Genomic DNA, 72,089 nt, shown 5'->3' on the forward strand with positions numbered 1-72,089 from the left:
ATCACATTTTGATATGTCAAATACAATCTTGATAACACAGAATGATTTCGCTTCGATATTCCATTGTTAATTTTCTCAGGATGTGGCGATGCCGGCCTTGGACTCGGGTGAGCACAGTAAGATGTCTTACAACACCAGGTTAAAGTACAAGATGTTTGTCTCAGACACTAGCTTTCGGAGCACTGCTCCTTCCTCAGGTGAACTTTCCGAAAGCTAGGGTTTGAAACAAACATGTTGGACTTTAACCTGGTGTTGTAAAACTTTTTGCTGTAATTTACTCAGGAGTCATACAATGCTGTTCCCTTGAAGAGAGTTCTGAGTTTGAAGTGTTAGAATGGAAAATGTCCCCTAGGCACAATCATTCAACGCCCTGCTGAAGTTCGTAAATGTATTTCAGGACATAACAACAACAAAAAGCGTTTAACTTATTTTTGCTTTGTCTTGTTTTTTGGTATCTTTAGAACGTAATTTCAGCATTTTCATTTACAACTTACTTGTTTACCTCATACATGGAATTCAATTATAATCGTCTTATATTTAAAATCATTCGTATGCACAGAAAGTGGCACAGATATATACAAATAACCACACATATGTCCACGGTCATAGCTCATAGAAAGATACACAGACATGCGGAGATATAACAGTCAGATACATCGTACAGATAATTAGCTCAACTGAATTAAATAATTTGTTGCAGTTTTGTACAATAACAAACTTAACCATGCTTAAAAGTAGCAGACTTGTGCAACATCTCAAATATAGTGTTTTCACATTATGGTCTCTTCATTGTAATTAATTACACAATAAACTGCATCAGCATCGTCACCTGTGAAATGAAAAGATAAATAATCGTGAAAAAACATCTCAAGTAAATTATATCCTCTGATAACATCCCATCGATGTAAGGGATGTTGGCATCAATTGATTGGAAACAATCATCGCGACACGTAATATTTTGAAAAGTAATCATAATCGTCCATGCTTTTCAGCAAGAATCCGGTGTGATAATTAGCTTTGACAAATTTTTCATTGATGACTCCAATTGAATTACAGATTTTGACACATTTCTCCGTTCTCGCTTCGAAAGGGCGCCACAAGTGTACATTTTGTAATTGTAACCCTGCGAATATCGTAACTTTCCTGGAGCAACATCAAATAATTAGCCAATTATAGATTATAGACCACAGCAAGAATTATCGCCAATTGACAAAATGCTGATCAGTGCCGGTGTCTATGTGTAATTCCTCATGCTCAACATTGATTCACAAGACCCTTCATTCCTCAGTCAGTATAATTTCAGTATAATGCTTATCGGTGCATGTGTGTATGTGTAATTCATAGAACACAACATTGCAGCTCAGTACAGGCCCTTCGCCCCTTGATGTTACGCCGACCTGTGAAACCAATGTAAAGTCTATCTACACTATTCCAGTATCATCCATATTTTTATCCAATTACCTTTTAAATGTCCTTAATGTTGCCGAGTCCACTACTGTTGCAGACAGGGCATTCAACGCCCTTACGACTCTATGGGTAAAGAAACTACCTCTGGCATCTGTCCTATATCTATCTCCCCTCAATTTAAAGCTATGTCCCCTCGTGCTAGCCATCACCATCCGAGGAAAAAGACTCTCATTGTCCACCCTATCTAATACTCTAATCATCTTTTATGCCTCAATTAAGTCACCTCAACATTTTTCTCTCTGAGGAAAATACCCTTAAGTCGCTCAGCCTCTCCACGTAAGATCTTCCCTCCATACCAGGCAACATCCTGGTAAATCTCATCTGCACTCTTTCCAATGCTTCCACATCCTTCTTCTAATGCGGCGACCAGAACTGCACGCTATAGTCCAAAAGCGGCCCCATCAGAGTTTTGTACAGCTGCAACATGGCCTCATGGCTCCGAAACTCAATCCCCCTACCAAAAAAAGCTAACACACAGTATGCCTTCTTAACAAACATATTAAGCTGGGTGGCAACTTTCAGGGATCGATGTAAATGGACACCGTGATCTCTCTGCTCATCCACACTATCAAGAACCTTACCATTCTCACAGTACTCCGTATTCCGGTTACTCTTTCCAAAATGAATCATCTCTCACTTTTCTGCATTCAACTCCATTTGCCACTCTCAACCCAGCCGTTTAGCTTATCTATGTCCATCTGTAACATGGAACATCCTTCCACACTGTCCACAACTCCACCCACTTTAGTGTCGTCTGTACATTTACTCACCCATCCTGATACGCCCTCCTCCAGGTCATTGATAAAAATGAACTCAATGAGGTTTGTGAGGCACGAACTACCCTTCACAAAACCGTGTTTACTATCCCTAATCAAATTATTCATTTCTAAATTATTATAAATCCTATCCCTCATAAATCTTTCCAAGCGTTTTCCCACAACAGAAGTAAGGCTCACTGGTCAATAGTTACCGGGGTTGTCACTACTCCCCTTCTTCAACAATGGGACAACATTTGCTATCCTCCTGTCTTCTGGCGCTATTCCTGTAGATAATGACGACATAAAGATCGAAGCCAATAGCTCAGCAATCTCCTCCCTAGCTTCCCAGAGAATCCTTGGACAAATTCCATTCGGACGAGGGGACATATCTATTTTCACACTTTCCAGAGTTACTAACACATTCTCCTTATGGACCTCAAGACGGCTAGTCTAGTAGCCTGTATCTCAATATTCTCCTCGACAACATTGTCTTTTTTCTGTGTGAATACTGACGAAAAATATTCACTTAGCACCTCTCCTATCTCCTCGGACTCCACGCACAACTTCCCACTATTGTCCTTGACTGGCCATACACTTATCCTAGTCATTCTTTTATTCCTGGTATAAATCTAGAAAGCTTTAGGGTTATCCTTGATCCTATTTGCCAAAGACTTCTCATGTCCCCTCCTGGCCCTTCTTAGTTCTCTCTTTAGGTCATTCCGAGCTAACGTAATCTCGAGCGGCCTAACTGAACCATCACGTCTCATCATTTCATAAGCCTCCTTCCTTTTGGAGGTAGTGACCACAATTCTGTGACTTTCACCTTAGTTATGGAGAGGGATAGGTGCGTGAAACAGGGCAAGGTTTACAATTGGGGGAATGGTAAACAAAATGCTGTCAGACAAGAATTGAAGTGCAGAAGTTGGGAACATAGTCTGTCAGGGAAGGACACAAGTGAAATGTGGAACTTGTGCAAGGAACAGGTACTGCGTGTCTTTGATATGTCAGTCCCTGTCAGGCAGGGAAGAGATGGTTGAGTGAGGGAACCATGGTTGACAAGAGAGGTTGAATGTCTTGTTAAGAGGAAGAAGGATCCTTATGTAAGGCTGAAGAAACAAGTTTCAGACAGGGCGCTGGAGGGATACAGGATAGCCAGGAGGGAACTGAATAAAGGGATTAGGAGAGCTAAGAGAGAGCATGAAAAATCTTTGGCAGGTAGGATCAAGGAAAACCCCAAGGCCGTTTACACATATGTGAGAAATATGAGAATGATTAGAGCGAGGGTAGGTCCGATCAAGGACAGTAGCGGGAGATTGTGCATTGAGTCTGGAAAGATAGGAGAGGTCTTGAACAAGTATTTTTCTTCAGTATTTACAAACGAGAGGGGCCATATTGTTGGAGAGGACAGTGTGAAACAGACTGATAAGCTCGAGGAGATACTTTTCAGGAAGGAAGATGTGTTGTGCGTTTTGAAAAACTTGAGGATTGACAAGTCCCCCGGGCCTGTCCGGATATATCCAAGGATTCTATGGGAAGCAAGAAATGAAATTGCGGAGCCGTTGGCAATGATCTTTTCGTCCTCGCAGTCAACAGGGGTGGTACCTGAGGATTGGAGAGTGGCGAATGTCGTGCCCCTGTTCAAAAAGGGAGTAGTGATAACCCTGGGAATTACAGGCTAGTTAGTCTTACTTCGGTGGTAGGCAAAGTAATGGAAAGGGTACTGAGGGATAGGATGTCTAAGCATCTGGAAATACTCTGCTTGGTTAGGGATAGTCAGCACGGATTTGTGAGGGGTAGGTATTGAATTACAAGTCTTATTGACTTCTTTGACGAGGTGACCAAGCATGTGGATGAAGGCAAAGCAGTGGATGTAGTGTACATGGATTTTAGTAAGGCATTTGATAAGGTTCCCCATTGTAGCCTTGTGCAGAAAGTAAGGAGGCATGGGATAGTGGGAAATTTGGCCAGTTGGATAACAAACTGGCTAACCGATAGAAGACAGAGAATGGTGGTGGATGGCAAATAATCAGCCTTGAGCCCAGTTATCTGTGGCGTACCGCAGGGATCAGTTCTGGGTCCTCTGCTTTTTCTGATTTCCATTAACGACGGATGAGGGAGTTGAAGGGTGGGTCAGTAAATTTGCAGACTATACAAAGATTGGTGGAGTTGTGGATAGTGAAGAGGGCTGTTGTCGGCTTCAAAGAGACATAGATAGGATGCAGAGCTGGACTGAGAAGTGGCAGATGGAGTTCAACCCTGACAAGTGTGAGGTTGTCCATTTTGGAAGGAGAAATATGAATGCAGAATACAGGGTTAACGGTAGTGTTCTTGGCAATGTAGAGGAGCAGAGAGATCTTGGGGTCTATGTTCATAGATCTTTGAAAGTTGCCACTCAAGTGGATAGCGCTGTGAAGAAGGCCTATGGTGTGCTAGCGTTCATTAGCAGAGGGATTTAATTTAAGAGCCGTGAGGTGATGATGCAGCTGTACAAAACATTGGTCAGGCCATATTTGGAGTACTGTGTGCAGTTCTGGTTGCCTCATTTTAGGAAGGATGTGGAAGCTTTGGAAAAGGTGCAAAGGAGATTTACCAGGATGTTGCCTGGAATGGAGAGTAGGTCATACGAGGAAAGGTTGAGGGTGCTAGGCCTTTTCTCATTAGAACGGAGAAGGATGAGGGGCGACATGATAAATGTTTATAAGATGATCAGGGGAATAGATATGGTAGGCAGTCAGATACTTTTTCCCCGGGTGGAACACACCATTAAAAGGGGACATAAATTTAAGATAAATGGTGGAAGATATAGTGCGGATGTCAGAGGTAGGTTATTTACGCAGAGAGTAGTGGGGGCATGGAAAGCACTGCCTGTGGAAGTAGTTGAGTCGGAAACATTAGGGACCTTGAAGCGGCTATTGGATAGGTACATGGAATAGGGTAGAATAATGGAGTGTAGATTAACTTCTTCTTAAGGGCAGCATGGTAGCATTGTGGATAGCACAATTGCTTCACAGCTCCAGGGTCCCAAGTTCGATTTCGACTTGAGTCACTGTCTGTGTGGAGTCTGCACATCCTCCCCGTGTGTGCGTGGGTTTCCTCCGGGTGCTCCGGTTTCCTCCCACAGCCCAAAGATGTGCAGGTTGGGTGGATTGGCCATGAAAAATTGCCCTTAGTTTCCAAAATTCTATGATTAACCGAGGACAAAAGTTCGGCACAACATCGTGGGCCGAAGGGCCTGTTCTGCGCTGTATTTCTCTATCTTATTTCCTCCTCTTGACAAGTCATTTATCTACTTTAGTAAACCACGGTTCCCTTGCTACGCCACTTCCTTCCTGCCTAACAGGTACATACTTATCAAGGACACGCAGTAGCTGTTCCAAGAACAAGCTCCACATTTCAATTGTGCCCATCCTCCGCAGTTTCCTTCCCCATCCGATTCATCCTAAGTCTTTCCTCATCGCATCATAATTACCTTTCCCCCAGATATAACTGTTGCACGTCGGTATAAACCTATCCCTTTCCATCGCTAAAGTAAAGGTAACAGAATTCTGAGCACTATCACCAAAGTGCTTACCAACCTCTAAATCTAACAGCTCTCCTGGTTCATTACCCAGTATCAAATCCAATGTGGCTTCGCCTCTTGTTGGCCGACCTATATACTGTGTCAGGAAACACTCCTGCACACATTGGACAAAAACGGACTCTCATAATTCCTCATGGTGAACATTGATACACCAACCCCTTCACTTCCTCAGTCAGTATAATTTCAGCATAATGCTTATCGGTGCCTGTGTGTATATGTAATTCATACAACATAGAACATAAAACATTACAGCTCAGGACAGGCCCTTCGCTACTTGATGTTGCGCCGACCTGTGAAACCAATCTAAAGCCTATCTACACTACTCCAGTATGATCCATATATTTATCCAATTACCGTTTAAATGTCCATAATGTTGGCGAGTCCGCTACTGTTGCAGATAGGGCATTCCAGGGCCCTACTGCTCTCTGAGTAAAAACCAACGCTGACATTTGTCTTATGTATATCTCCCTTCAATTTAAGGCTATGTCCCCTCGTGCTATCCATCACCATTCGAGGAAAAAGACTCTCATTGTCCATCCTATCTAATACTCTGATCATCTTTTATGCCTCTATTAAGTCACGTCTTAACCTTCTTGTCTCTGCCGATGTCGCTCAACCTTTCCTCATAAATCTTCTCCCCAGACCAGGCAACATCCTGGCCAATCTCCATGTGCACTCTTTCCAATGCTTCCACATCCTTCCTATAATGCGGCGACCAGAACTGCACGCAATAGTCCAAAAGCGGCCGCACCAGAGTTCTTTACAGCTGCAACATGACCTCATGGCTCCGAAACTCAAACTCTCTACCAAAAAAGCCTTCTTAACAAACCTATCAACCTCTGTGGCAACTTTCAGGGATCTCTGTAAATGGACACCGTGATCTTCATCAACACTACCAAGAATCTTACCATTCTCACAGTACTCCATATTCCTGTTACTCCTTCCAAAATTAATCATCTCTCACTTTTCTGCATTCAACTCCATTTGCCACTCTCAGCCCAGCCCTTCAGCTTATCTATGTCCCTCTGTAACATGCAACATCCTTCCACACTGTCCAGAACTCCACCCACTTTAGTGTCGGCTGTACATTTACTTACCCATCCTGCTGGGCCCTCCTCCAGGTCATTTATAAAAATGAACTCAATGAGGTTTGTGAGGCACGAACTACCCTTTACAAAACCGTGTTGACTATCCCTAATCAACTTATTCCTTTCTGTATTGTTAAAAATCCTATCCCTTATAAAACTTTCCAAGTGTTTCCCCACAACAGAAGTAAGGCTCACTGGTCTATAGTTATCGGTGTTGTCACTACTCCCCTTCTTGAACAAGGGGACAACTTTTGTAATGCACCTGTCATCTGGCACTATTCCTGTAGACAATGATGTTTAAATTCAGTATATTGCTTATGGGTGCCGGAGTGTATGTGTTGATCCGCATGGTTAACATTGATACAACAGCCCCTTCACTTCTTCAGTCAGGATAATGTCGATTCAAGGTTTAAATCCATCCACATATGTTGCTGCCCGAATTTGAAACAACACTGTATTTGGGAGAAGTTGATCTATTCTGTTAATATTAGCATACTGATAATCCCTGTGAAGACGAGATGTTTATCCAATTTTACGCCGTGTGCTTTGAATAAATACAAATCTGGCTGCTGCACATTGAGGAAATGCAGTTCTGATGATATTGCAGATAGATATTTGAGGAAATTAACAAAATGTTCACAAAGTGGATATGGCACAGACGTGTAAATGTTCAAATTTCCGTTAAATTGCAACTGTGTTTCTCAATATCAATAAAACAGATAATTGGAGGAAACTGGCGAGGAGGCAGCTGAATTAATTTTACTTGACGTTTCTTGAAAAAATATCTTCATATTTTGAAACAGCTCATTGTCGCCTCGCTTATATTGACAATAATTGAGGAATTATGGTCTGATTGTTTCAGCCTCTGGACTGTCCTTTTTCGATTTGACCGCATTCACTGACGAAGACAATACTCATTGGGTAAGAATGAAAGTGTTTTCCTTTGGCAATTTCATCATGAACTGATCAATCTGGCCAGCATTTTTTCAAGCATAGCTGTCGAATATTTATTTTTCTTGTCCAGGTTCCATTTTGTTCACAGAATAATCACGATTGCTAACAAAATCAACGCAGCAAGATTCAAACGAATCGGGATTGAATTGGAAACTATAGGTGGAGAAAAGGAAGAAAGTGAATGGAAAATTGTATCTTTCAATTTAAAATGACACACTGAGACACTCTGTAATCCTGCCTTCACATAGAAACATAGGAATAGAAAATATGAACAGGATGAGGCCATTGCGCCCTTAGAGCCTGCACCACAATTAATTTCATCCACCAGGAAATCCGAATCTCACATTCGCCCCACATCCTCCGACCCTCTTTGACCTAAGTTCTGTACTAATTGCGGCATGAAAATATATAATCTCACTCTCAACTGCTTGCTGTGGCAACGAATTCCACAGGCCCACCACTCTGTGGGTGAAACATTTCTTCTCAACTCTGTCCTAAATGTTTGCACCCGTATCTTCAGACTGTGACTGCTGGTTCTGGACACCCGAATCATCGGGAACATCCTTCCCGCATCTACCCTGTCCATTCCTGTTAGAATTATATAGGTTTCTAGGAGATCCCCCATTCTTCTGATTTCCAACGAATACAACCCTAGCCAATTCAATCTCTCCTCATACGTCAGGAATCAGTGTGGTAACCTTTGCTGCACTCCCTCCAGGGCTAACACATCATTCGTCAGATAAGGTGACCAAAACTGCACTACAATTCCAGATATGGCATCAACAAGACTCAATACAATTGCAACAATACATCCCTGCTCCTTTACTTGAATCATTTCGCTGTGAAGAACAACATACTTTCTTTACCGCCTGAGGTAGCTGCATGCTCATCAAGACGCCCAGGTCATGTTGCAAATTTGCCTCTGCTAATTGATGGTCAATCAGTCTGCCTTCTCGTTTTTGCTACCGAAGTGGATGATCTTGCATTCCTCCAAATTCTACTAAATCTGCCCATAACTCAACTTCTCCAAATCAGACTGAAGGATGTCTGCATCCAGGTCAGAGCTCACCCTCCCACACAACTTGGTATAATCTGCAAATATCGAGCTATGACATTTTTCTCCTTCATCAAAACCATGAATGTATATAATAAAATCGTTGGGGTCCTAGTTCTGATATCCCGTGGTTCCCCACTAGTCACTAGTCACTGTCTGCCAATTTAAAAATAGCCCTTTGGTTCCTGCCTGCAGACCAGTTATCTATCCATCTCGATACACGACCCCTAACGACATGCACCTGCATTTTACACACTCCCTTATGCAGGTCTTCGTCAAAAGTGTTCCGAAAGTCCGCTGGATCCCTCTCATTATTTCTATTAGTTACATCCCGGACAATTCCAATAGCCTTGTTAGGCTTGATTTCCCCGTCTCAAATCGATGCTGACTCTGTCCGATACCGCCATTATTGTCTAAGGGCTCTGCTCTAATACCTTTGATAATGCTCTCTCGAATTCTCCCTACTACTGACGGCAGCCTTGCTCGTCGATAATTCCATGTTTGCTCATTATCTCCATTATTAATCGGCGAGTTACATCAATATTTCCAATCTCCAGCACCTGTTCCAGAATCTATAGAATACTGCACCATGAGCAACAATTCGGCTATTATTTCCAGAGCCACTTCTTTAAGCACTCTGGGATGTAGATTATGAGGTCCTGAGGCTGCATTTTTATTCAATCCCATTAACTCCCTATCACCATTTCTGTACAGTGAGTTATGTCCTTCAGTTATTCTTTCTCACTGCGTTTCCAAACATATCTGTTATTTGAGGTGTGTTCTTAATTGTGAAGGCAGAACAAATGTATGTGCTTAGTAGCTCAGCCATTTCTTTGTCCCAAACGATACATCCCCCTGTTTCTGACTATAACGGGCCTATATGAGTCTTCACCGCTTCTTCTTTTCTTATTCAAGTAGCTTAAATAAATTACGATTAGGTTTCCAATTCTCTGCGAGCTTTCACTCGTACTCTATGTTCCTTTGTAAATCAGTCCCCTGGCCCTCTTTGCTTCAGCCTAAAATGATCAAAGTCCTCAAGTATTTTGCTTTCCTTGGAAAATATTCATGTTTCTTCCTGGGATCGAATACAGTCTCTAATTTTACTTATAAGCCATGAATTGGTCACGTTTACTTTGCAACTTTGTGCCACTTAGGAATAAACAATTGTTGTACTTCGCCCATGAGCTCCGTCAATGTTTACGATTGTGTGTCCATAGTGATGATTTAAGTAATGTTTCCCAATCCATCTCAGCCGTTTTTATACCGCACACCGTCCTAAGTTCCTTGATTAAGTTTCAGGTCCCGAGACTGAGAATCAATTACTTGGCTCTCCATCTTGATGAACAATTCTTTTTTTTTAAAATTCAGAGTACCCAATTCATGCTTTACAAGTAACGGGCAATTTACAGTTTTCAATCCACCTACCCAGCACATCTTAGTGTTGTGGTGGCGAAACCTACACAAATACGGGGAGAATGTGCAAGCTCCACACGGACACTGACCCAGAGCCAGGATCGAACCTGGAACCTCGGGACCGTGAGAATGTAGTGCTACCACTACGCCACCGTGCTGCCGCCTGATGAACAATATTTTAGTTGTTCATTCCCAAGTGGTCTCGCGCAACTAGATTGGAAGTGGTTCCTTTCTCACTGAACAATACGCAAGCTGGGATGGCCAGTTCCCTACCTGGTTCCACAACGTATTGGTCCAGAAAAGCATCCCGTATACACTCCAGGAATTCCTCCTATACGGCATTATGGCAAATTAGATTTTTCCAATCAATATGCAGATTAAAATGACATATTCTTACAGATGTACCTTTACTGCGTGCATCTCTAAATTCCTCTTTAATGCCATTACGAACATTACCATTCCAGTTGGTTGCTCTATCTTTGATGCCCATCAATGTTCTTGCCCTTTGCTGTTTCTAAGCTCTATCCATACAGATTCCACATTGTGAGAGATAATATCCTTCATCACTTTTATGTCACTTTACTCTTTAACCAGCAATGCCACGTCACCGCCTTTCCCTTTTTGTCTGTCGTTCCTAAATAGTGATTACCTCTGGATATTCATTTCCCTTCCCTGGTCACACTGCAGCCATGTCTCCGCGATGCCTGTTATATCAGTTCCCATCCCTGGTCACACTGCAACCATGTCTCCGCGATGCCCGTTGTATCATACTCATTTACATCTATTTTCACAATATATTCTTTAATAAGTTTACGATGGCAAGAGATTATGCAGATGACTCACACACATTAATTGACGTGGCCAGGCGCAGCACGGTGGCGCAATGGTTAGCACTGCTGTCCACGGCGCCGAGGTCCCAGGTTCGATTAGGGCTCTAGGTCACAGTCTGTGTGGAGTTTCTCCCCCACTACACAAAGATCTGCAGGTGACGTGTATTCGTCACGCTAAATTGCCCCTTCATTGGAAAAAAAATGAATTGGGTACTCTAAATTTCTTTTAAATATAAATAAAATTAAAACAAATTGTCATGGGAACACCCTAGGGCAGCACGGTGGCACTGTGAAAAGCACAGCTGCCTACAACTGTGAGGACCTGGGCATATTCACGGCTCTGGGTGACTGATCCTGTGAAGTTTGAACATTATCCCCATGTCTGCGTGCGTTTCACCCCCACGACCCAAAGATGTGCAGAGTAGGTGGATTGACTACGGTAAATTGCCCCTTAATTTGATTAAAAATAATTGGGCACTCTAAATTTATTTTTTAAATATTGACATGGACAGACCTATTTTGTGATGATTTGTCATAGAATAGAATCTCTACAGTACAGAAGAAGGTAATTAGGCCTATCGAGCCCGCAGCCGCCCCTGGGAAGAGCGGCTCCATAAGATCATCCGTCCACCCTATCCCCGTAACCCATTTAATCCACCCAACCTTATTCAAACTAAGAGGCAATTTGCATGACCAATCCACCGAACCTGCATATTTTTCGACTGTGGGAGGAAAACAGAGCACCCGGAGGAAATCCACTAAGAAACGGGGAGAAAGTGCAAACTCCAAATGCCCTTCGTGTCGGCGAGTTCACTACTTTTGCAGGCAGGGCATTACAAGCCCTTACTACTCTCTGCCCCTGACTACTCAGAGATTAGTAAGGGCGTGGAATGCCCTGTCTGCAACAGTAGTGGACTCGCCAACTCTAAGGGCATTCAAATACTCATTGGATAAACATATAGATGATAAGAGAATAGTGTAGATGGGCTTCAGAGTGGTTTCACATGTCGGAGCAACATAGAGGGCCGAAGGGCATGTACTGCGCTGTAATGTTCTATGTTCTGCGTTCTAAACAGTCATCCAAGGCCTGAATTGTACACGGGTGCCTGGAGTCGTGAGGCAGCAGTGCTAACCACTGTTCCACCGTGCCGCCCAAATTTTTCAATCTATTTCTTCATGTTTTTTCATAAAGTGGTCACTTAACCGTGAGCCCGAAATGAAGGACACGGGCAGCAATTTTTAATAACTCTGGGGTAACTGTGAAGCTTTAATTTACTTCACGCTAAACAAAAACCGATATTTTTATCATTAAAGGTGACTGTGCAAGTTCTGAACTCTCCTCAGGGGAGTTGCATGGCCTTTCCTTCCCTGGTCTTGACAGTGAAATCATGGGGATCCCATATTGTATTGGAAGTGTTACGCAACGAGTAACTCCAGTGAAGATCAACGCAAACTGGACGAACAGCATCCCATCGTCCAGTTAGACACGCAACAGCCTTCCGGTCTGAACTTCGAATTCAACAACTTCTGATGATTAGCTCTATCCCACCGAGACCCATTTGTTTTCATCCCATTTCATTCCAACTATTTCTAACCAGTTCTTTCTTTCTTGTCTCTCTTAATACATCTTATCCACCTTTTCTTACCTCTTCTCCCCTTTGCTTCCTCCTTCCCCTCCCCCCACATCTATATCTGTCACAGTTTACCCTCTGATGATAGTTTCTCCGCCGTTTGGCCTCTCACACCTTTTGGTCTCACTGGGACTACCATAGTACTCTTTTTGCTTGGTTTATGTGGCTATTAGCACCAGGTTTCCGTGGGTTTCTGTGGATATGACTCATCTTTCATTCTCACCACAGTATAAATATTTCCCACTCTCTCTGACTGTTTCCTTTGGCAAAGAGTCATCGGACCCGAAACGTTAGCTCTTTTCTCTCCCTACAGATGCTGCCAGACCTGCTGAGATTTTCCAGCATTATCCCTTTTTTTCATATTTCAGCATCCGCAGGAATTTTCTTAAATCCAGTGTGATGGAAACAGTCTCATCTTGTCCACGTCACAATAGGGAATGATAGGGCAGCACGGTGGCCTAGTGGTTAGCACAACCGCCTCACGGCGCTGAGGTCCCAGGTTTGATCCCGGCTCTGGGTCACTGTCCGTGTGGAGTTTGCACATTCTCCCCGTGTCTGCGTGGGTTTCGCCCCCACAACCCAAAAATGTGCAGAGTAGGTGGGCCACGCTAAATTGCCCCTTAATTGGAAAAAATAATTGGGTAATCAAAATTTAAAAAAAACAATAGGGAATGATTGCGGATTCTGGAATCTGGAACAAACATAGGAAACTCTGCGCAGTCTCAGGAGGTCTGACAGCATCTGTGGAGAGGGAGTTCACGCCTTGATCCCTCTGTGTCAAAGGACGAAGACTGCACGAGCATCCATATCCCAGTTAATAACGCGCCTCCGGCCTTCCATGTCCGAGCCAATAATTGTATTTCCTGATTCCAGATATTCGGAATGAAACCGATATTAACCTACATTTTCTGATGTGCAGTAAGGACAATCTCCTCAGTTTCCAAATATCAGTTAATATCTTGAAACATTTTAGACAAGGGAAACATGGCTTCTCTGTCTATGGTCAGTCGGGTAGTTCACTCTGATTCTTCACTGATTCCCTTTCTCAAAGTGTTTCTGAACATTCACAAAACTGTAGATTGAGTTTCGTGCGTCGCTTATTTTCCATATTCTCCACGATCAACTGGCTCAATTTTCCAAATGTTGCGCTCTACTAAATTATACACATGTTCCAGTAATATTATTATGGAACCTTGTTTAAGGTGTCCAAAACGTCTCTCTGGCGAAGCTGTAATTCGGCAGTCATAAAGTGTGAGGTTATGATTCATTCCAACTATTTCGTTGTTTGACAAGTAAATTCGTAGTTACCCGGTGCACGAAAGGTGAAGTATAGCGCCTTGATCGTATCGTGGTTAGTACTGGGCGTTGCATCGCCGTGATAATAGAGTGGTTAGTATTCTGCTTTGTGGCCGCAGTAACCTCAGTTCGAATCCGAATCACGGCAGCGATTATCTTGCTGTGTTTTCTGCAAAGTCAACGCATTGGGAAAACAAACATTAATGTGCGTGATGGCGATTTTTTTCCGGACAACATCGTTTTCTTAATCATGCTCCATAATTCAAACTGCTGTAAATAGAGAATCTCCTCAGCTAACCTACCATACTCCGGTTTTGTTTTTTAACTGTTATCTTAAATATTTATTTTCCATTTGTTATCTTCTTCGAAGTTAAACCACTCTCCCAATTTCCTCTAACAACTTCTTCGGCGACTCACCCGAAAATGTTTAAACAAATCAATGCTTGCTTAACTTTTCCTTATTCACCCAAAAATGTTTAAACAAATCAATACCCGCTTAACTTTTCCTTATCCACAAGATAATAAATTCGCTCTCGATCATCTCTGGAAATAACCGAATTTACTGAAACTTGGTCATGGGGCAGTGAGGACGGGTGCACAAAGATTTGAAAAACAGATCCAGCTGGCAGGGGAGTAAATGGAAACGAAGCGACAGACGAAACTCAGTCTCCAGTTTTCTGAATGTTGCGTATGAAGGGTGAACTGCCCAACCAATCATAGGCAGACAAGGCACTTTTGCCTTGTTTAAAATGTTTCGAAAATCAACTATATTTGGAAACAAAGAAGATTGTCCTGACTGTACATCTGAAAATACAGTTTGATATGGGCTTCATTCCGAATATCTGGAGGCAGAAAATACAAAAAACACATCGAATGGATAAGTCTGAAGGAGGGTTAGTGACAGAGACGTCGTGTCTTGACAAAGAGTCACCCCGGGGCAAGAAAGACTATGCCCCACTGTGAATTGAAGGACATATGTAAATATGTAAGAAGCAGATCTAGAAGGAATAATACAGGGAGTAGTTGAATTGCCTTATTTGGAAAGGTGGAAATGTTATGTTTGTACACATTGTAGCTCAGAAGAGTAACAGACGACTTGATCAAATGCTTTAAGGCCCTGCGCGACATTGACCGTGTGATTGTGAAGATGCACTTTTAGAACATAGAACATTACAGCACAGAACAGGCCCTTCGGCCCTCGATGTTGTGCCGAGCAATGATCACCCTACTCAAACCCACGTATCCACCCTATAGCCGTAACCCAACAATCCCCCCCCCCCTTAACCTTACTTTTTAGGACACTACGGGCAATTTAGCATGGCCAATCCACCTAACCCTGCACATCTTTGGACTGTGGGAGGAAACCGGAGCACCCGGAGGAAACCCACGCACACATGGGGAGGACATGCAGACTCCGCACAGACAGTGACCCAGCCGGCAATCGAACCTGGGACCCTGGAGCTGTGAAGCATTTATGCTAACCACCGTGCTACCGTGCTGCCCACTTCTCAGAGAATCTGTAGCTCATTTCTGACAGAAATTAGAAGAATTACCTTCATTCCGTTGTAGGGCCGAAGTCGGTGTGACCATTGTTCTTACAATGTAGTGGAAGGAAAGTGTGTTAATATTTTCTGCAGGCGATGGAAATCTGTCAGAGCTGGGTACAGTCCTGAATAAAAAACGGGTGAAAAGTGATCGGTGGGAGGTACGTGTGATCACGATAAAATCCGATCATTCTTGACCTCATTGAGTGTTGAAGCAGACTCGATGGGCCGAGTGGCCGACTGTTGCCTTTAATTCATATATTTATGTTGGTGTTGGGAATTTCGGCAGATGTCTAATGGGTGCACTTTATTTGAATTGTTTCCATCGATAATGTATCAACCAGCAATGAAAATCGGAAATGTTGGAAAAATTCAGCAAATCCGCATTTGCCCGTTGCTAGCCGGGGTGACTCTTTGTCAAGACACGACGTCTCTCTCGCATCTGGATAGCGAGAGAGAAAAGCAGAGTAAAGTAAATGTCTCGAGCCCGTTTGAATCCTTTCATTTCAGATTTCCAGCCTCTGCAGAATTTTGCTTCAATTCGTTTATTTCAGTCCGCTGTTCCTAATGGGCTGGATATATGTATATTAGACTGGAAATTAATATTGACGGAGTAACTGGGTGTGAACTGACTAATTAGCAGCAGAATGACAGCATTTGGCGCGTTTGATACTGAAACCGAGGAAAAAAACCTCAAATGAAGTGTAAAAACCAGTTCTTCTAAGGCTGTGCCCTTCCAATGGAAAATGTTCTCCACATTCACTCTATCTAGGCGCCCCTCTATTCGATACATTTGAATGAGATCGCCCCTCATCCTTCTAAATTCCAGCAAGTACAGACCCAGACTCCTCCATCCTTGCTGATATGACAAGTCTTTCGTTCCGTTGATCATTTATCCCCTTTCAATCCTTTGAGTTTCCCCAGCACCATCCTCCAGGCCGGAATAAAATATGGCCAGATATAAAAAGGTCTGGTGGTCGTATCCGATGTTAAGTGTTTAATCTATATGTCCATGGCCGTTACTGCTATATTGTCGACGATCACATGTCATTGAAAACTATTCGTTCAAACCAGGCAGTCACTCCAACAACTTCTGCAAAGATCATTTGTGTCCAATTACGGGATCCCCTTTACAAGTGAAGAGATGGCCACTTTTGTGAAGAGCAACAGGATGTGTCATGTCCATGCCCTTACCATCTGTCATCCAATCATTTGGCAGGGAGGGCAGTCTAGGTGGTTAAACGGGGACGGAAGAAACAGACGTCTGGCTGAATGGACACATTGTTTACTCTCGTACAGGACCACGCCACACGCAGTAACTGAAGTACCCGTCACTGAGATGTTAATGGCTTGTTGGCTTCATACCTGACTGGATTGCATCGGTGAGAATTTGCGCCATAACCAACATTATCAATGCCGTTGTCCAGATCGAAGTCCGCCCCTTCGAAACGTCATACCTGATGACGCAGTGTTCTTTCCGAACTTCAGCAATGGTGGTCGCTGACGCTTGAGGTTGGCGTCTGTCAACGGGACCAGTCTCCTGCCAATTCCGGGTCCATGAGAAACTGATGGAGAGACACGTGGGTCTCATTCTCTCAGGGCGGTTACTTCATTGTGACTTGCCTCGGTGGGCAACTCCCTGGAACCTGCGGCTCTATTGCCGAACCAGCTGCTCTGATACCTCCAGTCTCTCTCCAGGCCGAAATGGCCGACGTTGTGTCGTCCGACTCCGACATGGAGACTCAGACCTCAATGGTCTCGGATGCCGACTCCGTGTTCAGCCTTCTCTGGCTGTTCTGCCGCAGAACGCGTCCATCACCGTGGTGGACACCAACATTTCTGGTGCATCAGCTCCATCAAGACGTACAGGAGACGAACAGGCTTCGCCCCTCTTTCTCAGTCTCATCGCTTGATGAAGGCAGCTTCGGAGTCTGAGGGGAGGAATGTAATATCCGGCATGGGATCTGCTGGGAGCAACTGATTGTCTTCTCCGTCCTTCTTGCAGAATATGATCGAATTGCACCTTCTCCTGAGCTGCCGCCATGCTGTGTCGCAGTACTTAGAATGTACAATTCCAATCCTTCACCCACTCCCTGAAATATCACATCACACCCTCTTAAACAGGTAAACGTTTGAAAAGCGTATAGCGTTTCTGCCCCCCAACCCCTACAAACTTTGACTCCGGTACTGAGCGAGCAGAGACCTCAGTGAATGTTTGAGGGTTGGAACTTTCTCCCTCTCAGTCCAAATTGATCCTCCGCTTATTATGAGGATGTTCTGGTATTTCAATATTCAGCAACCGTAAGCACAATTCTGTCACGGTCTGCTCCGATCATCCCCAGAATAATATTGAATGTTTCAATGAGATCATTGTGCCATTCTTCAAAAAGGCAGAGACATGGAACTGACTGTCTCAGACTGTCTGTATAGCAGACATTCTCAGTCCAATGCCTCCACTGCCTGTGCGGAGTCTGCACATCCTCCCCGTGTGTGCGTGAGTTTCCTCCGGGTGCTCCGGTTTCCTCCCACAGTCCAAAGATGTGCCGGTTAGGGTGGATTGGACATGATAAATTGCACTTACTGTCCAAAATTGCCCTTAGTGTTGGGTGGGGTTACTGGGTTATGGGGATAGGGTGGAGGTGTTAACCTTAGGTGGGGTGCTCTTTCCAGGCACCGGTGCAGACTCGATGGGCCGAATGGCCTCCTTCTGCACTGTAAATTCTATGATTCAGTGGATAATTGTTGGGTTGCCTGTGTTGCCAGAGCGTCCTGACTTAAATACGGACACCAACATTTTCACAGCAAGTTCCCAGTTTGGTGTCACAAAGGTTAATTAAGTAGGAGGGGAAAATGTACTCAAGATCCATTGTAATGAAGTTTGAATACCTCGTCTGACTTACTATTTGCGTTTCATACGGGCATACTACTTTCCTCAGCAAGAATGAGAGAGAGGGGGGGCACTGGGCCGGGGGTGGCACTGGAGTGGGAACGACAGATGAGAGCGATAGATAAATGGTGCCATTGTAAACGCAATGACAACAGGGGCCGTGTATCTTCGCCTCAAACTGATAAGTGATTGCCAGGACTAAGAAGCGATGAAATGTAGTGGCGACTGTCTTCCTGGTATTAACATGACTCTGGTAAATGGCCCTTAGCAGAGGGTTGGAGGGAGTTTAAGTACCGTTTCACTGGCAGGAAGCAACACCCAGCTACAGAGAAGCTAAAGCCCAGGTCGTGGAAGCGCGGAGAAAGTACTGCACACGTCCCTCGGCAGAACCTTTGGATTCAAGCATGGATTTCGAAGGTCTCATGTACTCAGCCGGCGCGCGTTCACCGACATTTCAGTCAGCGCAGCTCACCCTCCCAACTGAACATCTGAAATTGCAGAGCCCCCTCCAGAACGGTGTGTGTGGGACTGCAGCATTGTCTCCCTGTAGCTCTCAGAATACATTGCAATATCCAGACGACCAGGCCAACAGTTTATTATTCCGTCAGCACTGACACTCCAGTTACAGGTCACAAACAATACTAACAACTCTGGTCTAATTCAGTCCCCAGCCTTCGTCGATGTCAGAATGCCTCAGATGTGAACATCAGTGCCTCACTCCAACATCATTGACCCTCCCGCAGTGCCGCACTCCAACATCATTGAACCCCCCGCAGTGCCGCAGTCCCACAGCATTGACCCTCCCGCAGTGCCGCACTCCCACAGCATTGACCCTCCCGCAGTGCCACAGATCTACAGCATTGACCCTCCCGTGGTGCCGCACCCCACAGGCCCGACCCGCCCTCAGTGCCGCATTCCCACAGCATTGATCGCCCCACAGTGCTGCACTCCCACAGCACCGACCCTCTCGCAGTGCCGCAGTCCCACAGCATTGATCGCCCCACAGTGCTGCAGTCCCACAGCATTGACCCTGCCGCAGTGCCGCACCCAGAGCATTGACCCTCCCGCAGTGCAGCACTCCCACAGCATTGACCCTGCCGCAGTGCCGCACCCAGAGCATTAACCCTCCCGCAGTGCCGCAGTCCCACAGCATTTACCCTCCCGCATTGCCGCACTCTCACATCATTGAACCTCCCGCAGTCCCGCACGCCGACCGCATTGACTCTCCCGCAGTGCTGCACTCCTACAGCATTGACCCTCCCGCAGTGTTGATCTCGCGCTGACCCCACTCTGTTTTTGTACTGACCCTGTGCAGAGCAGATACAGAGTACTTACCCTCTGACTGTGATTGCCCAACTGCCCAATCCTCCAATGAAAGCGTGGCACTGACGCACACCTGTCCCTCCAACATTGTATTGGTTGCCCTTTACTATCAACCCGACAGATAAGTATTTCCAAGATGCTGACAGTTACATGATGGTGTGCTCTCACAGTATGGATCGTCCAACAGTGTAGATCGGAACAGTTAACGCCACTCAGTCATTCCTCTGCCGACAATTAGATCTCAATCACCAATGATTCTCTTCAAGAGCAGAACTTCCTCTATGCTAACCCGTAGGCAGTGCAATCTCCCCTCAGTACTGAGCCTGTGACAGGCGAGCGCCCTGTCACTTCTGAGTATCTGAGTGCAGCACTTGCTCCGGACTGACTGTTGGACAGTGCACTGCTCCATCAGTGAGGTCCCAATGTTAGCCTCGAAATTAACTGCTGTATTTATGAAACTGTGTAATGCTACTTCTGTATGATATGTGAGGCCGGAATCTGTTTTAATCCATTATAAATATTGACAACCAGACACTTTGCTTTGCGTCTGCAGACACCAATAGGCCGCCCAAGGTAAGGATTTGTGAGTATCCTGTGATATCTGTGATATGGCGTGTATTTTCAAGGACAAACATTACAATTTATTGTTCACTGCTATTGATGTGGATGACCTCGGATTGAATGATTACTACACACTCAATGAGTTGTTTTTGTCTTATACACTGAACCATAAACGTCCCATAGCCCATCGTTTTAGTGCGTTAAATCTAGCCCCGTCTCATCCCAACTCGATAACAGCTGATGATCTGGATCTGTTAATTAGAATAAGGCATCATATTTCTGTTTGGGGGCAGCACGGTGGCACAGTGGTTAGCATTGCAGCCTACGGCGCTGAGGATCCGTGTTCGAATCCCGGCTCTAGGTCACTGTCCGTGAGGAGTTTGCACATTCTCCCAGTGTCTGCGTGGGTTTCACCCCCACAACCCAAATAATGTGCAGGATAGGTGGATTGGCCACATTAAATTGCCCCTTAATTGGGAAAAATAATTGGATACTCTAAATTTATATATTTTTTTAATATTTCTGTGTGCGATTTCTCACACGAACAATGAGCGTGCTATGTTTGTTCTCTATCACCTGGCTTGGATATTAGTGGGTAACAACCAGCCGTAGCTGGTGAACTCATGACTGATTCATCAAATGACTGTAGCGCTCTGTTTGTGGTGCCTTCACAGTCTCCAATTTTGGTCTATCATTATTCCTTTGTATTATAGAATTCCTGCAGTGCCGTTCGTCCCACCGAGTCTGCACCGGCAGGCTTGGAAATAGCACCCGAGGAGAGAGCACCCTACTTGAGCCCACCTCGTAACTCTGTAATCCAATCTAACCTTTTGGTAACGTTCGGGGTCAATTTAGCATGCCCAATGCACCTAACCTGCACCTTTCTCAACTGTGGAAAAGACGAGAACCCGGAGAGAAACTGCAAACCACACAGTCACCGGAGACCTGAATTGAAGACTGGTCCCCGGGCCAGTAATGTACTCATGGGAGCTGTGATAACAATGCTGCCAACGTGCCGGATGATGAGCTAACTGTATTTCCCCCAGCCTGTTTGTGATGACCCCTTGTTTGATCAGTTCCGTGTGTATAATTAACCTCATCGCCGATCAGCTAGGTATATGAGATTGCTCCCTTGGGAAATGTCGACTTGCGGGGATGTGATCTTTCAGCCTTGCTTGATTCCCCTCCATTTAAATAAGAACACTTCGTCCTTATTGTTTTTAGAATTTCCTCTAACGGGAAGGTTTGATGAATTGCTGCTGAGCAGATGATCCGCATTGTTGCCTCTGGGAGTATGCTTTGCATGTGATGAGCGCCAAGAGAGGTGCGCTGCCGAATAGTTTGAACATTCATTGGACCTTCTATGTTTTTATTATTAGCTCCAGTATCTGATTTGACTGATTACTGTTTATTACATTCGTAGGGCTTTAGTTAACCGGAATTCTGACATAATCATAGGCAAAGTGAATGATCAATAGCGCTTTTGAAGTTGGGAGTATTGTTTTTCACTCCAATGAATTTGAGATAATGTATTTCTTATAGCTATGGCGGTTTTACACGATGGAAAGATTCACTTATATCAACATCAAATTATGTTAACTAAATCTGAGACTATGATGTAGAACTGCAGAGATTATGATTGATGTGATGACCTGGAAAAGTAAGGTTTAATGATGGATGTTTCTTTTTTGATAGTAGGACAGGAGGAGATGTCACTGATTTGAAACAACATTTTGTATTAATGTGTTTAGCCGCCATTAGTCTGCAGCAGGCTGTGGTCATTCAGTAGAGCGCGGTGTTGGAAGTCATAATACATGGAAAACAAATATTTATTGCTGGTTCAAACCAATCTTCACCACAAGTGAAATCAAGAAAAAAAAGTGGTTACAAAATTAAGTTCGAATAAACACCATTAATTCATGTCAGCTCGAGAAACAAATACTTTTTTTAGATTCACTCATGCAAAGCAGCTTTACAATGGACAGTGGAATACTCAATTTCAAGTTTAAAACTTCCAAACTGAACATCCAGGAGTATTCAAAAATTAGGAAGTACAGACAATAAGAAAAATGAGTTGGAGGGGGAATTGTTTGTGAAGGAGAAAACCAGTCCAATAGTGAGTAACAATATATATACTCCAGGAATCCTGATTTGGAAGTTGCACGGTGGAGGTTAGAAATAGCAAGGTGCACAGAATTCTTTCGAGTGTTGCCTTCCGGCCCCTAAACAGCATTTGGGGTGAAAGCGAAGCTATTATATAAGAAATCAGTGAATAATTCAACACATCTAAAATTGTAATCATTGGTCACTTTAATTTACAGCGATTGGGGAAATCTAATCAGCATTGGAACAGGGGAGGGGGAATTACTGAAGTGTTTACCAGGTGATTTTATAGACCAAAATGTTGGTGAATCAACCCGCTAACTGACTATTCATGTCGGTGAATCAACCCGCTAACTGACTATTCCAGACTGGGCTCTGTGCAATGGGAAACGATTAATTAACAATCTAGTGCTGTGGGTTCCCTTGGCGGAGTATAACTCGAATGTGTTCCATGTATTCATTAAGATGGAGAGTGAAGTCGTGGAATCAGGAACTCGGATCCTGAATCTCAATGATGGCACATACGAGGATATTATTGACAAAGATAGATTGGGAAATCTTACTAAAATGGTTGATGGTAGACACACAATGGTTCAAGTTGAAAGCACGTCTGCCTGTATGGCAACAATTATTAATTCCTGTCTTGCGCAAAGAAAAGCAAAAGCAGACACGTGACTCAACATTGGCTCACTGAAGAAAGTATGGGTAATATTAAATCCAAAGCATATATATATATTATCGTCAGGGGAGTAAAATAACGAGCCTCAGGTTTGGGAACATTTAAATAAAAGAGGACGAATAAAGAATTCAATAAATGAGGGGAAACATGACCAAGAGAGGAAATGAGGATAACAGTAAATTTGCAGGTAACACAGAAATTGACTGAATCGGGTTCTGTGAATATGTGATGAGAAAATGCTTAAAGAGCAGTGTCGGTGCAGACAGAAGCAGTGGAAATTCTAATTATGAACGATGAAATGGCAAAAGAATTACACCCTTTGCTTGTGTCATGGTAGCGAGATAATGGTCCAGTAAAGGAGCTGATCTGAAGAAAATCAGAGTTAGTAAGACACGGGTGTTTGGGATTCGTAGTGGGTAAAATGAACCCATCACCAGGGTCTAATAGTCTACACCCCAGTATATTACAGGAAATGGACCTGGAAATATTGGATGTATTGATGGCCATTTTCCAAATGTTTACAGACTTTGAATACAGATTAGAGTATGGCAAATGTAATCTCAGCAATTGAAAGGGAGGGAGAAGAAAGAAAAATATAATCACAGACCAGTTAGTCTGATATCAGAAGACGTAATGCTCGAGTCTATTATAAAATAAGTGATATGAGAGCACTTGGACAGGATGAACGTGATTGGACAAAACTACCATCGGTGTATGAAACGCAATTCATGCCTAACCACTGGATATGTTTGAGGATGGAACCACTAGCGAAGATAAGGCAGAGCCAGTGGATGTAATATATACGGGCATTCAGATTACATTGGGTAAAGTCCCTCATAAGTTTTTAGTGGCAAAATTAAAACAGCTGGATTATGGAATAATGTCTTTGACTGTTTTTTTTTAAATTTAGAGTACCTAATTCATTTTACCACTTAATGGGTAATTTAGCGGCGCCAATCCATTTACTGTGCACATCATTGTGATGTGTGGGCGAAATCCATGCAAAAACAGGGAGAATGTGCAAACTCCACACGGACAGTGACCCAGAGTCGAACCTGGGACAATGGCACTGTGAGGCAGCAATGCGAACCACTGCGCCACTGTGCTGTACCCGGGTAATGTTTGTGAATGGACAGAGACTTGGTTGACAGACAGGAAACAGGGTGGGAATAAATGTGCCTTTTCCGATTAGCAGGCAATGACAAGTGTGGTACCGCATGTGTCTTTGTTTGGGCCCCAGCTGTTCACGATGTATATAAATGACCTGTGTGGTGAGACAAAGTGTACCATTTCTAAGGTTTTTGACGGCACAAAATAAGGCGTAGATATGAGTTGTGAGTAAGATGCAAGGAGAATAAATGTTTGACACAAGTTCAGCAAGTTAGCAGAGAAGGCCATTCGCCCCATAGACTCTGCAACGACCATTTGAAAGAGCACTCTGACAGGCTCAAACCCCGCCCCATCGTTGTAGCTCATCCTAAAAAACATCTTCGGAACCTGAGAGCACGCAGGCACGGGGGAAACGTTCAATACCACCTAAAGTGCACATCTTTAGAAGCACGCAGATGGAGCGGGGGGACATGCAAACTCCACACAGTTAGTCAACCAATGCTTGAATCGAGCATTCGTTCTGGCAGTGTGAGTGAGCCGTGCTAACTGTTGTGCTGGACTGCTCTTGTTGAGGAGTACAAAATTAGGGTACACAGTATCTGAGTACGTGGTAATTTAGGCCATACGCCTGTCACATGCCTGGTATGAGGAAAAATTGTTTCACTTAAAGGTTAGCGAAACTGCCGAGTTCTCAAAACGGGAATGTGGAATTGAGGGTCAGCCATGATCTTATTGAATAACTGAGCAGATGCAAAGGTCCGAATGGCGTCCTTCTGATCCCATTTTCTGTGTCCCTTTGAAATGTCAGTGAAACGCAGGTTCATTAAGACAACACGTCGTGAATCTCAGTACTCAACACATTCTTATTTGATATTTAATAAACTAAATCAGATCTTATATCGTGAAATGTCAGATTATTGTCATGGCCATTTTGTTGGAAATTTTTGGGTTATTTTCATTTGTTTAAAACTGAACATTCGCGCAGGTTAGATAGATAGACAGAGCAATATAGCACAGAACAGGCCCTTCGGCCGACGATGTTGTGCCGAACTTTTGTCGTTGGTCAATCATAGAATTTTGGACACTAAGGTCAATTTATCATGGCCAATCCACCTAACCTGCACATCTTTGGACCGAGGTACATAGAACATAGAACATAGAACAGTACAGCACAGAACAGGCCCTTCGGCCCTCGATGTTGTGCCGAGCAATGATCACCCTACTCAAACTCACGTATCCTCCCTATACCCGTATCCCAACAACCCCCCCCCCCCCCTTAACCTTACTTTTTAGGACACTATGGGCAATTTAGCATGGCCAATCCACCTAACCCGCACATCTTTGGACTGTGGGAGGAAACCGGAGCACCCGGAGGAAACCCACACACACACGGGGAGGACGTGCAGACTCCGCACAGACAGTGACCCAGCCGGGAATCGAACCTGGGACCCTGGAGCTGTGAAGCATTTATGCTAACCACCATGCTACCGTGCTGCCCCCCTAAGGTAGGTGAGCCTTTTTTCAGTGGTAGGGAAATTACTAGAGAGAATTCTTCGAGACAGGGTCTACTCCCATTTGGAAGCAAATTGTCGTATTAGTGAGAGCCAGCATGGTTTTGTGAAGGGGAGGTCGTTTCTCACTAACTTGATATATTTTTAACAAGAGGTCACAAAGATGATTGATGCAGGTAGGGTAGTGTATGTTGTCTATATGGATTTCAGGAAGACCTTTGATACGGTCCCTCATGGAAGACTGGTACAAAAGGTGAAGTCACACTGGATCACGGGTGAGCTGGCAAGATGGATAAAGAACTGGCTCGACCACAGAAGACAGAGAGTAGCAATGGATGGGTGTTTTTCTGATTGGAGGGCTGTGACTAGTGGTATTCCACAGGGATCAGTGCTGGGAACTTTGCTGTTTGTAGTATATATAAATGATGTGGAGGAAAATGTAACTGGTCTGATTAGTAATTTTGCAGACGACACAAGGATTGGTGGAATTGCGGATAGCGATGAGGACTGTCAGAGGATACAGCAGGATTTAGATTGTTTGTAGACGGGCGGAGAGCTGGCAGGTGGAGTTTTATCCGGAAAAATGTGAGGTGATGCATTTTGGAAGGTCTAATGCAGGTAAGGATTATACAGAGAATGGAAGAACCCTCAAGGGTATTGACAGTCAGAGACATCTTGGTGTACAGGTCCACAGGTCACTGCAAAGGGCAATATAGGTGGACAAGGTTGTCAATAAGGCATACGGCATATTTGCCTTTAGTGGCCGGGGCATTGAGTATAAGCATTAGCAACTCATGTTGCAGCTGTATAGAACCTTATTTAGGCCACACGGAGAATGGTGTTCAATTCTGGTCGCCACACTACTAGAAGGATGTGGAGGCTTTAGAGAGGGAGCAGAAGAGATTTACCAGGATGTTGCCTGCTATGAAAGGCATTAGCTATGAGGAGCGGTTGAATCAACTCGGTTTATTCTCACTCGAACGTCGGAGGTTGAGGGGCGACCTGATAGACGTATACATAATTATGAGAGGCATAGTCAGTGGATAGTCAGAGGCTTTTTCCCAGGGAAGAGGGGTGAATTACAAAGGGGCATAGTTTTAACGTGCGGGGGGCAAGGTTTAAGAGGAGATGAACGAGGCAAGTTTTTTGCACAGATGGTAGTGGGTGCCTGGAACTCGCTGCCGGAAGACGTGGTGGAAGCAGGGACGATAGTGACGTTTAAGGGGCATTTGACAAATCCATGAATCGAATGGGAATTGAGGGACACGGACCCAGGAAGTGTAGACAATTTTAATTTTGACGAGCAACATGATCGGCACAGACTTGAAGGGTCGAAGGGTCTGTCCCTGTACTGTACTTTTCTTTGTTCTTTGTTCATGCCTTGGGATGGTGTCTACTTGTGCTTCATCATTCATCCTGAAACGTGCAGAGAAACGGCCTTAAGGATAAAATCACTATGATTCAAACAAATCTTACAAGTTACATGTAAACATACTGGTATTTTCAACTGTTAGTTGAATAAAAGCCGGTTAATGGCAATACCCGTGGGTCTGAGTGCTGTCTACTGTGTGGAGAAAGAGAAGTTGGATTAATAATGGGATGACTGCGAGATAGATGGCGCTCCGGCGGTTTATGCATGGTAAAAGCCTGAGGGTGTGGAACTTGTCTGGTGTCAGAATGAAATAACATTGCTTTCCACCAGCATTGTTGTGTTGTCCCGCTGGGTTGCAACAGATGCGCCCTCAGGGTCAGGAGACTCAGAATGAGTACTGGAAGGATTTCCTGCTCGGTGTTTTACACTGAACAAGGATAAGCTTATTTGATGAATCAACTCATTATTTGCGAAATGTAATTGTGCCGAATGACAACAGAAACTGACATTAACGCGGTTCTGTGCCACATCCGGCTGGAATGGACTACATATACAGTAATCATTTATCGTCACAATTATGAAGTTAATGTGAAAAGCCATTCGTCGCCACATTCCGGCGCTTGTTCGGGTAAGCTGGTATGGGAATTGAACCAGGCCTTCTTCTGCATTGCTAACTAGCTATCTAACCCACTGAGCTAAACCAGCCCCTTACATGAAATTAATTGAAATGAAATGGAAATCGCTTATTGTTACAAGTAGGCTTCAAATGAAGTTACTGTGAGAAGCCCCCAGTCGCCACATTCCGGCGCATGTTCGGGGAGGCTGGTACGGGAACTCCCTGCAAACGACATGGTATGGGAATCCCCTGCACCCTCTCGCTTGCCCATTGCTGCCACATGGAACTCGGCTGTGGGACGCATCAAAGGCTTATCTCACCCCGAGTAGAGGCATCACCACCAGAAATTGTCAGCGTTGAAAGATCAGCAGCAGCGAGATCGAGAAGTAAGTGTCGGCGCCTGGAGTCAACAGTTTCTGCCTCAATGTCATCATCAACGTCTGTAAGCGAACAGAGAAGAGAATGGTGATTTTCAATGCAGCTAATTATACTTCTTGAATAATCAGGATGATTCCCTAGAATGGTAATCCACCAACAAAGAGAAAGGCAGAGAGTGGACTATTTTGGTCTGCAGGATCAGTGAGTTTATCGATTGGAAAATCATTGTGCCACGTCAACTTTGCATTTTTATTTTGTGGTTTATTGTCACTGGATTCCAATGAATGACGGTAACATTTTGAGAGGTGGTGGCAGAGCAGTGTCATAGAATAGAATTTACAGTGCAGAAGGAGGCCATTCGGCACCCTACCTGAGGTCAACACCTCCACCCTATCCCCATAACCCAGTAACCCCACTCAAAACTAAGGGCAATTTTGGTCACTAAGGGTTATTTATCATGTCCAATCCACCTAACTGCATATCGTTGGACTGTGGGAGGAAACCGGTGCACCCAGAGGAAACCGACGCACACACGGGGAGGAGGTGCAAATTCCACACATACAGAGACCCAAGGCGGATTCAAACCTGGGACCCTGGAGCTGTGAAGCGATTGTGCTCTCCACAATGCTACCGTGTCACAACACAAATAGTTCTCTAGAACCCCAGGGTCATCGGTACATACCCGTTTTCGATCACCCGATGGCACAGAGTGAAATTTGAATTAAATAAATAATAGAAATTTAATGTCCAATGTGTATTAAATAATCTGCTTCATTCCTGCCCCCTGTCCCATGAGGGAGAGCAATCAGCCACCTTGATCTGCTTTGCCGCACATGTGAATCTAGATTTAAATAATTCCGTTTAATCATGAATTCCCGCTAAAATTGTCAGGGCAGGCCCGTTCGGGATGGACAATAACATATGGTCGGGTCAGGGATAAATGAATGCAAGTCAAATAAATATCTGCGCCCACATTTCACTTCTCACTTCATGGGGGAAAACAACATGAATTGAATGTTTTATATCTCTGTACAACATTCAGCGATCTCTATGAAGTTCATTTCGTTATAAAGTATGTTTGCCGATTTGCTTATGTTAAATTAAAAACTTCTCCAGGATGTGGATCATTGCTCTTTGCGATATTTACATTCTTATTCTGGATTGAAAGTGTGAACATATCAACTAGAAATTAAGAATCCACCCATCGTGAACACTAGCCGATTGCCAGTTACCGTTTGCTGATTCAGAATCCGTGTCACCCAAACTGTGACTGGTGTAATATTCGATCTGATTCAGGGAGTCAGTGGAAGCAGAATCTGTTGAAGACAAATGACAATGGATTATAATTGTATATATAGATAACCTGGAAACACTTTAGTGGAAAACAACACAGATACATTGTGTTCCTTGGAGGAGAGATAACAATCATTTCACAGTGCCCATAGAATTCCCTGGTGTTTGTGAATAAACAAGATGTTGGGAACAGTCACAGTGGGCAATTCAGTGAGAAGAGGAAGATTCAGCAGCATCAGATCAGGACAACTGGAGATAAACAATACATTTAGCTGCAATCCTGCAGGATAACATATAGTGCATCCCAATTAGAAATGTAGTGTATTGTGTAACAGAAAAATATATATAATTTCAAATATAACCCATTATTACAATATCCGTTTGCAGGCTTTCATTCTCCAGAATCATATCCTGACCCCAACGATCTCCCTCACTTTTATTTTAGAGCACTTAAATGGTGACTGGGGAAAGAATTATCTCCGGTAAAATCAGAAGAATTTTTTCTTCTCACGTCAGTTATTCTGGAATGCGCCCGTGGAGCATCTTTGCAATTGGTTTGCACAAGCCCCTGTTAGTTTTTATTTGAATTTGATAACATTCAGACCAGAACCGTAGCCAAATCTCCAAATGCTACCTAACAGATATTGTTTGGTGGTTCTGCTTAACGTCTTTAAATCACAATCACATCAATCTCGAAATAAATGCTTACGTTTGTTTTAATTTTGATGGTGTCGTTATCTGTACCTATATATTTAGTGTTTAGTATATTTGTACACCGAAATCACTTTGTTCAACAATCCAATTAGATTTCTCTCCAGCATTATGTAACATCCAGATTATTATTGCCAAGATGTAAATCATTCAAAGTACGTATGTCGACATGCATTTGGTAATTGTACGTGAAGACTGCAAGTGTTGCATATTGCATCAACAAGGTGTGTGTTGTTCACTGGTTTAGATACATCAGGAAGCCATTGGGTTGAGGAAATGCAAATAAGAACAAACGCTCAGGTCGCTATTTACTAAGAAGTGGAACACAAAACACCCTTGCAGCAAAAATGGGCAGAAACAATCTTCACCAATTCCATTGTTCTTCTCGTTGTGTACAGAACACTGAAATGACGCTGTTGCATACGAGCACTTTCAATGGTGTTACAATTAAACAGTAACTTGTCCGGTGTATTGTGCATTTAAAATTGAAAATGCAAACCTGATGCACGGGTATGGATTGACTCCTTTCCAGGAGGGATATTGTCAATTTCTTCATAAATTGCCGGTTCCAAAGCTATTGGTGAAACCCAGTCGCCAGTTACGACACCTGGTGGAATGAAAACGGAGCGTTTCATTTGTTGCATTGCACCGCCTTTAGTATTTGTGAATGAAAATAAAGAAAGTTTCAAAGCGACGATAATCAAGAGACCAAAACAGTTAACTTGAATGTGATGGTATGTTATTACATAATTTTGTCCTGCGTGTCTGAGACATGGAGATACAACGAGTTGGAGAGTTCGCGATCAAGGGAGAGAGAAAGGGAGATACATTTCGTGTCTCGGCGAGTGAACCAGTGACTGCCTGTGGGTGTCTGAGATTGAGTGCCGGTGCGAGTTACTGTTTTGTGTGAGTGGGAGAGCGAGCTAGAGCGGGAGAGAAAGATAGACTGGCGTCGATGTCTCTGCAAGTGTGTGAGTGAGCACATATGTGTGTGAGGGAGCGACTGGCGATGTTTATGTCTATGTGCCTATTCGACAGGGAGAAGAAGAGAAAACAAGACACGAAGAGCGTGTGTGTATGTCCATCTGTGCAAGTAAGTCAGTGCGTGTGTGTGGGTGTGCGTGAGTGTGCGTGTGAGTGTGTGTGCGTGTCTTTATGTGAGTGTAACTGTATATGTTGCTATTTTTGTCATCGTGCGAGAGGGAAAGGGAGATAATCTGTTCCCGAGTGTCTGTTTGTGTGTGTGAGAGATAGATAGATAGATAGATAGATAGATAGATAGATAGATAGATAGATAGATAGATAGATAGATAGATAGATAGATAGATAGATAGATAGATAGATAGATAGATAGATAGATAGATAGATAGATAGATAGATAGATAGATAGATAGATAGATAGATAGATAGATAGATAGATAGATAGATAGATAGATAGATAGATAGATAGATAGATAGATAGATAGATAGATAGATAGATAGATAGATAGATAGATAGATAGATAGATAGATAGATAGATAGATTGATAGATAGATAGATAGAAAGATAGATAGAGGGACAGGGAGAGGGAGGGAGACAGCGTTTCTGAGCGTTTATCTGTGTGTGAATGAACAGGTTTGAGGAAATAATACGATAATGTGTAACCAAGTAAATCTATGACTGCTTGTATATGTCTATGTGAGAGACAGTGTGAATTTCAGATATAATATGAGCGTGTTGAAACGAGTATGTGTGACTTATTGTATGTGTGGAAGAGGGAATGAGTATGTTTTGGTGTGTGATAGAGTGTGAGTGAGAGGTAGTGTGCATGGGTATTTGTTGGTGTGTGTATACACATGAGCAAATTAGTGAGACAGCGTGTACGTCAGTGAGTCATTTCATAAGTGCATGAGAGTGAGTGCGAGCGTGTGTATTTGTGTTTGTTTTCAGGAGAGATGAGTTATGGACGTGTGTGCAAGTGAAACTGCATGTGTGAAAACAGTCTCTGTGTGTAAGAGGCCGGGTGAGTGTGCTTGTAGCAGTGTCTGTATGCGTGTGAGCGAGCATGAGGGACAAATATATAGATTTGGAGAGAGACCATTTGTACCATTAGACATGAATGAGTTAGTGAGTGTGTGCATGTGTGTATATTCGTGCATGTGTGTGTATGCGTACATGAGTGAGTATATAACCAGGGGCTGGTTCAGCTCACTCAGCTAAATCGCTGGCTTTTAAAGCAGACCAAGCAGGCCAGCAGCACGGTTCGATTCCCGTACCAGCCTCCCCGGACAGGCGCCGGAATGTGGCGACTTGGGGCTTTTCACAGTAACTTCATTGAAGCCTACTCGTGACAATAAGCGATTTTCATTTCATTTTTGATATAGGGTACATGGGTGTGCGTACATGCGCACATATGTCTGTATATGCATACATGCATGTATATGTGGTACATGTATGTGCATATGCATACATGTGTCTGTGTGTTCGCGTACATATGTGTGTGTATAGGCGGAAATGAGCGTGGAGATCTCTAACAGTGCAGTTCGTTTTTTGTACCATTGTATAAGAGAGATGTGTTCTGAATGTGCACATATTTATCTAAATCCAAAGAGATGACATATAAGTAAAAATGACTTAATTTAATATTCGGGAAAGATCGATTGGTTCTGATTGACATGGAAATATATTGGAAGAGACATTGACAGAAACCGTGTCTGATCGCTGACGACAGCATCAGGTGTGAAACACGATTGAGGTGGTGATGTTGCCGAACGTGACACATCTGCGTGAGAACTAATTTGCTCTTTACTTCGATCGGCAGGTTGTTGCTGTTTGGGATATTAGTGCAATCATTGCGTTAGGATGCGGAATAATCATTGACTAATTCAGCAAATTACAAATAATTGTCATATTGCAGATATAGAACATAGACATAGAACATAGAGCGCAGAAGGAAACCATTCGGCACATCGAGTCTGCACCGCCCACTTAAGCCCTCACACACCCTCCCCCCGTAACCTGGTAACCCCTCCTAACCTTTTTCAGTCAATAAGGACTAGTTTTCATTGCCAATTCACCTCACCCGGACGTCTTTGGACTGTGGAAGGAAACCGGATGACCTGGAGGAAACCCACGCAGACACGGGGAGAACGTGCAGACTCCGCACAGACAGTGACCCAGCGGGGAATCTAACCTGGAACCCTGGCGCTGTGAATCCACAGTGCTAATCACTTGTGCTACCGTGGTGTTGATGGATTCCGGTCAGGGAGCTCGAGGTTAGCAACCTTACCGACAACCTGCACTAGTGGAACGGATACACACGTATAAATGACTAATTGAATAAAGGAAGAAGAGTGATTAGAATCGGATCACAGGATCCAGAACGGTTTACTGAAATTTTCTGATCCAAGGCAGGAGCATCTTATGTACGGGCAGATTAACTGCGAACTAGAATTTGCACATTTAGGCCACTGAGTCGACTACTGACGTGAACAAAACCAATGAACAAAACCAGATTAAGATTTTAAATCAGCTTCAAACAAGGAGAAGTGACAGTCTTTTCAAATGGCCAATGAACTGAAGGTTGGTCTGTATATGAATCAATATGCGAGATCCAATATGAATGCACCAGGATAACTGCGACCTCACCTTTTCTATTTGACTTCTTCCGCATTACCAGCTGCAGTGCCATCAACTCACAGATTAACAGGACTCCCAGGGTAATGCAGATCACTACCGGGGTGTAAGTGGTTTCTGCTTCCTGTCCTTAATGAAAGGTTAGAAGACGATTTATCACAGGGACGCCAACTGATATTCTTTAATGTTTCTAAAGATCTGAAGCCACACATATAATCTTAAGAAATTATCAACAACAAGAAAACATCAACAAGAAAAAATCAATACTAGTAGGATGCTAACGCAAATACGAAGGATATGTAAATACGTACCTGCAGCTGTGGGAGGCGATCTCTGCGGTAATTCTGGCCATGAGGAATGTATTATGCAAAAATAATGGACAACACGTTATGAATTTCCTTGAAATAAAACATGCGTTTTATTTTTCCGAAGACTTATATCAAACACCACAAATTCCAAGCCTCCCGTTCCGCAACAACGCCCACCATCCCTTGTGCCGTACCCTTACCAGAACAAATCACACTAGCATCTTCCTTGTGATGACAATCAGGTTGATTTGCGGCTGAGGATGGACAGTCAGAGAGGATGGATTCGCTTCCGGTGCACCTCACCTCATCGAGCCAGACAGCACCGTCACCCGTGCCGAACGCGGCCCCACCCGGAGCCTGTAGAGCCAGGCCACAACCCAGCTGCCTGCAGACAACATCAGCATCGGCCATATCCCAGGAGTCATCACACACAGTGTCCCAGGTGTTATTACACGATATCTCCACTCTCCCGGAACACCTGGTGTTACCTCCAACCAGCCGCACCTTCAGCCCGGAACCTGGTAAAGAGATCAGTTATTATTGTCCACATAATAAAAGCCAGGAATACAATTCAAACGAAGTAGATAAAATACAAAATTCCAAATACCTGTTTGATCAGTGCATTGCCGTGAACTGTGGGGCTCCGGCTCTATCACACTGGATTCTATTGCGAAAAGAAACATGATGATTCTATTACATACCAATGTTTACAATGACATCCGAACATCGATCAATGTCTTTCCTGACCTGCTCAGAACTCTGGCAACACCAGGTTGTAGCCCAACAGGTTTATTTGGAATCACTTGTTTTCGGAGCGCAGCTACTTCATCAGGGAAGTCATCATCTCTCCCTGATGAAGGAGCTGCGCTCCGAGAGCTAGTGATTTCAAATTGGACTTTAACCAGGTGTTGCAAGACTTCGTACTGTTTCCAGTCCAGTCCCAGGCCGGTACTTTCACATAATTTTCTTACCTGAACAGACAACACTTGCATCTTCTCGGTGATAACAGTTGTGTTGGCCCCAGGGGTTTGACTGACACTGCCATAGTGTTGACTCATGTGAACCACAGTCTATCTCATCGAGCCAAATCGGACCGGATCCTTCACCGAATGAGCGAGCGTCATAGTTAATGGACATGTGGGGACCGCACTGTAACTGTTTGCAGATCACTTCAGCATCGCGCTTATCCACATTGTCAGAACACAATGTTCCCCAGATCCCATTGTAAAATATTTCCACTCTCCCCTCACAGCGATGCTTTCCATTCACCAGCCGAAGCTGTTTGTGCTCTATCAATTAAACACACACACACATGGATTTAGATTGACTGGTGAATGTTGAATCCACATTGAGTCACACTATACGAATTGCAGTCGTTGTTTTTCAGCATTTGCTTTCATTACTTCATATCGGTAACAGCAAATGAGCTGAAATTTAATTATACAATCAAGAATGATCGGCACGAATCCCCTCAGCAAACCTTTGCACGACCTCCCGCCGTTGATCATTTGAAAACTTAGCAGGATGGTTAGCCGGGGAATGCAGCGAAGTTCGGCAGGATGATTATCAACATGATTTCGACCAGGCTCGACACTCTGACTTATCAATAGAACTTGTTGAAAAATGTTTACAAAACAATGGTAACTTCGGCGAGCAAAAAATTGGACCTGGATTGTCCCTGTGGTCGCGAAAGTGTAACATTGACATCGAACATTTGGACCATCAATCGGAAAAATTATGTCAAGCTGTAACTGAGGAAAGTGAGATGTGTATTCAATGCACAAATGCACAAAATACACAAAAAACAATAATACACACCAAAGGCCAGGTCAATTGTGAATTTTTGTGGAGCTGTTAAAGATGCTTCATACTCATTGGAAAATAACAGTCGACATTTCGCAGAGAAAATGCATATTGTTATACAGAGGGATCTATAGCCCCCCTCCGCCCAATTAGTGGAGTTAAATTAAAACATTTTGCGCACTGCCCAGAGAATCCGATCAAATTAGTACTTGGAATGGGTAACCTTTGTGGAGAATGGTGCCGATGTATTTGAGGAGAACTTAGAACAGTACATAGGAGAGACAATGAGGAGTTTAAGGAAACATCGAGAGGGGTTTATTAAGTAATCTTTTGGGGACAGAGGTGTGCACATGGGATGATCCAAATTGCCAGTTTATCTTCTCTTTCTCCTTACTTTCTCTCTATCTCTCGCACTGTAATTCACTAAAATATCTTCCATTCGAATTTTCACTGGGCACTGAAGAATATTCAACTACTGAGATCACATTTACCTGAGCACATGACCTTCACGTCTTCTTTATGACTGCAGTCATGACTTCCCCGTGATGCTTTGGGACAATCCCAGAGGAAAGATTCGTTCCCGAAGCAATCCAGCTCATTCAACCAAATTGGCCCAGTGCCTGGTCCACAAGAAGCAGGAAGTGTCAGCTGCAATGCATCTCCACAACCCAACTGTTTGCAAACCAGTCGAGCGGCGGTTACATCCCAGGAATCATCACAAACTGAGCCCCATTTCTCATTGTAATAAACCTCAACACGGCCAGCACATGGGCTTCCACCGTCAGCAAGTCTCAGCTGCTTGTGTTCTGATAGAAAGAAATACAGTAAAACATGTTATTCCTCATGTGTATTTCATCATTCAATTTGAACGATATGATGTGCAGCTCAACTATTTCTGATCCGTCTCTGACATTCGAATAGATAGGTTACACAGACCATCGATCTATACTTACCGAAAAGAAAGTTTGCTGAATATACAGACATTTATAATGCTCCTCCACCTGTCCTCGGCGATGGTTTGTTTCCCACTTTGCCTCTGTGGGCTAAATTCATTTGTTTTTAATATAAATTTGCAATACCCAATTCATTTTTTCCAATTAAGTAGCAATTTAGCATGTCCAATCCGCCTGCCCTGCATATCTTTGGGTTGTGGGGGCGAAATCCACACAAACACGGGGACAATGGGCAGACTCCACAGGAACAGTGACCTCGAGCCGGGGACGGCGTCGTGAGGCAGTAATGCGAACCCACTGCTCCACCGTGCTGCCTTGTGGGCTGCATTCTGGTTGTACAGTTTTACCAGCAACTGCATGTGTTCTTATTAATCACGCCACTTACACTCTTTTGATTTAACAATTTCCAACGTTCCTTTTTGCTGCGCATTTCTGTCACGTGAACTTCACGTGATCTCTCCACTCAGCAGTTCAAATTGGGAAAAATCAGAAATTTCTCAAAATATACAGCATCTGTGAAGAGATCACCGGAGTTGAACTTTCAGGCCGTGACCTTCTCTAGAAACTGAACCCATCTACTGCTGAGATGTTCATCAGAGACTTAATGTTATGTACTGGAGGGTCGTGATAGCTCGGTAAAAGGAGAGAGTATTTACACTTAGTGGAGAATATAGAACTACGTGGATATTTTAAATTAAGTGTAATCCACGTATCTAACTGAAGTTCACGAGTCGTTGGGAATTTCTATCTGTAAAGTATCGGAGTGTTTGTATTTTTATGACAGAGATAGATTCGATCTTGACAAACAAGGAGGTGAAATGGTATCTGAACGAGGCAGGAGGCAGCTAGAAGACCATTATTGATCTTATTAAATATCAGCGCGGACTTGATGGGCCGGGTTGCCGACTCCTCCTAATTGGTCTGTCTCCATGTTGACTGATATTCCGCTGCACAGTGCAGGGGAGGGGGAATGGGCGGGAGGGGGGGGAGTAATGCGAGATAGAGGGGAGTAGTAGAGGCAACGAGCGCAAATAAGTGAGAGGCGGGGAGAGTTACAAAGATCGAAGAGAGAGAGAGCGAGATATAGAGAAAGCGAGAGAGAGCGAGAGAGCGACCGAGAGGGAGAGAGGGTGAAAGAGAAAGAGAGAGAGAAAGAGAAAGGGAGAGAGCGAGATGCATGGCATTAAGGGTAAGTTAGTAGCATGGATAGAGGATTGGTTAATTAATAGATAGCAAAGACTGAGGATTAATGGCTGTTTCTCTGGTTGGCAATTAGTAGCTAAGTAGTGTCCCTCAGGGATCCGTGTTGGGCCCACAATTGTTCACAATTTAAATAAATGATTTGGAGTTGGGGACCAAGGGCAATGTGTCCAAGTTTGCAGATGACACTAATATGAGTGGTGAAGCGAAAAGTGCAGTGGATACTGGAAGTCTGGAGAGGGATTTGCATAGGTTAAGTGAATGGGCTCGGGTCTGGCAGATGGAATACAATGTTGACAAATACGAGGTTATCCATTTTGGTAGGATTAACAGCAAACTGGATTATTATTTAAACGATAAAATATTAAAGCATGCCGCTGTGCAGAGAGACCTGGGTGTGATAGTGCATGAGTCACAGAAAGTTGGTTTACGGGTGCAACAGCTGATTAAGAAGGCAAATTGAATTTTGTCCTTCATTGCTAGAGGGATGGAGTTTAACACTAGGGAGGTTTTGTTGCAATTGTATAAGGTCTTAGTGAGGCCACACCTGGAGTATTGTGTTCAGTTTTGGACTCCTTACTTGAGAAAGGACATACTGGCACTGGAGGGTGTGCAGAAGAGATTCATTAGGTTAATCCAAAGCTGAAGGGGTTGGATTATGAGGAGAGGTTGAGTAGACTGGGACTGTACTCGTTGGAATTTGGAAAGATGAGGGGGGATCTAATAGAAACATTTAAAATTATGAAGGGAATAGATATGATAGATGTGGGCAGGTTGTTTCCACTGGCGGGTGAAAGCAGTGCTAGGGGACATAGCCTCAGAATAAGGGGAAGTAGATTTAGGACTGAGTTTACTAGGAACTTCTTCACCCAAAGGGTTGTGAATCTATGGAATTCCTTGGCCAGTGTTGCAGTTGAGGCTCCTTCATTAAATGTTTTTAAGGTAAAGATAGATAGTGTTTTGAAGAATAAAGGGATTAAGGGTTATGGTGTTCGGGCCGGAAAGTGGAGCTGAGTCCACAAAAGATCAGCCATGATCTAACTGAATGGCGGGGCAGTCTCGAGGGGCAGGATGGCCTACTCCTGCTCCTAGTTCTTATGTTCTTATGAGAGAGAGAGGGGGAGGGAGAGAGAGAGAGAGAGAGATAGAGAGAGAGAGAGAGAGGAGAGAGAGAGAGAGAGAGAGAGAGAGAGGAGAGAGAGAGAGAGAGAGAGAGGGAGATAGATTGATAGATAGAGAGAAAGAGAGGGGGGAGGGAGAGAGTGAGAGCGGGAGGGCGAAGAGAGAGAGATAAAGAAGGAAGAGACAGGGCGAGAGCGAGACAGGGGGTGGGGGAGAGAGAGAGATAAAGAGAGCGAGAGATAGAGAGAGCAATCAAGAGAGAGCGAGGGAGATAGTGGGGGAGAGAGGAAGAGAGAGAGAGAGGGAGCGAGAGTGAGAAAAAGAGAGGGAGGGAGCCGATGAGAACGAGCGCGCGTGAGAGAGAGCGAGATAGATAGTGAGAGCGAGAGAGATAGAAGGGGATGAGAGATTCTGAATTGGACATTCTGAATTCTCCCTCTGTGCACTCGAACAGGCCCGGAATGTGGAGACTAGGGGCTTTTCACAGTAACTACATTGCAGTGTTAATGAAAGCCTACTTGTGATAATAATTAAGATTTTCATTATTTTTATTATCATCCATAATATTCGTTTTATGCATCACAACTTGCTTCCTGCATAATTTGTGGGCACGATTTAGACGATTGATCAAAATATTTGAATCCCCTCCTTAACGATCATCTCCTTCCCACGCTCAATCACAATGATTTTCCTCATCCTCTGACGAAGACATGAGTCACAGTAACAAGACGCAATTTTTGGATAAATCTTAATTTAATTTCTGATTATGCTAATTGATCCATGCGTTGCTAAAGGCGCAACAGCATTTACTGCTCTGTTTGCTGTTCATTTACTGCTGTCTCCTCATATTCTGCAAACATATTTCACTGTTAATGAGCGTGAGTAAGGACCACAGTAAACCCTTGACGCTTGGGGACACCACTTCGGAAATGTCCCCTCATTTTTCCGTAAGAGTTCATTTATTACCTGAACATAGGACCCCGACGCCGACGCTGTTATTGAGAATCGGTTTCCGCTCAAATGAGCTGCAGTTCCAGAGATGTGATTCATTTCCTCTACATTGGACATTATACACCCACACAGGACCTTCACTCTCGCCGTACTTTGAAGCATTATAAGCGGCTATCGCGCGGCCGCAGTCCAGCTGTCGACAGACAACTTTGGCATCATCCATGTCCCAGAGGCTGTCCTGGACTCTGCCCCAACTGTGGTTGTAGTAAATCTCCACTCGCCCCTCACACCGGTTTCCCCCATCCATCAATCTCAGTGACAATATTGTGTCTACAGGATTAAATAAAATGTGTTAAAGGTCAGCAACTTTATCCATTTGTTGTCACTCCTGATCTGGGCGGTATTTTTAACTTAATGTCTTTTCTTGGCAACAGCCAAGCTGAATCGTGCCACTTTGAAAATTCTTGCTCCGTGTCTGGAACAAGTTGGATGATTGAAATGATCCCTGGGATTGTGTTTAATGCACCTGGGAACAATCGAGCAAGCAGTATGTCAGCTGCAGCGGCAGCCTCATTAATCCCAGCATGACTGGGGAGCATAAAAGGGGGGAGAACAGTTGCTTTCGAGATGGTGATGGAGGGAAGACAGACAGCCCTCCGACACTGGAGCAGTTTGGCGAGCTAGGGACCAATTGCAGCTGGGATGTCATTGCAGATGAACAGAGCAGAGACAGATATTTCGATTAATTTGCTTTCGAATTAAGTAGGCTTGAACGAATGTCGCAAGGAATTGGGGAGCCGCAGGTAATTTTTGGGTGAAAACAGCAAGTGCGCTGGGAATTTGTAAAATGCAGATGGCATCGCAGGAGTAAAGAGCGTCCTATCAGTTTGTGTAAGAATAATAAGAGAGTGCAACATGACCGAAAGTAGTTTGAAAGTGCTGTTATACAAAAATACTGTAGGATAAATTATGTTTTTTGACGCTTCAGCGCAGTTAGCCACTTCAACTTGATTCCATGGCGCTGCTGGGCCTGTTTAGCTCAGTGGGCTAGACAACTGGTTTGTAAAGCAGAACAAGACCAGCAGCGCTGGATCCATTCCCATACCAGCCTCCCCGAACAGGCGCCGGAATGTGTCGACTAAGGGATTTTCTATGTAACTTCATATTTGTGACAATAAAAGATTATTATTATGATGGGAGCTTGACTCAACCAGGTGTTGGATTATGTTAACACCATAGGCCAGTGGACGAATAGAGTGATGGAAGTAAACAAAATAGGAAAATCTGCCAAAGGAATATTTCATGTGGCTAATACAATTGTGAACATAATACAATTTAGATGTTTCAGAGGAGAAAAGCGCAATATAAATAAGAGCAAAACAGGAAAATACAGACAGGCAGGTATATAGATAGAAAGACAGAAGACAGCGTATATATATATATATATATATATATATTATAGATAGATAGATAGATACGTAGATAGATAGATATTTTTACAAGCATGGTTGTAAAACGTTAAGCACATCAAAGGGTACGCCCGCATAGTCGGTAATAAACAGACTGTTTCAATTCGTCTCAGCTGGTGATGGCAGATACAGTATTTACTTATCCTTTGTTAAATAAGTTATGCAAGTATTACGTTGTTACTATGGGTTATTCCGTGGAACGTTACCAGTTGGCAAATAATTCGAAATAATAATTTGGAACAAAATTCGCAGTCCATTGGACCAATATGGATTAACATAAAGGAACGCAACTCGGTAACTGAAGGAGAAATCCTATTTAATCAGATTCATGAAGTTTGATGATAAGGTGCCAGAGAGTGTTAATGAGGATGCTACGGCTGATGTGGTTTTTCTGGACTTCCACTATATATATATGTTAAAGGGTCACATAGGATTATCAGGGAAGCTAAGTAATCAAATGGACGAATGCTGCAAGCATGGGCAATTGACTGTTTGACTGGAAACATCTAGCAGTGTTAAATAATCGGGATTCGTTATTTTTCAATGGAAGAAGAGATACTCTGCATTTCAAAATGGTCATTATTTTCCTGAAAGAGATATCAATTAGCCAGTCGTGATATCAAGGTTACAATTTCAAACTGCAATTTTAAAAAAAAGCTTGAAGAGCAGTCCACAACGGAACATGTAAACTGCAAGAAGACATCGAGAGACTGGTGCAATGGAAGCAACAGAGCAGATAACATGTAACACAGGAGAATATGAAGTGACTGTTGGAAATAAAGTAATCAGACGTGCACAACAGGAGGATATGCAATGCCTCATAGCACGTTGTTGTAAAAAGCTGTGCGTATTGAAGAACAGCTATTGTTGCAATATAAGCACAGCGGGCAGCATGAAATGCCATTCTCCCACAACCGACAAGGCTAACATCACCGCATTATGTGCATTTTGTCATCAGGACACCATGATTGGTGGCATACTGGACAGTGAAGAAGGTTATCTAGGACTGCAAAGGGATCTTGATCAATTGGGCTAGTGGACTGATGAATGGCAGATCAACTTTACTTTAGATAAATGTGAGGAGATATATTTTGGTCGATTGAATTGGGGCAGTTAATGGTAGGGAGTTGGGGATAGTTACAGAACAAAGAGATCTCGGGGTACATGTTCATAGAACAAAGAACAAAGAAAAGTACAGCACAGGAAAGGGCCCTTCGGCCCTCCAAGAACTACCATGCAGCCAGTCTGAACTAAAATCTTCTAAATTTCCTCGGTCCGTATCCATCTATTCCCATCCTATTCATGTATTTGTCAAGATGCCCCATAAATGTCACTACCGTCCCTGCCTCCACCACCCCCTCCGGCATCTAGTTCCAGGCACCCACTACCTTCTGTGCAGAAAACATGCCTCGTACATCTCCTCTAAACATTGTCCCTCACACCTTAATCCTCCGCCCCCTAGTAATTGACCCCTCTACCCTGTGGAAACGCTTCCGCCAATCCACTCTGTCTATGCCCCTCATAATTTTGTAGGCCTCTATCAGGACGCCCCTCAATCTCCGTCGTTCTAGTGAGGACAAACCGAGTTTTTTCAACCACTCCTGATAGTTAATGCCCTCCATATCAGGCAACATCTTGGTAAATCTCTTTGCACCCTCTCTAAAGCCTCCACATCCTTCTGGTAGTGTGGCGACCACAATTGAACACGATACTCCAAGTGTGGCCTAATTGAGGTTCCGTACAGCTGCAACATGGTTTGCCAATTCTTATACTCAATGCCCATGCCAATGAAGGCAAACACGCTGTATGTCTTCTTGACTACCTTCTCCACCTGTGGTGCCCCTTTCACTGACCTGTACACCTGTATACCTAGATCTCTCTGCCTTTCAATACTCTTGAGGGTTCTACCATTCACTGTATATTCACTACCTGCAGTAGATCTTCCAAATGCATTACCTCACATTCGTCCTGATTAAACACCATCTGCTGTATCCTCTGACAGTCCTCATCGCTATCCGCAATTCCACCTACCTTCGTGCCGTCTGCAAACTTACTAATCAGACCAGTTACATTTTCCTCCAAATCATTTATGTATACTGCGAACAGCAAAGGTTCCAGCACTGATACCTGCAGAATACCACTAGTCACCGCCCTCCAATCAGAAAAGCACCCTTCCATTTCTACTCACTACCTTCTATGACCTAGCCAGTTCTATATCCACCTTGCCAGCTCACCCCTGGTCTCGTATGACTTCACCTTTTGTACCAGTCTACCATGACGGACCTTGTCAAAGATTTTAGTGAAGTCCATATAGACAACATCCACTGTCCTACCTACATCAATCATCTTTGTGACCTCTTCGAAAGACTCTATCAAGTCAGTGAGACACGACCTCCCCTTCACAAAACCGTGCTGCCTCTCACCAATACATCATTTTCTTCCAAATGGGAGTAGATCCTGTACTCCAAAGCTCCTTTGAAGTTGGAGTCGCAGGTGGACAGCGTGGTGAAGAAGGCATTCAGCGTGCTTGGTTTCATTGGTCGGAACATCGAATACTGGAACGTCTTGCTGAAGTTGCACAAGATAATGAATTAAATGAAAATTGCTTATTGTAACAAGTAGGCTTCAAATGAAGTTACTGTGGAAATCCCCTAGTCACCACATTCCGGCGCCAGTTCGGGGAGGCTAGTACGGGAATTAAACCTTGCTGCTGGCCTGCCTCGGTCTGCTTTAAAAGACAGCTCTTTAGCCCAGTGAGCTAAAACAGCCTCAGATAATAGTGAGGGCACACTTGGAATACAGTACAGTTCTGGTCACCGTATTGTTGAAAGGATATTATTAAACTAGAAAGAGTGCAGAAGAGATGTAATCTAAGATGAAGCTGTTTCCTTATTTAATGCAGCAAGCGGATTAGATCTGGAAGGAACATTGCAGGGAGGTGATGGATAAGGATCAATCGTGTTTCCTAGAAGCTAATTTGACGAATGATGGGAGAGAAACTGGCTTGTCCAGTGGGCGAATGCGGGAGGAGTGACTGGTTGAGTTACTTTTGCTGAACAGCTGAATGGACCGTGTGGAACGCGCGCCTTCTTCCTGTGCTGCGTCAACATCCCTTTATTCTCAGTCTGGAGAGATTCAGCGAACTCACCCGAGCAGACCACATGGACGTCATTCTGGTGTGAGCAGTTAAATTGTTCCGCGGATGAAAGCGGACACTCCCACAACCGGGATTCATTCCCGCGGCACCTGTAGTTCTCCTTCCATATAGGACCGGTTCCCTTTCCAAACAGAGCGCATCTCGGGATGTCCTTCACCGCCCCGCACTGCAGATGCTCACAGATCACACTGGCGGCTTCTAAACCAAAGTGAACATCACACAGCGTCCCCCATTGCTCTCCATGCAGTACTTCCACCCGACCGGAGCATCTGTCCTCACCACCAACCAATCGAGGTCCATGGTTCCCTGTTTGGATCAAAATAGAAAGACACAAATAACTGGATATCTGATCATTAGAAGCAGATGGTGAAATGTCGAGATGGCCATAGGTTGATCCCATTATTTGCCCCAGGATTCTGTCGACTACGTGCCCGGTTGCGGAAATTTGATCGATCTTCCTTTGCTGGTGGGGGGGGGGGGGGGGGATGGAATAGGACCTCAATCCTAAAGGGCCTTCAATAACAATGCAAGGAGATGGTGATTCGGTCACTAGAGTTTTGGTCAGAAACCATCGACATCCCACTGGCTACTTCCAGGAATAATCTATTGGCCTTGGAATGCTTTACGTAAATAAATCATATCTGACATTAATAAATATATTGTTCGACCAGAATTATAAAACTGTCTTGCAGAATTTCTATCAGGTAGATTCATTCAGTTTAGATGTGTAAAATGTTAAATTAATTCGCTGATAGGCAGCATGGTGGCGCCTTGGTTAGCATTGCTTCCTCACGGTGCGGAGGTCCCAGGTTCGATCTCGGCTCTAGGTCACTGTCCGTGTGGAATTTGCACATTCTCCCCGTGTCTTCGTGTGTTTCACCCCCACAACCCAAATATGTGCAGGCTAAATAGCCCCTTAATCTCGAGACGTCGCATTTATGCTTCATCCCGCTTGTTCCTGTGAAAGTAATTGAAAATGTCACTATTGAACGACTGCTCTCCACATGGACAAGGTCCATTTGCAATCTATGGGAGCGTCTCTAATTGGGTAATGTGTAGGTACTCTAATTGGCAGGATGTGACTCGTGGTTTACTGCAGGGATCTATATTGGGTCCAATTCTTAACAATATTCATCAGTAACGTGGATAGCACAGAACAACATATATCCAAATTTGCTGGTGATACAAAGTCAGATGGCATTGTCGACATGGCAGATGGTAGCAGATATTGGCAGACGACACAAATGGGCAAAATTGTGACAGGTGGAATTCAATGTCTTCAAGTGTGAGGTTATCCATTTTGGACCAGAAAAGCATCTGACAGATTACTTTCTAAATGGAAAGACGTCGACGTCCAAAACTTTGGAAATACAAGTGCAGAGATCATTCATACACCACGAACAAGTGCAAAAAATTATTAGCAAGGCTAACGGAATGCTCGAAGACTGGCGTGTAAATACATTTCGTTATGCTGCAGCTGCATCAAACCCTAGTTCGACCCATTTGGAGTACTGGCAGCATCAGAGGAATGGCCATTTAGCCTTGGAGGGAGTGAGGCACAGGTTTACAAAACATATACCTGGACGACAGGGGTGAATTTAGGACGAGGTTTTAAGAAAATTAGGTATTTTCCGTTAGAATTTAGAAGGTCAAGTGCTCATCTGATCAAAGTATTCCAGATATTGAGGGCAAAACACGGTAAATAAAGGTAAACAATTTCCACTGGTTGCGGATTCCAAAAGTAGGGGGCATTGTTGCAAAATTAGGAGTGGACGGTTCAGGAGAAATGTTAGGAAGCTCTTCTTTACTCATATCGTTGTAGAGGTTTCGAACTCTATCCCACAAATACATTTGTATCCAGAACAGTTGTAAGTTTTAAATATGAGATAGATATATTTCCCTTGAGCAAAATTATTTGGGGATATGGCCAAAGGCAGGTACGCGGAGTTAGGTCACAGATCAGCCCTTAACGTATTACATGGCGGGACATGCTCAAGAGACTGAATGGCCTAGCCCTGATCCTATGACAATTGCAAATTGCTACTCCTGTAGCTGACTTTCGCCAATAAAGTCCTTCTCTAAAATAAGAACTGTTATTAACGAAGCAGTTTGTGTTGTTTATCTGCACTTGTAGTTCGTGACGTGACCCTTGTTAGTGACATAAAGCAAGACTGGTTAGTTTTTAAGCCAGGCTTCTGTCGAATGTGAAAGCGAAACCCGTTTACACCGCAGACACCTGTCCTTTTGCAGAACAAAAGCTGAAATTTTCAAATTTGTAATTTTTAAATACACGGGAATAAGATTAAAGTGAGTCCAAAACAGTCAACATCTGGGAACTGTCAGATCACGTTTAGATATGGACACTTTCGAGAGAATAAGTGAATACTTGTTTCTTTCAGTTTTCGAAATATTAGCGGAAATTCTCTGTTTCTCAGTGGGTTTCTACTCACCGGAACAGATCACACTGATATCGTTCCTGTGGCTGCAACCCTGGTGATTTACTGCAGACAGAGGGCAGTCATTTAGGTTTGTCTCGTTTCCTTTACAATCGAAGCTGTCCTTCCGTATAAGCCCAGAACCCTCGCCAAAATATGCGCCTCCTGGCATGCGTACTGCGACTCCACAGTGCCGGTGAGCACAGACCACATTAGCGTCATTCCAATCCCAGTGACGATCACACACTGTTTCCCAGGTTGCACCGTTACTGATCTCCAGTCTCCCCGAGCAAAAGTTGTGTCCCGATTCAAGTCGAGGAATTAAGTGGGCTGACCAACAATATATCAATCGAATTCCAGTGATTAGTATATTAATACAAGTCTGATGTATTATAATCAATCAGGTTTATTGCTCAAGCTACTTCAATTCTTATCCAATACCTTATGTGACCTTCAGCCTCGAATGTTATTGTTTATCCAGTGAGTTCACACTTCTGATCTTTGCGTTATTTGTTGTAAACTCAGATATTTGGCTTCGGTTTAATTTTATACAAGCGCTATGTCACAAGTGAGAACTCGCTTAATTGTCGACTAGAAGATGCGGATGAAAATATTCCACTCTACCTCTGATTTTCTAGCTGCCACGTTACCTTCAGCAACTGCCCGCCCCATCCATGTTCTCCTCCAGAAAACAGAGGCAGGCAAGGGGTCGCAGGAAACTCCCTCACCCATCCTTCATTTAAGGAGGCGGCACAGTAGCCCAGTGGCTAGCACTGTGGCTCCTCAGCTCCAGGGTACCATGTTCGTTTCCGAACTTGGGTAATTGTGCGGAGTCTGTGCGGAGTCTGCACGTTCTCCCCATGTCTGCGTGGATTTCCTCCGGTTTCCTCCCACAAGTCCCGAAAGATGAATTGGACATTCTTAATTCTCCCTCTGTGTACCCGAACTATCGCCGGAATGTGGCGACTAGGGACGTTTCACAGTACATTAATTGCAGTGTTAATGTGAGCCTGTTTATAGATTTTCGTCGAACTTACAGTGCAGAAGGAGCTCATTCGGCCCTTCGAGTCTGCACCGACTCTTCGAAAGAGAACCCGACCCAAGTTCCACACCTTCACCCTATCCCCACAACCCAGTAACCCCACCCAACAGTAAGGGCAATTTTGGACACTAAGGGCAATTTATCATGGCCAATCCTCCTAACCTGCACATCTTTGGACTGTGGGAGGAAACCGGAGCGCCCGGAGAAAACCCACGCACACACGGGGAGGATGTGCGGACTCCACACAGACAGTGACACAAGCTTGAATCGAACCTGTGACCCTGGAGCTGTGAGGCAATTGTGCTAACCACAATGTTACCGTGCTGCCCCCTTGTGACAATAAAGAATTCTGCTATCACTAAAGGATACAAAGAATATTGTCCGAACACATTGTCTCCCCCACGATTAACCCACCTCATCACACACGTATATGACTTTAAGTTAATGCAACACATTTATTTTGAATAATCAGGGAAATAAATACATTTACATCCTTTTACAATGTACAGGCCCTTGAGAAAACTAACCCCTATCGCAGTGTGGGAAGAGGCAATTCTAACATTTCCTTACCGGAACACATAATCTTGACATCTTCATGATGCCCGCAGTCATGTTCTCCCCAGGGGTCTGAGGAACAATTCCAGAGAAATGGTTCGTCACCAGAGCACTGCACCTCATCCAACCAAATTGGTCCCGATCCTGGTCCAGACGAAACATGGGACGCATCCCATGCATTTCCACAACCGAGTTGCCGGCAAACCACTCCTGTGTCAACATTGCCCCATTTGTCATCACAAACTGTGCCCCACTGTCCACGATAAAATATCTCCAATCGTCCAGCACAGCGGCTTCCACCTTCGGACAGTCTTAACTGAAGATTTTCTGTCAGAGAAAGGATTACGTTTCACAAACGGTAAATTCTTCAGTCAATATCAGCTTAACCATCCAGAAAAAATACGAATTATGTATCACGTCCACGAATGGGTATGAAGCTGCATCCCCAGCATCTGCCAACACGAACCTATTGCTTAGAAATGGTTCTCTGTCTCGGCTGATCTATATTGTTCTGATGTCCAAAATGGGCCTCTTGCCACACCACGTCGCTTACATTCACTGACTACAAGCAAATCCACCCATTCCTCCAGTTTTTACTGTAATCTATTATCTTCAGAAACACCTGCTGTCGCCAAGTCCATTTCGGAAAATTTGGGGGCAAATACAGTTTTGCAGAATTTAGTATTGTTTCAATAAATCTTTCTCTCATGTTGATGGCAGTTGAATTTAGGTCACTGCTCGAGCAGAAACATTATCTTCTTTTTAAATTCCAATCAATCAAACAGTTGTCCAGAAGAAGGAGTTCTGTAAATTACGCGCCACTCGATTATTGACCGAAAAATAAAACATTTTTTTCAGATGCTGCGGACTGTTATACGCGTTCAATTCCTCGAGATTCGATCTACATCGTGTTTCGGCCTGTCTCTGTGTATGGAAACATTATATAACATGAAATTCTCTAAAGAGATCCAATCAATTGTGTGGGTTTAGTGAACTTAATCTCTCTAGTACTTAATAAAATTCCTCGAGTAGTGAACACTGTAAGAAGTCTTAAAACACCACATTAAAGTCCAACAGCTTTGTTTCAAACGCGAGCTCAGGTCCTGGGGAAGGAGAAGTGCATCGAAAGCTGTTGTTCGAAACAAACCTGTTGGGTTTTAACCTGGTGTTGTAAGAGTTCTAACTGTGCTCACCCCAGTACAACGCCTGGCATCGCCAAATCGAGTAGTGAACAACTGTTAACTGTTTCATATTTCTGAAGTAATTGACTGAAGCCTACATATTAGTGATTTGTGTATCTGAGCCATTAGAACATGCTGCGCATTTCTAGCTGTCCTTGCGAAAGGGCTCATAGATTGTCTGCTTGAAACGTTGCATTCCCTCTGATGAGTTATCTTCATTTCGGATATTGGAGCGGAATCCTGATTATGTGAAGCACTGAGGATGACATGTGCAATCTAAGGATGACAGGTACAATGTGGGAATGATATGTCCAATCTGAAGATGACATGTACAATGTGAGCATGACATGTACAATCTGAAGATGACATGTACAATGTGAGGATGACATGTACAATCTGAAGATAACATGTACAATGTGAGGATGACATGTACAATCTGAAGATGACATGTACAATCTGAAGATGGCATGTGAAGTATTAAATTGTTGTGAATTGCAGGATCCAGATATCCTGGAGGTGGTGAATTTATCATGAACCTGCTGTGCTTGTCCTGCTAGTCGATATAAGTTGCGATATTCGAAGAGTTCACTTGGCAAAGCACGGTAACTGAATGTGGCCGACCTGCTAATGACGAACATTATCCGAATATATCGCTGTTTCTTATTTATTAAAACATTACTAATCCGGTACTGTGGACAGCATTTTATTAGTCGTGTATCAGGTTATGCTGGAGAGATTTTGGTGAACCAGGTGTTGAAGTGCTCGTCACAGACTATTCAGATTCTGACGAGCTTCATGAGCCTTCATTTTGTCATCGATGAGGAATACAAGACAGTGGGATGGGGCTACTGTACCTGGGCTCGGATCCCAGACATCAGGCATAAGACTTGAGGAACCCTGGTTCAAATCCCACAATGATATATGATGCCATTTGATTCCAATTAAATCTGGAATTAAATGTCAGATAATGACATTAACATAAAATTCATCTGGTTCACTAAATACCCCTCAGGAAATTTGCCACACTCACCTCTTCTGCATGCACCCGGATCCACAATAATGAAATTAACTCTTAAATCCTATCTAAAATGCACTAGCGAACAATAAGGTCAAGGGGTAATTATTTATGCACAATAAAATTCAGAACCCGGCCAACGATACAAAAATCGCATGACTGAATAGAACAATCCCACGACATGGAGGCTTCAGATAGACTGAGTATATAGAATTTGTTACTGGCTGCATCTGCGTGATTTAGTGACGTTAGTTCGGATATTGTGTTTTGTCAAATACCGGCTGTAATACATAGAGAACATTTTCTGAACACTATTCCCTCGTGATTGTGAGTCTCTTTAATCTTTTTTTTAGCAATTTAGATTACCCAATTATTTTTTCCAATTACGGATTTAGCATGGCCAATCCAACTACCCTGCACATCTTTTGAGTTGTTGGGGCGAAATCCACGCGCACACGGGGAGAATGTGCAACCTCCACATGGACCGTGACCCAGTGCCGGGATTCGAACCCAGATCCTCAGCTCCGTAGGCAGCAATGCTAACTACTGTGCCACCGTGCTGCCCTGAGCCTTTTTAATCTTAGTTGGCCTTATGCTTACTGGGTATACTGCCTTCATGTTAATCACAAATAATTTAATTTTTCCTTTGCATCTGCGTGGGTTTCCTCCGGGTGCTCCAGTTTCCTCCCATTGTCCTAAGATGTGCAGCTACGGTGTGTCCGTGTTTACGGGGAAGTGGGTCGAGGTGGGTGCTCTTTAAGAGGCTCAGTGCACTTTCGATGGGCCTACTGCCCTCCTTCAGCACTGTCAGAAGTTCTTGATTAACTTTCAGAACGCAAACTGAGCCTCGTTAAGTTTGTTATTATTGACTGCCAACTGGAATAATGTCAATGTTACATTGCAACAAGCTGTGAGGATCGGGGTGTAACGGTGAACAGTAATTTATCGGATAGGATCTTCTCTACTTTTGACAAACGAGATACATCTTGCCTATTTTCCACATTGTCAGTTTAAAGTCAAAATCGCAGCTATACTGGGACAGGATGATCAGTGGGGCAGTGATTCCGGCGCACAGTTCTTCACTAATTTGTCCCTATTTATTCTCTAGTCCAGGCCATTAACAATGCCAGTTCACAGAGCATGCTGTCTCATATAGAACATATAACATAGAACGATACAGCGCAGTGAAGGCCCTTCGGCCCACGAAGTTGCACCGACATGGGAAGTCAAAAACTAAAGGCCATCTAACCTACACTATGCCATTATCACCCATATGCTTATCCAATAAACTTTTAAATGCCCTCAAAATTGGCGACTTCACTACTGTTGCAGATAGTAAGACCTCACCATCCTTTGCGTAAAAAACCTACCTCTGACGTCTGTCCTATATCTATTACCCCTCAATTTAAGGCTATGTCCCCTCATGCTAGCCACCTCCATCCGCGGGAGAAGGCTATCACTGTCCACCCTATCTAACCCTCTGATCATTTTGTATCTCTCTATTAAGTCACCTCTTAACCTTCTCTCTAACGAAAACAATCTCGTCCATCAGCCTTTCCTCATAAGATTTTCCCTCCATACCAGGCAACATCCTGGTAAATCTCCTCTGCACCCGTTCCAAAGCTTCCACGTCCTTCCTATAATGAGGCGACCAGAACTGTACGCAATATTCCAAATGCGGCCGTACCAAAGTTTTGTACAGCTGCAACATGACCTCATGGCTCAGGAACACAATCCCTCTACCAATAAAGGCCAACACACCATAGGCCTTCTTCACAACCCTATCAACCTGGGTGGCAACTTTCAGGGATCTATGTACATGGACACCGAGATCCCTCTGCTCATCAACACTGCTAGTAATTTTACCATTAGCCAAATATTCCGCATTCCTGTTATTCTTTCCAAAGTGAATCACCTCACACTTCTCTACATTAAACTCCATTTGCCACCGTTCAGCCCAGCTCTGCAGCTTATCTATGTCCCTCTGTAACCTGCAACATCCTTCCATACTGTCTACAACTCCACCGACTTTAGTGTCGTCTGCAAATTTACTTACCCAACATTCTGTGCCCTCCTCAAGTTCATTTATAAAAATGACAAACAGCAACGGCCCCAGAACAGATCCTTGTGGTATGCCACTCGTAACTGAACTCCATTCTGAACATTTGCCATCAACCACCACCCTCTGTCTTCTTTCAACTGGACAATTTCTGATCCACATCTCAAAATCACCCTCAATCCCCAGCCTCCGTATTTTCTGCAATAGACGACCGTGGGGAACCTTATAAAATGCTTTACTGAAATCCATATACACCACATCAACTGCTCTACCCTCGTCTACCTGTTCAGTTACCTTCTGAAAGAACTCAATAAGGTTTGTGAGGCATGACCTATCCTTCACAAAACCATGCTGACTATCCCTAATCATATTATTCCTATCTAGATGATTATAAATCGTATCTCTTATAATCCTCTCCAAGACTTTACCCACAACAGACGTGAGGCTCACCGGCCTATAGTTACCGGGGTTATCTCTACTCCCCTTCTTGAACAAAGGGACCACATTTGCTATCCTCCAGTCCTCTGGCACTATTGCTGTAGCCAATGATGACATAAAAATCAAAGCCAAAGGCTCAGCAATCTCTTCCCTGGCATCACAGAGAATCCTAGGATAAATCCCATCAGGCCCCGGGGACTTATCTATTTTCACCTTGTTCAGAATTGCCAACACTTCTTCCCTACGCACCTCAATGCCATCTATTCTAATAGCCTGGATCTCAGCATTCTCCTCCACAACATTATCTTTTTCCTGAGTGAATACTGACCAAAAGTATTCATTTAGTATCTCGCTTATCTCCTCAGCCTCCACACACAACTTCCCACCACTGTCCATGACTGGCCCTACACTTATCCCAGTCATTCTTTTATTCCTGACATACCTATATAAAGCTGTTGGGTTTTCCTTGATCCTACCTGCCAAAGACTTCTCATGTCCCCTCCTTGCTCGTCTTAGCTCTCTCTTTAGCTCCTTCCTCACTTCCTTGTAACTATCAAGCGCCCCAACTGAAACTTCACGCCTCATCTTCACATGGGCCTTCTTCTTCCTCTTAACAAGAGATTCCACTTCTTTGGTACACCACGGTTCACTCGCTCGACCCCTTCCTCCCTGCCTGACTGGTACGTACTTATCAAGAACATGCAATAGCTGTTCCTTGAACAAGCTCTACATATCCAGTATGCCCAACCCTTGCAGCCTACTTCTCCAACCTACACATACTAAGTCGTCTAATGGCATCATAATTACCCTTCCCCCTGCTATAACTCTTGCCATGCGGGGTATACTTATCCCATTCCATCACGAACGTAAAGGTCACCGAATTCTGGTCACTGTTTCCAAAGTGCTCAACTACCTCCAGATCTAACACCTGGCCTGGTTCATTACCCAAAACCAAATCCAATGTGGCCTCGCCTCTTGTTGGCCTGTCAACATATTGTGTCAGGAAACCCTCCTGCACACATTGTACAAATAACGACCCATCTAATGTACTCGATCTATATCTTTTCCAGTCAATATTTGGAAAGTTAATGTCTCCCATAACAACTACCCTGTTACTTTCGCTCGTTTCCAGAATCATCTTCGCCATCCTTTCCTCTACATCCCTTGAACTATTAGGTGGCCTATAGAAAACTCCCAACAGGGTGACCTCTCCTTTCCTGTTTTTAACCTCAACCCATACGACCTCGGAAGAAGAGTCCCCATCTAGCATCCTTTCCGCCACCGTAATACTGTCCTTGACTAGCAGCGCCACACCTCCCCCTCCTTTTTTTGCCCCCTTCTATGAGCTTACTAAAACACCTATGGAGTGAATCGCCGTAAGTCAGCATATTACAAATATCATCTTCTCACCTATTGCCCTTTGATAAACAAGGATCATTCCAAACTATTCCTTGTCAAATCAATTAACTTCAAACTAAAATGAAATCTGTTCAATTTAATATGGGAGTAGCTGGTACCGAATACCCTTTGGCCATTAACATACAAACTACCTCACTTCCATCCTTCACTGCAGAGTATTTAAAACTGTTGCTTCACAGCTCCACGGTCCCCAGGTTCGATTCACGGCTTGGGTCACTGTTTGTGCGGAGTCCGCACGTTCTCCCCGTGTCTGCGTGGGTTTCCTGCAGGTGTTCCGCTGACCTCCAAATGTCCGTGCGCCTCCAGGATAAAAGTTAGCCTAATTGCGGAAGTACAGAGTGGCCATTGAGGCCTCAATAAATCCAGTTGGCCTGTATAAATTTTCTAAATGGTGGCGAGTTAATTTAAAGACATGTTTTAATGTGAGGACAAGGGACGGCCTGATAGAAAAATGTCCTCTGGTCATATTCACGGGAAATTGTGGCTGCTGAATCGGGAATGAAAATGAAAATTCATCGCAAGACCTGAGGATTAGTGAATCCAATTCCTATAATTTCAATGCCAATTACACGTTGTTTTTCACGAGAAATGTGGTCAATTTATTAATAAAATTCGTCATATATTTTGAACCAGGGGACGTGCGGAGAAGGACCGATACAAGGCAATTGGCATCAGAATCTAATAGGACTGGAAGAGACACGTATTGATGATCCCAGTAGTTTGATCGGTGGATACATTCGCTGAGGGTCTGGTCCGGGCTTTTCATGGGCAGTGCGGGCAGACACGTGCAAGACTGCAGAACAAGAAACTAGATTCGAGCTTGCTAAATTTTACTTGCGAGAGAGTTTCGAATTGACGGTTTGATTGACTAATACGCTCGTTTAAACAGTGCTGTCGAAACAATGAACACAGGCGCTCAGTCGAGCTGAAAATAAATATCCTCTGTTGATTGCTATATTGAAGAATTCAGGGCTGGATTAAGATGGCAACATTTCTAGTGGCGCAAATTAATTAATGCGGCTTTCGGTGAAGTCCAAATGGAATGTTCTTTCTGTTTTGGAAATGTGCCGAGTTACAGATTGCGACTGGACCCATTGGAAGGCATTTGTCAATTCTATGTGATAGTATCACACCCGGTGGCAGTGGAAATAGACTATATTTCAGGTGAAGGAACCTTAGAACATAGAACAGTACAGCACAGAACAGGCCCTTCGGCCCTCAATGTTGTGCCGACCCATGATCACCCTACTCAAACCCACGTATCCACCCTATAAACCGTAACCCAACAACCCCCCCCTTAACCTTACTTTTATTAGGACACTACGGGCAATTTAGCATGGCCAATCCACCTAACCCGCACATCTTTGGACTGTGGGAGGAAACCAGAGCACCCGGAGGAAACCCACGCACACAGGGGGAGGACGTGCAGACTCCACACAGACAGTGACCCAGCCGGGAATCGAACCTGGGACCCTGGAGCTGTGAAGCATTTATGCTAACCACCATGCTACCCTGCTGCCCTTGTACCTCTGCCAGGCCAGTTCTTCATAACGTTCAGGACTGACATGACGAACGAAGAGAGAAGCAAAGACCATTATGGATTGCAAGATATTTCCAGATTTTTAGCTTAGTTTGTAACCTGAACAAGTACAAAATGCAGGGGCTGAATGTCAATTTCATCTTCACGTTATCACTGATTTGTGTGGTTGGAAATCGTTGTTCCTCTGGCGCCAGCCAATGTTTGCCTGCATCTGATTCCTCACAATATGCTTTTAAGTAATGCCACTTATTTTCGTTCTTCAGGAAGGAATATATGTTTCTTATTTGAAATGTAATGAAATGAAAGTCGCTTATTGTCACGGATATCATTCAATGAAGTTACTGTGAAAAGCCCCTAGTCGCCACATTCCGGCGCCTCTCTGGGGAGGCTGGTACGGGAATCGAACCGTGCTGCTGGCCTGCTTGGTCTCCATTAAAAGCCAGCGATTTAGCCTGGTGGGCTAAACCAGCCCCTTCTTACTTGCCAAGTTACCTGAAATGGCTAAATGAAGCTGTGCGGGAGGATAGGATGTCTTTGTGCTTTGGAAGAGAGCAGTGAAGAATTAATTGTACCATCAAAATGTATGATGTGTATGCTGAAGAGTTTCCAATGCGCAGATGTTAGTATACATGAAATATACAGTAAAACTATTGGTGGAACGATTAGAGGGACGTACGCATCTGGACCTCAATATCTGTGACACAAATCCCGGAAAGAGTTAACATGCACCGGCATTTCGATCTAGAGACATGGAGATGTGAATTGGTCTAAAATTGAAAATGTATTATTCAGAGTGTTAAGTACATCAAGGGTCAAATGGCAGCCTTGTGTGTGTTAAATGTTTTAATGTTTCTTACGGTAGCTTTCATTGGAAAGCGGATGGGAAGCGGACAATGGATAATTTGTTTTTTTAAAAAAATGCGAGTTTCTGTATTCAATGCAAATGCTAACGCAAACAAATGCCACATAACGTGACAATAAAGTGCATTACCTGACGGGCGATCTTGGCTGTTCCCAGGTTCATCTGAAATGAGATGCCAAAAATTAGAGTTGGCTGAGGTCAGAAATTATTGAAACTTTCACGCAGAATTGTCACACATGCAGGAAAATGTAAAAGGGCAACTTCTACCAATCTGTGGAATGAATTACCGAGAGGGATTTGTGATCTACTTTGCAATACAGGTCATATAGTTTAGACTGTGTTTTTAAAAAAATCCATTGGACAATGCGCCTTAAGCACTTGAGCCCGGGTCAAACCAAGAAGGGATAATTTATTAAAATGATGCAAAGTCAAAGAAATTGAATGGTGAATTCCGAGGCCAGGAGAAAGCCAAGTCGATGGAAGGCAGAGTTCTATACAGTGTTGCATAGAACCAACTAGGGCGGGCACATGGTTTTCCCGTTAACAGAGGGAAATAAAAATAATTACTTTTCCTGTCTCACTCTCCTCGAGTCTCAAATTCCAATAGATACTGAAAAATATGACTGAAATTTACATTGAATAGTTTGTTCCAAACCATTAATTAGAATGTTAGTAATTCAGCTTAACCTCTCTCATCCGGTCTCAGCAATGAAAGGAAAGCAGCACACAGTAATATAAGAAACAATTTTAAACTGACGGTACAATGATGGGAGAAATTTGTCACAGACTGTGGCTGGGACACGAATTCTGGAATGAGAGAAAACGTCACACATGGTTCATTTCGTCGAAGAGGGGTGACTTAAAAAGAATAAAACGCATTCAATGCAGAAATAAAACGGGAATCGTGACCAAAAATAAATTGAAGTGCGTTATCAATAAGAATAATTATTCCACATTCAGTTTTCATTTCCAGTATTCAATTGTGATTCTAAATACACTCATCTACTGCTTTGTAATGCATTTTCTTTGCTGAAACATGCATCACTTCTTCTTCACGAGACGTGTAATCAAACTGGAGAGAAATATCTGAGATTAAAGTGTTCCTGTTTCCCTGTTTGAGCTGAGATCTACAAAACTGATTGGAAAAGCAGGGACCCCACAATTAAAGTGGGTCAAATGGAGGTGAAACCAACAATCCGAACTTGTTGCGACAATAGCGTGAACAGTATTTTTTAAAGTCAAAATGCATCATTACCCGTTAACACACTATGTTTAAAGGTTGCAGCTATTAGGCAATAGCCAAGGTAAATTGAATATTCTGAAGTGTTGGATAAAATACTCTGATCGCTAACTGTTTTTTTATACAAAGGGGTCGGTGATTTGTTGTTCAGCGCGACCAGATTAGATTCCTGGTGCGTCTCAGCATAGGTCACACCCGCACAACCCAAAGATATGCCGGGTAGCTGGATTGACCATGCAAAATTGTCCCATAATTTGAAAAGAAAGAATTGGGCCGTTTAAATATGGATGAAATTTTCCCGGTGTGTTGTGACCAGCTTTGCGGGAGTTCAGAGATGCACAAGGCAAATGACTTGCAAGTCAACGGACCGGCGATTGACTCTCCACGGTTTCGAAGAATTATGTTGTTGTGCAGCGTTTATTCTCGTGTTTCCTGAAGATAGTAAACTCCGAGTGAATTGGTATCTGCCAAAGTTAGCAAGGGAGTGGACATCGATAATGTTACTTAATGGATTCGGAAGGCGGAGAATATATAACTTGGAAAATTAAATAGCAATAATTTGGCAGTGTTTAAGGTTAGAGGGATAAATGCAGTAACTAGGACAAATCAAGATGATGAGTTCAGTGAATAGATGGATACCTAGTGGAATTATGTTTTACCTATTAGAGGAGTGTGGCTGAAAGAGAGATGGGACTATCAGCTCAAATGTGTTCACTACAAGTTTGCAGAACAGATATAGAGGGGATTGAATAAAGATGAACGTTGGCAATATCGGTCCAGGAAGCATTTTCAGCAGTGACCAGGGTTGTTATGTTTGAAACCGTCAATTGAAGACAGAATGATTGGACTAGGTAACAGAAAGGGTGATCAAAATATTGAGATTACACTACAAACCCCCAAATATTTAGAAGATTATAGAATAACTGAAAATATAGAACCATAGAATTTCCAGTGCAGAAGGAGGCCATTCGGTCTGTCGACTCTGCACCAGCCCTTTGAAAGTGCACCCTACTGAGACCCACGTCTCAACCATATCCCCAAACCCTGTAATCCGACCTCACCTATTTTGGACACAAAGGCGTAATTTAGTATGTCCAATCTACCTAACCTGGAAGTAATTACACTGTGGGGGAAGTAGGAGCAGCCGGAGGAAACCCACGCAGACATGATGCAGCAAAGTAACAAATGGTTTGTAAAAAGTAACATGTTGGTAAAGGTGGAAATTTTAACTACCGGGGCATGAGCTGTGACAATGGAACTCTGAACTGAACTGTTGTTCTGAATTTTTTCACGATAGACTTTCAGGCCGCCTAATCAGTGTCCAACAAAATGACATTTCAGAACGTTCTGGACATTGCTCAAGGAAATGAAGTGGAACAGGTAGAAGAGGAAGCAGTGGCAAAATACCAGTTGGCAATTATCACCATTTAGTTTGTTTTGACCAAAAGGTTTCTGATGTGAAAGTATGTAACATTTGCTCAAGTTGTCAGTTCTTGTAAGCAGAATACTACTGAACTGAAGATCCATTGAACAAAAGTCGGGTAGCAGCTTCTTAAAGACAAAGCAGTGGTACATATTCTCGAGACATGCAAAGGGCAGATTGCCTAACCGATAGACCATTGATGTCAATCGTCTTACAAGGCGAAATGAGGCAGATACGGAGAGCTTATGTCCATTAGAGTGCACTCAAGGCTAAAAAAAAGCAAGACGAATATAGCACGTGCAGCAGTGAATCAAAAATAAAATTAGTAAAACAACGTGATAACATGAAAAGAATGTTGACAAGCAAGCTTCAATGGAACACAACTATGGTTCACAATACCTTATGGAAAAATGATAATTAAGGAAATAATAAGGCATTCAACTAACAAGCGGGTGACTAGTATGCGAAATTAAGGATGTGGGTCTCATTGTAATCTCTGCCGCCTTCCTCGCAGTGTGGAATAATGGGGAGGCAGTGGCGTAGTGGAACACTGAAATAATTTGCCAGGGACCCAGCATAATGAGCTGGGGAACAATGTTCAACTCTCACCTCTGTAGATGGTGAAATTTAATTTCAATAAAACTCTGGATATAAAAGTCTAACGATGACCATGAAATCACAAAAAACGCCTGGTTCATTGCTGTCCTTTAGAGAAGGAAAGCTGCTGCCCTTACCTTGCCTGGCCTACATATAACTCCAGACTAATAATAATATAGTTGACTCTTAACTGCCCTCCTCAAAGGACTCTGAGTTTCGGACATAGTGGCGCATCGGGGAAGGTGCAATTTTATTGCAGGCGGTCACACCCGTAAATTAAGTCTTTCAAAATGGTCAGCAGTCAGGGACTGGACGGAGCAATGAGGCACGTGGACAAAAAAAATCGATTATTGTCACAAGAATCCCGAATTCAGGAATGTTCCTTGTCAAACAGGTATGAAGTAATTGTTCTTTGTCCAGATGAGGAAAAGGGCTTTGGGGAGGATCAGCGTGCTGACAACTGCACCGTGCTACACGTGTGGGCAGCAAAAAGACATGTGGAAGTTGTTGGAGATACGTTAATAGAGGGATTATTAACATCATTTGGAAACAGGATCGGGAGTCGGTATGGTACGTTGCCTGTCCAGTCACCTGGTGCGGGACATCTCTAACGGGCTTGAGAGGAGGAGAATCCAATTATTGTGTTCCAGATTGGGACAAACAACATAGGCGAGATAGGAAAGGTGACCTGTTCCGGGGATTTCAGGCACTTGGAACTAAATTCAAGAACATGTCCTCAAGGGCTATAATCTCAGGATTACTACCCAAGCCACTCGCGAATTAGCATAGGAATGAGAAAATTAGGGAAGGGAATAAGTAGCTGAAGGACTGGTGCGGGAAAGATCGGTTCCTTTTCATGGGACAGTGACATCTGTATAGGAACAGGTGAGTTCTGTACCGTTGGTACGGTCATCGCCTGAACTGATCGGCGACCAGTGACGCAGTGAAAATGATAAATAGGGTGGTCACAAAGACTTTAAACTCGCAACGGGTTGCGGGGGTGGGGTGGGGGGTAGGGGGGGGGGGTGGCTGAATCTCCGGGAAGGATAATGGCTAATGAGAAGCAAAGCGGCAGCTTAGAATGTGGGGGGAGGATTCAACTACAGGGGAACTGATGAAAAAAGTTAAAGGGAAGAATAATTCAGGCGATGTTATTAATGGAGGTGTTACGATTCAAAGAGAAGGTAAACAAACCTAGCATTAGAGCAACTTATCTGAATGTTAGTAGCATTCTAAACAAGGTGAAGTTGTTGATGGCACAAATCATTGCGAACGAGTGTGATTTAGTTACAGAGTCATGGTTGCAGTGTGGTCACGACTGACAGTTAAATATCCAGTGGTATCAGACAATTCGGAAGAACAGTCAGGAAGTTAAGGTGTAGCTCTGATATTTAAGGATGACATCAGGGCCGTACTGCGAGTTGATATTGGTTCTATGGAGAAAATGGTTGAATCCATTTGGGAGGAAATTAGAAATAGTAAGGAGAACAGGTCGCTGATTGGCGTAGTTTATTGACCACCAAATAATATTAGGGCAGTTGTCATGGAGGATTTTAAACTAAATGTCGATTGGACAAGCCAGGTTGTTCAAGGCAGCCTTGAGGAGGAGCTAATGGATGTATGTGCAACATTTTACACGAACAGTATGTAATGGAACCTACAAGGGAGCAAGCTAATCTCTATCTAGTCCTGTGTAGTGAGACAGGAATACATAATGCTCTAAAAGCAAATTACTGCGGATGTTGGAATCAGAAACGAAAGAGAAAATGCTGGAAAATCTCAGCAGGTCTGGCATGATCTGTAGGTAGAGAAACGCGCGAACGTTTCGAATCCAACGACTCTTTGTCAAAGCATTTGACTCTTTGTCAAATACGTAATGATCTCGTAGTTAGGGATTCTTTCGGAAGAAACAATCGTAGTATGGTTCAATTTAATACACAGATGAAAGGTGAGAAGGTAAAATCCAATGCTAGTGTCTTGCACTTAAACAAAGGAGACTACAGTTGGTAATAGGTTGGCGGGTTTTGGAGGATGGGCAGGAGAATGGAATTGAAACTAGCATTGGATCAGCCATGATCACATTGAGGGCGATTAGGCCCGCGTGGCTAAATTTCCTATTCCTGCTCCGAGGTGATGTTTTTTAGGGAGGAGATGATCTGGCTGATTTCGCAATCCAGCTCCAGGACTGTAACATCGTAGGTAGCAGATGAGGAACATATCAGCCATGATAGAATGGCGGAGCAGACTCGATGGGCCGAACAGCCTGATTCTGATCGTATATCTTATGAACTTGTGAACTTAAGAACAATTGGATGAGGGCGTGGTTTTCGAAGGTAGACTGGGAGCAACGACGTTATGGTGGGACAATGGAGGAACAGCGGAAGGCTTTCAATGCGGTTTTTCACAGTGCTCAGAAAACGTATATACCACTGAAAAGGACGGACTACAGGAAAAGGGCTAATCAGCCATGGATATCTAAGAAAATTAAGGAGGGTATCAACTTGAAAGAAAAGGCAGATAAAGTGAAAAAGATAAGTTGGAAACTAGAGGATTGGGAAATATTTAACTATCAAAAGAAAGCCACAAAGAAAAGCGATAAAAAATGTACAATATATTACGAGAGCAAACTAGGTCAAAATATTGAAGAAAAAAAACAGGTGCAAAATGTTTCTAAAAATGTATCAAAAGAAAAAGAGTGGTTGAGTCCTTTGGAGATTGAGGAGATTTAATAATGGGAAATCTGAAAATGTCTGAAACATTGAACAGGTATTCAATGTCGGTCTTCACAGTGGAAGATACAAATCACTTGCCAATAATTGACGGCAAATATGTTATGGCAGGTTAGGGTGTAATTACGATCATTATCATTAAGGAGGTAGTGTTTGGCAAGCTAATGGCGCTACACGGTGACAAAGATCGCAGATCACACTACGATTACTGGTAAAACCCAAAAATTATAGAGGGTCAGGGGGCTGAGTTGAGTATGGTTGCCATTACAAAAGAGATGGTGCTAAAAAAGCTAAAAGGTCTTAACATTGACAAATATCCTGGCCCCGATGGGCTACACCCTAGAGTTCTGAGGGAGGTGGCTGAAGAAATAGCGGAAGCGTTGTTTGAGATCTTTCAAAAATCACTGGACTCAGGGAAAGTCCCGGACGATTGGAAGATCGCTGTTGTAACCCCCTTGTTCAAGAAAGGATCAAGACAAAAGATGGAAAATTATAGGCCAATTAGCCTAACCTCGGTTGTTGGTAAAATTCTAGAATCGATCGTTAAGGATGAGATTTCTAAATTCTTGGAAGAGCAGGGTCGGATTAGAACAAGTCAACATAGATTTAGTAAGGGGAGGTCGTGCCTGACGAACCTGTTAGAATTCTTTGAGGAGGTGACAAGTAGGTTAGACCAGGGAAACCCAGTGGATGTGGTCTCTCTGGATTCCAAAAGGCCTTTGATAAGGTGCCACAGAGGAGGCTGCTGAGTAAGGTGAGGGCCCATGGTGTTCGAGGTGAGCTACTGGCATGGGTTGAGGATTGGCTGTCTGACAGAAGGCAGAGAGTTGGGATAAAAGGTTCTTTTTCGGAATGGCAGCCGGTGACCAGCGGTGTCCCACAGGGTTCAGTGTTGGGGCCGCAGCTGTTCACCATATATATTAATGATCTGGATGAAGGGACTGGGGGCATCCTAGCAAAGTTTGCCGATGATACGAAGTTAGGTGGTCAGGCAGGTAGTGCTGAGGAAGTGGGGAGGCTGCAGAAGGACCTAGACAGTTTGGGAGAGTGGTGCAGGAAATGGCTGATGCAATTCAACGTGAGAAAATGTGAGGTCTTGCACTTTGGAAAAAAGAATCCAAGCATAGAGTACTTTCTAAACGGTGAGAAAATTCAAAATGCCAAAGTACAAAGGGATCTGGGAGTGCTAGTCGAGGATTCCCTAAAGGTAAACATGCAGGTTGAATCTGTGATTAAGAAAGCGAATGCAATGTTGTCATTTATCTCAAGAGGGTTGGAATATAAAAGCAGCGATGTGCTACTGAGCCTTTATAAAGCTCTGGTTAGTCCCCATTTGGAGTACTGCGTCCAGTTTTGGGCCCCACATCTCAGGAAGGACATACTGGCACTGGAGCGTGTCCAGCGGAGATTCACACGGATGATCCCTGGAATGGCGGGTCTAACATATGATGAACGGCTGAGGATCCTGGGATTGTATTCATTGGATTTTAGAAGATTAAGGGGAGATCTAATAGAAACTTACAAGATAATACATGGCTTAGAAAGGGTGGACGCAAAGAAACTGTTTCCGTTAGGCGAGGAGACGAGGACCCGTGGGCACAGCCTTAGAATTAGAGGGGGTAAATTCAGAACAGAAATGCGGAGACATTTCTTCAGCCAGAGAGTGGTGGGCCTGTGGAATTCATTGCCGCGGAGTGCAGTGGAGGCCGGGACGCTAAATGGCTTCAAGGCAGAGATAGATAAATGCTTGATGTCACGAGGAATTAAGGGCTACGGGGAGAATGCTGGTAGGTGGAGTTGAAATGCCCATCAGCCATGATTGAATGGCGGAGTGGACTCGATGGCCCTAAAGGCCTTACTTCCACTCCTATGTCTTATGGTCTTATGGTCTTAAAATATGCAAAGTACACAGAAAACTGCAGAGGGATATGAATAGTTTAAATGAGTGTTCAAATATCTGGCAGATAGAATAAAATGTTGGGAAATATGAGGAAATTATTTTTTGTCGGAATAACAGTAAAATGGACTATTATTTCAATGAGAAAAAATGCAGCATGGTGTTTTACAGAGGGACCTCGATGTCCTTGTGCATGAAACGCAAAATGTTGGTTTGCAGGAAAAGTAGGTATTTAAAAAGGCAAATGGAATGTTGTCCTTCATTGATACAAGGATAGTTTAAAACAGGGAGGTTATGTTGCAGTTGAAAAGGGTGCTGGTCAGGCCACCCCTGGAGAGTTTTGTACAGCTTTGGTCTCCTACTTGACAAAGGATGTACGAGACTAGAAGGGGTGCAAAGGTCATACACTAGGTTCATTACCGAGTTGAGAGTATTGGCTTACGAGGCGAAACTGAGTAGACTGGGACTATATTCATTGGAATTTAGATGAAGGAGATCTGGTGGAAACATATAAAATTACGAAGGTAATTGTTAAGACATAAGCAGGGAGGTCTGTCCAATGGCGGGTGAAACTAAACCGAGGGGGCATAGCCTTTAAATTAGGGAGGGGGGGGGGGGGCATGTTTAGGACTGAGTTGAGGAGGCACCTTTTCACCCAAAGGGTTGTATATCTGTGCAATTCCCTGCCGAGTGAAGCATTTGGGGCGACCTCTTTGTACGGTTTTAAGGACCAGATAGGTAGATGTTGAAATAGTAAAGGAATTGCGGTTACGGTGAGCGGGCGGTTAAGTGGAGCTGAGTGGACAAAAAGATCTGTTATGGTCTGATTGGTTGGCGGAGCAGGGTCGGCGGTCCAGATGGCCTATTCCTGCTCCTATTTCATCTGTTCTTAAGTGAGTGCAAACAGGGATAGGAAATAAATGCTGGCACAGCCTGTCGGTACTGTATTTAAAAAAAGATTGAATATAGGTCGGATAGAAGAAGGGACAGTATTGTAAACCTTGAAAGTGAGTGAGTTACATGGGTTATTCCAATGTACAAGAGACTATTAATAGAAGCCAGAGTGAACATAACCAACATTTTGACCACGGTTTAGAATCCTCACTCGGTGCAAGTGCAGCTCCTCAGTCTTGTGCACTGCAACTTTGCTTAAAAATAGTCCTAGAGGAGACCTTAAATGACAGGTAGTTGATCTAACCACGATAGAGGGCAAATAATTGGAAAAAATTATGAGAGACAGGAAAACGTATACTTAGAAGGGAATGGCCAAAGAGAAGATGGTCAGCAGAGCTTCCTTCCGGAGAGATTGTGACCGAACATATGGGTTGACATTTTGAGGAGGACGTGAGCAGGAATTATAATGAGCTGAATGCAGTTTATCTGAACTCCTTGGACGTTTTCAAGTTTTTCAAAGGAAGGCTGGTTCAAAAATTGGAGTCAATGGGATCAAGGAGAATGTGACCAGCTCGATACCAGATTTGCGTAGTGGCAGGAAAACAGTGCAGTGGTTGTAAGGTTTGTGCGAACATCTTTCTGTGTGTGATTCCGCAGTGTTTAGTTACAGATTCTCCACGTTGTCTTGAGTAAATTCATTAATTGGACTTAATTATCAAGAGGATTTCAGAGAAGGCAAACTTCACCGCATGGCCAATAATGAGGATAGACCTGGATAATGAAATCCGACATCATTAATTGCTCCTGTGTGCAGATAATCGGATAATGATATTCAACACGGAAAAGTGAAATGTGATTCATTCAAAGGTCAAACTGGACGAAAGGTGGCACTTAAACGGGATAATACCGATGTCTAGATGAATTGTGAGACGATGATGCATGCGGCCACAGTTACATGAATGTAGCAGGGAAGGTGGATTACGCAGTGAAGAAGGCAGATGGGACATTATTCTGTTTTACCAAAATAAAATACTGTGGATGTTGGGAATCTGGAATAAACCCAGGAAGTGCAGGAAAACGCATACCATGTGGCAGCATTTGTGATGGGGGGACCAGAATTACCGTTCCCCGTCCAATGTGACTCCTCTGAGGAATTAAAGAGAGGAGCAATTCCCTCCCTTAAGGCATAGACCATAAGAGTAAAGAGATTATGCTGGACAGATTGTAATGTCACTCGGGCCACAATTTGAACACTACCTTCTGTTTTTTTGACCTCATTACAGAAATGTTGTAGTTGCGCAAAGGAGGACGGGGCTGCAGAGGAAATTAACGAAGATCTTTTCGGAAGTACAACGTTGGAATTCTGAGGAAAGGTTGCAGGGAATGCTGTTGATTTCCTTAAAACAGGGGAACTCATGATGGGCTTTGTTTGAAGTGTGTAAGGTTGTGAGTCGCCTGCATATAGTGAAATGGAGGAAACTTTGAGGGGTAAACAATTATTGTCCATAGATTTAAAATAAAACGCTGAAGAATGACAGCGGAGCAAAGCATTTTAATATGAAAGAAATGGAAGGCTTTGATCTCGACAGCGTTCCCTGAACTGTAAATGTAGCTGGCATAAGGCCCATTGGAAAAAAAAGCATGTCAGGTTTAGCGGCTGCGTGCTGGGAAATGGCATTAGTCCGTCCGGCGCGTTTTACAGCCTGCCGAGCGAAATACGTTCTACATGTTCAGATTTTCTGACAACCTGAACGGGATAAGAACCTGTGGAGAGAGATGGGGACTTGCAGTGCAGTGGAGATTTTTAATATAGATACTAAGAGCACAGTGTGCCGAATGACCTTCAACTCTGATGTATACCTTCTCTAATTATATAATTCTGGAAACTGCTAATGGTGATAGTGAAACAGCAGCCAGTGTTCCACTGAACGTGACAGCGCATCGGACCACCAAAATGGGTAAAAGTTTCAGGAAACTGAGAAATGAATCTCTACATGATACTCTATGGATACTGCTCCGAATTATAAAGCGCGATGTAACTGACGGGCTTGACGGAATTAAAATATGATGATTAAAAAGCAACTAAAGCATCAATTCAAATGATCCTTGGCGTCACAGGAATTTTCACCAGCCTTATTCTTTCAAAGGATGCTTGCTGATAATTAATGATAGGTAATACTAACTGAAGGATTATCCTCCCAACTTAATCCAAAATTAGCATTGTAATATTCTCCATTAAATGTTTTAGTAAGTATTCCGTCCATAGCCAAGGACAGACAACATGATTCCTGAGCAATATTGGTGCCACAACTGGCTACTGGATTTAGGCGCCCAGAAATAACTCGTTGTTCTGTGCTCTACACTCGTTGAATTCACGAAAGCATCAGAAACTGGCGCGCACGCAAAAAAATGCAGAATTCAGATGAAGCCACACCGATCTAAAAGCATAAATTAATATTTAATTGCATGCAGCGTTGTACGTACAGGGCAAAAAGACGTATAGAAGAACATCTCTATATTATTTTATGTTAGCATTTAGGGTTCAAATCTGAGTTTGAGACATATATCACAGGAACCCTATTTCAATCAGATGGCAAAATAACTAAGGCAACAATCCTCATATGAAAATAACTAAAGCAACATTACATCAACGCACAATTTATATGTTAATGTCATTTAATTCCCTCGAATACCCTGTTATTTAAAATAAATTTAGAGTAGCCAATTATTTTTCTTTTCCAGTTAAGTGGCAAATTAACGTGGCCAGTCCACATAACCTGCACATTTTTCGGTTGTGGGGGTGAAACCCAAGCAGAAACCGGGAGAATGTGCAAACTTCACACGGACAGTGACCTAGGGCCGGGATTCGGACCCGAGTCCTCAGCGCCGCATTCCCAGTGCTAACCACTGCGCCACGTGCCGCCCCCCCCCCCCCACGAATAGCCAGCTTGAGTAAAATCCGCTAATTCTAATATGACTATTGCATCTGAGCTCGAGTTCGGTAAATTTGTTTCACAAAACAGCGTGCATATCACGTTGTGTGCACTGTAGTATGATCTGCAGTAAAACAAATCCTTTAAACGTTCAAAAAACAGGACCTGATCTTCAAAGTAGTTCTAGGTAGTAAATATCAAGTTAGTTAAAAGTATGAAGTGTGCAACCTTGGTTCGCTGTCATGTATCAATTTAACAATAAATTGCCAACGGTAAACATCACTAAACATGATGAGAATACAAACTGGAAATCATGAACCGAGACATCGGGACAAACTCAATAATCACTGTGCAGCAGGTCGAACACATTCAAAAATCTCATTTAACGCTGCCGATTATTCAAGAAACATTTGTGGCATGTTTTACGGTGTCGAGATACATTCATTGATCCATGATTGTTCCACATCACATGTACTGAACAGAAATCTTAAAAATATTACAAATGAGCACATTATGAACTTGCCGCTATTTAGAAAAAAAACGAATTAACACAATACTTGAGGAGGTCTAATAGATTTGGAAATATTAGGCATTTTGATATTGCACCTGGCCATCATTATACGAAAGCTTAATACAAACTGAAACATGTATTGATTCAGCATTTTGTTCATTTTTATCGGGGAATAAGCATTGGAAATGTTCGACATCAAAACGGTGAATAAAGTTATTTTTTCCGGCTCAGCTGGCTGTATCATACAAGGATCAGTCGGTGCATGTACCGACAAATATATCCGCCATAAATGTGTATGTGGGTTCCGCCAGTAGCAGGTGCAGCTTTGACTGATGTTCTGCTCTCAGTTTGTTCACTTACACCAAGGCTGTGAACACTTTATGTAACAACGACTACGCTCAACATGTAACCCGGCAGATTACAACTATCTGATTAAAATTGCCAATCAGATGGGTTTTGCTTCCACAAGATCAACATGGAACATTTTGAAATACACTGTATTAGCTCTTGTCTAATTTGAGGCGAAAATTAATTTCCGTAGTAAACTCAAAATGACATGAATAGGCAGTCTTTTTTTCAATTCAGAGAACCCACTTTTTCCAATTAAGGGGCAATTTAGCGTTGCCAATCCACCGACCTGCACATATTTGGGTTGTGGAGGCGAAATCCACGCAACACGGGGAGAATGTGCAAACTCCACACGGACAGTGAGCCTGAGCCGGGATCGAACCTGGGAGCTCAGCGCCGTGAGGCAGCACTACTAACTGTGCCACGGTGCTGACCAGGCAAAGTTGACCAATATCAAAATATTTAAATTATGTTTACTGACATCGACAGAATGGGAGATCACTCAGTTATTTACTGACTGGAGTTTTCAAACAACAATAACATCAAACATATGTTTTAAGGGCAAGTGTGTAATTACGTGAAATCACGTCGACATTTGGCCCATCGAGCATGCAGAGGCCCTGCGAAGTCCAATCCCCTGCACTTTCTCTCTAACCTCACCTAACTTTTTGGACACAGGGACAATCCATCCTATCTGCACATTTTTGGACCTTGGAAGGAAACTGGAGCATCCAGAGGAAACCCAGGCAGGCACTGGGATAAATTGCAAACTCCACACAGACAGTCAGCCGAGTTCGGAGTCGAACCGGGTTCCTGGCGCCTTGAGGCAGTAGTGCTAACCACTGTGTCACCGTGCAACCCGTTGTTTAAAAGAGATTGATGAGCAAGTGCCGATTTCGCATTATGCCCCATGTTGGAGAACATTAAATGATCCTGGGTCACTACCCAATTATCTGAATTTGGAAATTGAATTTATGGTTAACATTCATGGTTTCACGCCACAACCCAAAGATGTGCCGGTAGGTGGATTGACAACGCTAATTTGCCCCTTAATTGGAATAAAGCGGGTTCTCTGAATTGAAAAAAAACCTTTGCCTATTCATGTCAGTTTGAGTTTCCTACCGAAATTAATTTTCGCCTCAAATTAGTCAAGAGCCAATGCAATGTATTTCAAAATGTTCCATGTTGATCTTGTGGAAGCAAATCCCATCTGAGTTACAATTTTAATCGGATAGTTGTAATCTGCCGGGTTACATGTTGAGCGTGGTCTTGTTACAAAAAGTCTTCACAACCTTTGTGCAAGTGAACAAACTGAGAGCAGAACATGGTTTCAGTTCAGCGATCGCCTCTAAATTCACATATTCAGACAGAAAAGAATGAAGTGACTATAGATCTTTCACAATTATTTCGAACATTTTTAAGATTAATATTAATAATTCCTACGAATGGGAAACAAAGTGATGGTCCGAAATAATATCGTCTAGTTCCTCTGTATTAATAATCTTTGGCGCTACTCAACATTGGAACCATGAGCAAAAACAATAAGCAATTTTCAATTTAAATCGCTTCATCAACCGGAGTAACAAGCCGTCCTTCTGACACATACCAGGAGAGAACACGATTGCGCCAGTGCACTTGTCTGATATTCCACACTCAGTGAGTTAATTTACAGCCCAAACTCTGATACATGATTTTACAAAACTGACAACGACCTATTACTACAATGATTACATTTGAATTCTGTACATTTTCTGCTTATTGATTTTGGTCAAAGTCGATGCCGAAATAATTCAGAGAGTGAATACACATTCCATATATATTCATCGTTCAGCGATTTGCAGGGTCTGATCTTTAAATTATTTGGGAAATCAGGACATTCCTCCAACCAGTTTTAAGAATGAAATGGTTCAAATGTCAAATGATGAATCATTATTTTGTTCATATCTTTTAACTGTGTGATAACATTTCCTTGTCAGTTGAGCATAACATATTATTACTGGAGAATAGAGAACGTAAGTAAAATAAAACGGGTTAATGTATTCAATCGAATAACTAACCCCCCAAAAAAATCAACGAGCTGGAAGGAGACTTGCAAACATATCCCCAGATTTGCTTAACAGAGCATGAGAGCATATACACAGGGAGCAAGTGGAAGGAGATTGAGCGACTTGATATTAACGTACGACAGTGATTAGCACTGCTGCCCCACAGTGCCTCGGAACTGGACCGAATG

The 72,089-nt window shown here is 43.4% G+C and overlaps 1 protein-coding gene across 1 annotated transcript; it reads right to left on the bottom strand.

Annotated features, from left to right (window-relative positions):
- Positions 1-770: 770 nt before the first annotated feature.
- LOC119960724 (deleted in malignant brain tumors 1 protein-like) lies at positions 771-60,099 on the bottom strand. Its single transcript, XM_038788341.1, has 10 exons — positions 59,932-60,099; positions 58,281-58,356; positions 50,806-50,898; positions 48,786-49,097; positions 36,378-36,692; positions 35,055-35,372; positions 34,284-34,601; positions 29,388-29,471; positions 28,098-28,217; positions 771-829 (listed from the first exon to the last, which is right to left on the bottom strand). The coding sequence occupies exons 1-10, from the start codon at positions 60,097-60,099 to the stop codon at positions 771-773; spliced, it is 1,863 nt and encodes a 620-aa protein (XP_038644269.1).
- Positions 60,100-72,089: the final 11,990 nt, after the last annotated feature.

The sequence above is a fragment of the Scyliorhinus canicula genome, unplaced genomic scaffold, assembly GCF_902713615.1.
Source record: "Scyliorhinus canicula unplaced genomic scaffold, sScyCan1.1, whole genome shotgun sequence".
NCBI classification, from domain to species: Eukaryota; Metazoa; Chordata; class Chondrichthyes; order Carcharhiniformes; family Scyliorhinidae; genus Scyliorhinus; species Scyliorhinus canicula.

Bases quoted from the DNA above. Each gene is read 5' to 3' on its own strand.
- LOC119960724 (XM_038788341.1), bottom strand. From the start codon at position 60,099: ATGTACCACTGCTTTGTCTTTAAGAAGCTGCTACCCGACTTTTGTTCA. The intron at 50,899-58,280 runs GTATTTAGAATC...ATTTAATTCCAG, and splicing joins TTACAAAGCAGTAGATGAGT to ATTTAATTGGAATCAAATGG. The intron at 49,098-50,805 runs GTACAGTAGCCC...TTTCTCTGACAG, and splicing joins TGTCTGGGATCCGAGCCCAG to AAAATCTTCAGTTAAGACTG.